Source organism: Aedes albopictus, chromosome 2, assembly GCF_035046485.1.
Source record: "Aedes albopictus strain Foshan chromosome 2, AalbF5, whole genome shotgun sequence".
NCBI lineage: Eukaryota > Metazoa > Arthropoda > Insecta > Diptera > Culicidae > Aedes > Aedes albopictus.
This window is the reverse complement of record NC_085137.1, coordinates 202,009,434-202,071,716: the sequence shown is the minus strand read 5'-3', so window position 1 is coordinate 202,071,716 and position 62,283 is coordinate 202,009,434. Positions and strand designations below refer to the sequence as shown.

General features: G+C 41.9%; 5 protein-coding genes and 1 non-coding gene across 6 annotated transcripts; 3 read left to right on the top strand and 3 right to left on the bottom strand.

Moving 5' to 3' along the window:
• The first annotated feature begins 21,921 nt into the window (after nt 1–21,921).
• LOC109400289 (cuticle protein 8) lies at nt 21,922–23,107 on the top strand. The gene is made up of 2 exons (XM_019672772.3): nt 21,922–22,077; nt 22,201–23,107. Exons 1-2 carry the CDS (start codon nt 22,066–22,068, stop codon nt 22,942–22,944), a joined length of 756 nt encoding a protein of 251 aa, XP_019528317.1. The 5' UTR covers nt 21,922–22,065; the 3' UTR covers nt 22,945–23,107.
• A 6,567-nt stretch (nt 23,108–29,674) lies between these two features.
• On the bottom strand, nt 29,675–30,548 carry LOC109425112 (larval cuticle protein A2B). Its single transcript, XM_019700309.3, has 2 exons — nt 30,394–30,548; nt 29,675–30,331 (listed from the first exon to the last, which is right to left on the bottom strand). The coding sequence occupies exons 1-2, from the start codon at nt 30,403–30,405 to the stop codon at nt 29,813–29,815; spliced, it is 531 nt and encodes a 176-aa protein (XP_019555854.2). The 5' UTR covers nt 30,406–30,548; the 3' UTR covers nt 29,675–29,812.
• Nucleotides 30,549–35,394: 4,846 nt separating this feature from the next.
• LOC109425203 (larval cuticle protein A2B) lies at nt 35,395–36,148 on the bottom strand. Its single transcript, XM_019700464.3, has 2 exons — nt 36,030–36,148; nt 35,395–35,967 (listed from the first exon to the last, which is right to left on the bottom strand). The coding sequence occupies exons 1-2, from the start codon at nt 36,039–36,041 to the stop codon at nt 35,449–35,451; spliced, it is 531 nt and encodes a 176-aa protein (XP_019556009.3). The 5' UTR covers nt 36,042–36,148; the 3' UTR covers nt 35,395–35,448.
• A 7,995-nt stretch (nt 36,149–44,143) lies between these two features.
• Nucleotides 44,144–44,215, top strand: Trnav-aac (transfer RNA valine (anticodon AAC)). Its single transcript has one exon. It is a non-coding gene; the product is annotated as a tRNA-Val (tRNA).
• A 683-nt stretch (nt 44,216–44,898) lies between these two features.
• Nucleotides 44,899–45,757, bottom strand: LOC109425201 (larval cuticle protein A2B). The gene is made up of 2 exons (XM_019700462.3): nt 45,642–45,757; nt 44,899–45,579 (listed from the first exon to the last, which is right to left on the bottom strand). Exons 1-2 carry the CDS (start codon nt 45,651–45,653, stop codon nt 45,061–45,063), a joined length of 531 nt encoding a protein of 176 aa, XP_019556007.2. The 5' UTR covers nt 45,654–45,757; the 3' UTR covers nt 44,899–45,060.
• Nucleotides 45,758–53,042: 7,285 nt separating this feature from the next.
• Nucleotides 53,043–53,928, top strand: LOC109425111 (larval cuticle protein A2B). The gene is made up of 2 exons (XM_019700308.3): nt 53,043–53,182; nt 53,246–53,928. The coding sequence occupies exons 1-2, from the start codon at nt 53,171–53,173 to the stop codon at nt 53,762–53,764; spliced, it is 531 nt and encodes a 176-aa protein (XP_019555853.2). The 5' UTR covers nt 53,043–53,170; the 3' UTR covers nt 53,765–53,928.
• The last annotated feature ends 8,355 nt before the right edge of the window (nt 53,929–62,283 follow it).

The following is a 62,283-nucleotide window of genomic DNA, read 5'->3' as shown; positions in this document are numbered from 1 at the left end:
CGATCCGAATGAAAACGCGACCTGTACACTTTGCCACCAGGGTTGCCACATTTAAATCTGTATTTTGGCTTTCCAAAAATCTGTATCATCTGTATGACTACTTTTTCCGAAAATCTGTATGAAATCTGTATTATTTTACGGAAAATCTGTATGAAATTCTGTAAGTTTTTGAAAAATCTGTATAATCTGTATCCTTTTCCAAAAATCTGTAATATTGGTATACAGAATTCTGTATGATAAGCTGCGAAAAAATCTGTATGATTACAGATAAATCTGTATATTTGGCATCCCTGTTTGCCACCAAAAACTCACTAAATCACCCCGTACGAAGATTAGCAGTCAAATAGACGACGACGACGACGACCGAATGAAAACGCGGCCTGTACACTTTGCCACCAAAAACTCACTAAATCACCCCGTACGAAGATTAGCAGTCAAATAGACGACGACGACGACGACCGAATGAAAACGCGGCCTGTACACTTTGCCACCAAAAACTCACTAAATCGCCCCGTACGAAGATGAGCAGTCAAATAGACGACGACGACGACGACCGAATGAAAACGCGGCCTGTACACTTTGCCTCCAAAAACTCACTAAATCACCCCGTACGAAGATGAGCAGTCAAATAGACGACGACGACAACCGAATGAAAACGCGGCCTGTACACTTTGCCACCAAAAACTCACTAAATCGCCCCGTACGAAGATGAGCAGTCAAATAGACGACGACGACAACCGAATGAAAACGCGGCCTGTACACTTTGCCACCAAAAACTCACTAAATCACCCCGTACGAAGATGAGCAGTCAAATAGACGACGACGACAACCGAATGAAAACGCGGCCTGTACACTTTGCCACCAAAAACTCACTAAATCACCCCGTACGAAGATTAGCAGTCAAATAGACGACGACGACGACGACCGAATGAAAACGCGGCCTGTACACTTTGCCACCAAAAACTCACTAAATCGCCCCGTACGAAGATGAGCAGTCAAATAGACGACGACGACGTGCACGCGGACGATCCGAATGAAAACGCGGCCTGTACACTTTGCCACCAAAAACTCACTAAATCACCCCGTACGAAGATTAGCAGTCAAATAGACGACGACGACAACCGAATGAAAACGCGGCCTGTACACTTTGCCACCAAAAACTCACTAAATCACCCCGTACGAAGATGAGCAGTCAAATAGACGACGACGACAACCGAATGAAAACGCGGCCTGTACACTTTGCCACCAAAAACTCACTAAATCACCCCGTACGAAGATTAGCAGTCAAATAGACGACGACGACGACGACCGAATGAAAACGCGGCCTGTAAACTTTGCCTCCAAAAACTCACTAAATCACCCCGTACGAAGATGAGCAGTCAAATAGACGACGACGACGACGACCGAATGAAAACGCGGCCTGTACACTTTGCCTCCAAAAACTCACTAAATCGCCCCGTACGAAGATGAGCAGTCAAATAGACGACGACGACGGCGACGTGCACGCGGACGATCCGAATGAAAACGCGGCCTGTACACTTTGCCACCAAAAACTCACTAAATCACCCCGTACGAAGATTAGCAGTCAAATAGACGACGACGACGACCGAATGAAAACGCGGCCTGTACACTTTGCCACCAAAAACTCACTAAATCGCCCCGTACGAAGATGAGCAGTCAAATAGACGACGACGACAACCGAATGAAAACGCGGGCTGTACACTTTGCCACCAAAAACTCACTAAATCACCCCGTACGAAGATGAGCAGTCAAATAGACGACGACGACAACCGAATGAAAACGCGGGCTGTACACTTTGCCACCAAAAACTCACTAAATCACCCCGTACGAAGATTAGCAGTCAAATAGACGACGACGACGACCGAATGAAAACGCGGCCTGTACACTTTGCCACCAAAAACTCACTAAATCACCCCGTACGAAGATTAGCAGTCAAATAGACGACGACGACGACCGAATGAAAACGCGGCCTGTACACTTTGCCACCAAAAACTCACTAAATCGCCCCGTACGAAGATGAGCAGTCAAATAGACGACGACGACAACCGAATGAAAACGCGGCCTGTACACTTTGCCACCAAAAACTCACTAAATCACCCCGTACGAAGATGAGCAGTCAAATAGACGACGACGACAACCGAATGAAAACGCGGGCTGTACACTTTGCCACCAAAAACTCACTAAATCACCCCGTACGAAGATTAGCAGTCAAATAGACGACGACGACGACCGAATGAAAACGCGGCCTGTACACTTTGCCACCAAAAACTCACTAAATCACCCCGTACGAAGATTAGCAGTCAAATAGACGACGACGACGACCGAATGAAAACGCGGCCTGTACACTTTGCCACCAAAAACTCACTAAATCACCCCGTACGAAGATGAGCAGTCAAATAGACGACGACGACAACCGAATGAAAACGCGGGCTGTACACTTTGCCACCAAAAACTCACTAAATCACCCCGTACGAAGATTAGCAGTCAAATAGACGACGACGACGACCGAATGAAAACGCGGCCTGTACACTTTGCCACCAAAAACTCACTAAATCACCCCGTACGAAGATTAGCAGTCAAATAGACGACGACGACGACCGAATGAAAACGCGGCCTGTACACTTTGCCACCAAAAACTCACTAAATCGCCCCGTACGAAGATGAGCAGTCAAATAGACGACGACGACAACCGAATGAAAACGCGGCCTGTACACTTTGCCACCAAAAACTCACTAAATCACCCCGTACGAAGATGAGCAGTCAAATAGACGACGACGACAACCGAATGAAAACGCGGGCTGTACACTTTGCCACCAAAAACTCACTAAATCACCCCGTACGAAGATTAGCAGTCAAATAGACGACGACGACGACGACGACCGAATGAAAACGCGGCCTGTACACTTTGCCTCCAAAAACTCACTAAATCGCCCCGTACGAAGATGAGCAGTCAAATAGACGACGACGACGACGACGTGCACGCGGACGATCCGAATGAAAACGCGGCCTGTACACTTTGCCACCAAAAACTCACTAAATCACCCCGTACGAAGATTAGCAGTCAAATAGACGACGACGACGACCGAATGAAAACGCGGCCTGTACACTTTGCCACCAAAAACTCACTAAATCACCCCGTACGAAGATGAGCAGTCAAATAGACGACGACGACGACGACCGAATGAAAACGCGGCCTGTACACTTTGCCACCAAAAACTCACTAAATCACCTCGTACGAAGATGAGCAGTCAAATAGACGACGACGACAACCGAATGAAAACGCGGCCTGTACACTTTGCCACCAAAAACTCACTAAATCGCCCCGTACGAAGATGAGCAGTCAAATAGACGACGACGACGACGACGTGCACGCGGACGATCCGAATGAAAACGCGGCCTGTACACTTTGCCACCAAAAACTCACTAAATCACCCCGTACGAAGATTAGCAGTCAAATAGACGACGACGACGACCGAATGAAAACGCGGCCTGTACACTTTGCCACCAAAAACTCACTAAATCGCCCCGTACGAAGATGAGCAGTCAAATAGACGACGACGACGTGCACGCGGACGATCCGAATCCTCAGTTGCGTATTGTCCACAAAGTATAAACAAATTGACTGGCATTCGTGAAAATTGCATCCCGATTCCCGAGCAGAGGAGAATATCAAAATGATAACAACGGAATCACAAAATCTGTGTTTATATCTTGGTTTGTTATTATTAACTTATTTAGGCATTACCTTTCCATTACATGTTTTGTTGGACAAACTTATTTTGTTATGATCGTGCTATTAATATATTTTCTTCAAATAACATTTCAATAACATGTTTTGTTGTAGAGAAGTTGAGTTATTATTTAATTATTGGGGCTTTGCAAATTTTTGATCATCAATAATACATCAATAACAATTTTGCAATAAAAAACTACACCATTCGAGATTGACGTTGTTCACAGCATTTAGCAAGGAACTGTTGAGAAAATCTTGTTTTCTTGTCAGTTCCTTTTCCTCTTCTTTTTGACATTACATTCTAACTGTGTCAGTAGGGAGCATCCATTATTGAGTATACGTCACGTTAAAATTGGGGATTTTCGCCCCCTTCCCTCCCCACTTCGTACGGGGGTTTCCTATACTTAACACATTGCTTGTCATATTTTCACAAACCCCTCTTCCTCCTCAGACCTTATAAGATCTTATAACTCATTTTGCTTTAAAATTGTTATCAATAACTTGTTGATTTCAAAATTTGTTATTGAAATATTTTACAAATTCACTATTATTGAGTTGTTATTGAAACAAACAAAACGTGTTATTCAACTGGTCTGCCAGGAACATTTTTTTGTTATGATTTTTGTTATTTTGCCGCTTATGACAGACAAGTTTATAACATGATATGTTATGTTAATAACACAAAAATAACTCTTTACGTTTCTCAGTTATTTTGCCAAAATAACATATTTTGTTATGCTGTAAATATTCTCTACTGCTAGGGTTGGCAGCGGCTCGTCGCATAACACCTTCCCGAGCAGCAGGGACAGAAGTCCAGGGGGCTTATGACGAACCCCCCTTCTGCGAGGCAGATGGGAGCCTAGAATTCTTTTCTAAGCGTACCATATCCACACACACCAGTGGACTTTGCTGGGCCTCTTCAGAAATTCCACACATCCGGAAACAACTCGGTACAAGCGATACGGCACCGCTTCCAAAGAGTCATAGCCCAGCTAGGTGTGACTCGGGCACATCAGGAACAACGCCAGTATGTTCCTAATTACGGCATATCGGTCTTGTTTTGTAAATGGTAACTGAGACGGTTCACGCTTATAAAACTACGCACAGTGAGCTGGTAGTGACGGCATTCTATCTTCTTAGTAAGATCGGGTGACACTGGCTTGAAACGGTGCGGTGGATGGGCTTGTGTCGGCGCTGTCTTGCGTTTCATAAAACCGTGGTGTGGTCTGACCTGTATCTGGGTGGAAGCATGTTCAGATAACACCTTGATTAGCGCTGATCCGGTTCTAAGCTCAGTCCCCATAAGGGCCAACCCTCGGGTGGCCTCCCTACGTGCATATATAACCACCAGGATTGGCGACTACTTCATTGGCAGCGAGGGATAGCGGCTGCAAAGGGGACCCAACAGAAATTACTACTAAATGCATAAACTATGTTATCGAGAGTGGAGAGGCAGAGGGCATGGTGTTGAACTCGTTCGCGAAAGGAGAACTGGCGAGATCGCCACTACGATGGGTTGGTGTACCCACCAGCGAGCAGATGCCAGGAGGTTCAACAGGAGGAGTGCGAGGTGGTGCAATACCGACCGAGGAAGCGCAGATGACTGACGCGGGCCTCACGCGGCACTGAACCGCAACAGGTGCGGGCTACCAAACATGTTGGTAGCTACTCCCTAAAAGTGCAAATTTTCGGTAATACCAATCCGTGTGGTCAATTATGAATTTCAAATAACTCAACGAAGATATGTACAGATGGATAAATTATTGGTTAAATTGGGGGAAAAATCCACAGCTCAGGTGAGATTTGAACTCACGATGGCCAACGGAAGAACCAAGAACCCATGTATTATGGTTGGAAAGAAGAAGAAGTTCACAGGCAGACACGTAGTATGCTGAGGTGCTGAGGGCCATGCGAGACGAAAATCGTTTCTCACAGCTGGGCGCGGATGTAAAAAACATGTTGAAGAAGGAGGCGGTCAAGGAAAGCACCCCCTACAAAGCACTATCTCAAGAGGTAATGGGCGAAAAAGTACATCCGCCCTAACGGCGCAATGTAAAAGCCTGGACGAGATCACCGACGCATTAAAGCTCTTCACACAGCAGTGCGAGGTAGATACACCAAGTGCATCGATCCGCCTGCGAAAGGGCCCGGGAGGCACGTAGATCGCCACGATTAAGCCCCCGTAGAAAGGTGAACAAGGCGACTAAAGTCGACAAGATCAGGGTGGGCTGGATAGAGTGCCCGCTCAGCATATGTGCTTCAAGTGCTTTGAGCAAGGACATTAGTCGTGGACGTGTCATTGGTAAGCTCTGCAGGAAGTGACAGTGAGTGCAACTCGGCACCAAAATGCCTGATTTGCACGGCGAATCACACGACGGGCGGGTTTAAATGTCCACGACGTGGAGGCCGAACCAACCGACGATAATGCAGGTTGTAACTGCCGATGGTAGCCTATCTCAGACTCCCTGAAACAACACCTCAGGCTCGGCATGCTTCTCGACCAGTAGTTCGCGAGCAGGGAATCTTTGCACTGTCTTACATAAAAAAAACTCACGTCACGTAACATTTTACACATTTATTTCCGGACTTTTTTGGCCTTTTCTTCTAATTTTTCCGGACTCTCCGGCCTCATACCCTTCACTTTCCCTCATTCTTAAGTATACTTTAACCTGACCTTTCCTTTTCTCACTTTTCACTTCTTCGGGCCCCTTTTTCTATCACCTTCCACCACTGATCTTCTAGGATGGCAGCCTTCTAAACTTTGCTTTTCGGCGTCCTTCGGGGAAGCGATGGCGACTTCCTTAGTCCTTTCTAGACTTCGGGCTATCGAGTATGGCTGATGGTGTCAACGTGAGGAAGGGGAGGGGATGTTTGATTCTCTGCACACCATTCAGAACCGAACTTCTGTCTAAAACAACGGGGTTCTGCTGTCCCTAGTTTTTCCTTCTTCATCTGTTACACTTTCGATGGAGGGCACGATTACACACTGCAACTTTTTAGGTTCGTGGTTCTTCATGGAATCCATACGGATTCAACTTCATCCTTCAACTTGGTCAGCAACCTAGACCATTCGTGTCCCTGTCTCATCATCTCTGTTTCTTCATCACCTTTCCAGGCTACCAACAGGATCTGCTTGTTCCTTTGGTGGTGTGTTTTGGCAGCTGGTGGCGTAGTATGGTAGATTGTTCAACTACGGTCTAGCAGATTTCTAACTGACGGAGAAAACTACACATACAATACACGATTCAAATTCATACAAAATCACAAAAACACTCCACACTTCCACACTTCTCGACCATATTGAACCAACATCATCGAGGAGCGGCATCAATTTGGTACTATTTATGTTGACTTCTCCAAGGCCTTTGACAAGGTTCCACACGATCTCGCCGTCGCAAAGCTGAGCCAACTAAGGCTTCCTTCATGGATAGTCACCTGGATTAATTCGTATCTGTCCTCCAGAAAGGCCTTTGTCAAGATCCGCGTTACCAGATCCGACGTTTTTGTTATTTCTTCTGGTGTACCACAAAGAAGCCTCTTGGGACCTCTAATTTTCATTCTATTTATAAATGACGTGTGTTACCATTTGTGTTCCTGCTAGCTGTGGTACGCTGATGACCTAAAAATCTATCGCATAGTCAAATCAGTGCAGGATTGCTGTGCCCTTTAGTCTGATATTGACAGATTGACATCTTGGTGTCGAATGAACGGAATGCAGACAAATCCATCAAAATGCAAAGTCGTCACCTTCACTCGAAAGCATGAACCGATACGGTTTGAGTACTCGATGGACTCTGCGATGCTGCAGAGAGTTAAGGACTCCATTAAGGACCTTGGCATAACTCCATTAAAGACCATTGCGAAGGCCAATTCAATGCTTGGCTTCTTGAGCCGTAATACCGCTGATTTCGATGACATCTACGCCCTACAAGCATTGTATTGTTCGCTGGTTGGTAGCGGCCTTGAATATGGAGTTCAAATCTGGGCCCCGTATCGCGGTGTCCACGAACTTCGAATCTAAAACGTCCAGAAACGGTTCGTCCGATTTGCATTACGCCGACTACCCTGGATTGATGCCCGAATTAACTGCAGGCTATAACGGAACGACAAACTTTTCTGCGAAGAATGTTTATTTTTGACATGCTGACCAACCGCATCGACTGCAGCTGCAAGCTCCAAAGAATTAATTTCCGTGCACCCAACCGACAACTCCGCGCGGCTAGCTTTTTATGAACTCCCGGACACAGAACTGATTATGAACGTAATAATCCTCTGGACAGGTCTTGTGAATTATATAATGCTGTTTATGACGAATTTTATTTATATGATAGTAGAATAGAATTGAAAAATAGGATTAAGTATCGATCTGTGTAGTTTTCCAACTTAAGACGGCAAATAAATAGAATAAATACACTGAACTGTGAACACTTACAAGGTTACACAGCAAAACCTGAACCACTGTGAAGCTGCACAACTATTGCTGTTCAGTCTCGGAGTCAAGTACATACATCGCCCTACAATCGGACTCATATCGCATCCCTCCCGATAATGGGAACCGGGTAGTAGATAAGGCCAAGCTAGCGGCGATCTGTACAACCGTTCGTTTTCCGGTCCAGGAAATTGTTTCCACGTTGCATGAGGGCTTCGTAATAGCGAAGATCAACGGGATGTAGGTACTACTGTAGTTGTTATGCCCCTCCCAGGTGGCCGATAGACCAGTTCTCGTCTATGCTGGATTCGCTATCAAGTGCACTTGTGGCATTGAGTCCCGTGGTCATAGGTGGGGTAGCCGCTCGACTAACGTGAGAATCTGGGCTCTACTCAAAGCTCTGGCTAGACAGAACGTGGATATCGCGAACGTAGGCGACAGAAAAAAACTACAGTAGGAACGGAGCGAAGTCCATCATTTGATGTGACCTTCTGGAGTTCGGGTCTACACCCTAGCTCTGACTGGAGGGTCGACGATGGATACACGCACAGTGACCATCTGGCGATTCGATACAGGACACGGAGGAAGACGGCCACAGCCGAAGATCACCGACCATCATCGCGCTTCGATAAGCCGGCATTTGTGGAGCGATTGCTAATATATGTAGGGTAACACCGACAACCCTTAACCGTATATATGACACCGCAATGCCAAGGCGATTCGTACCCATAAATGGCCGCAAACTGCTATACTGGTGTTGTCCAGAAATCACAGAAATCATCCGTGCTGAACCTTCCAATTCTCGGTCTCAATTCCTCCTGCTCAACCTGAGTGCTCAACCTACATAGCACATTCTTTCGTCGATCGGCCAACTGATCACGCGCCTCTGAACATCGCCCATTACTCTGGAAGCCAGCTCGCGTATGTTGCAGCAGCCTATAGGGAAGTGGAACCATCTCGGCAGGGGTCCTATTTTGGGCACTTTTCTGCTATAACTCAGCCAATTCTGAACCAATTGACGACACAATTTTTGGAACGATACGTATAGTATCTAGCCGTGTACAAAATTTCAAGTCAATTGGTTTGGCATTGACTGACTTATAGCGAAGAGTGCCCAAAATATCGGCCGCTGCCCAAGTGGTTCGCTACCTTATAAAAGTTTATGAATAAATTGATTTTATTCAGTAAAATTTTGAATATTCAACATCATATCCAATTCCTACTATCATTTTTACATACACCTCAAGTTAAATCTTTGTTCTCTCTTTTCATTCGGTACGCACATGTTGGGGTGAGGCCTGAACATGATGGAGCCCATAATAGCATAGCCCACCGGAGATCATTTCGGCAAAATTGGATGCCCGCATGAGCATATGGGCCACACGCTCACTACACAGTGGGCAAGTCAACATACCCCTAAGCCGTGGAGCATGCATTAAGCGTGAAATTATGTCAATCAGTGGTAAGCTGCAGTCGATTAATTATGGCTCCGAGGGGAGTGCACCGCGTGATGTAAATGGCTAACTACACATGATCGAAATCGATAAAAATGATTGATTGCTTAATTAGCATTCAGGATCCGCTACTCCTACAGAACCGTGTTCAGAACCCTGAGTGAATACATGAGTTATAATTCAATAAACCTTGTTCAGATCCAATCTAAACAACCAAACCCGCATCAACACATTTTAGGGCAACGGATCACATTACCACAACGGAATCACCCTTTCGATCAGCAAACAGCATTCCAATAAATTTGATAGCATTTCAATGTCAAGTATAGGCCCTTGACTGAAAAAAATCTCACGGTTCGACATTTCGTCCATACCTTCAAGATGGAATCCGCACCGGATAGCCGATTATGCCCTCAGGGTGCGGTGCTACTCCCAGCTGGTGTGATTGATTATTGGCAATCTTAGTTCAAAACCGGACTACTAGAACCAATCGACAAGCCAATCACTTGTTTATAGGTAGCCGTGACTGATCTGTTTACTTTCCGTAATTGAAATCGATCATTCGGAATTTACAAAACCCTACAGAACTTTATGGATCCTAAATCATTTCAGCACTTTTGCAGAAGCAAGTCATCCAACTGCTTGGGGTTAGGTCCTAAGGCAAAAACCAACAGCGATACAGTCCGTTTTTCGTGATTCCGGATCTGATTGCAATTAGTTGTTGAATAGACATAACAGCTTAGCGGGGGTCTAATTTGTTTGGAATAAAAAGCGAATCGTAACGAGCGAGCGACAAGCGTATTGGTGGTATGACCTCTTCTGGTGGTCAACGGAATGTCGACGGACTAGTCAATGTCAAAAGGTTAATTGTGTTGAGTTTAGCAGCATGAGCTTAGGAAGATATTCAAGAAAAGAAGGCAGCAACTGGGGTTTGTCGAGTAAGACACTAATAAATACACGCTAATACGTCTCTGAATAGCCGTACGGCCTTAGCATGTTATGCCCACAATTAAAATATTCAAATAAATATGTTATCAATACTCAAGCTCCAATAAAAGCTACATAATTTTACAACTCGAAGTCTATGGAGCCGTTCAAAAAAAATCAGGTATGCTAGCTTTCTCAAGCACAACTTTCATGCTATATCTTTACATTCAGATGAATAGAGCTTTAAACGAGTGCAAGAGATGATAACTACTCAAAAATAATCTCAGAAGGCGAACAAAACGTGTTAAACAATTTCTTTAAAATCTGCACAAACCGGGCACTCGGTTAACGCGCGGGACCGAAATGGTGTACATACTGTTTAAAGCTGCCATGGCCTGAAAGGACTTGAATCGGATGGAATGTTACTTCTCCATGGAGCCCTTTGACCCAAGTATCTACCATCAGAATTAACCGCTGGGCTGACATTCCTTTGGTGGAGCTGTCCCACGTACGCTTACGTATGATCCTTGTGCCGCATATTTCGAGGCACTCTATATTTGCCCCGCTATAAATGGTGAAAGGCATAATATCGGTGACGACACACAGCGCAACGTGTGACATACGTTACACACTTGCCATTCTTTAATACAATACGCACTTTCCAGCTTACCACGGTAGATGTCGGTACTTAGTACCGTGCCCCAAGACGAGCCTAAGTAAGTATGGACGAGGCGACACTACCCATAAGGCTGAGCTAATTGGTACACACCGCGGAGCTATCACATATATCCGGGAAAGTGCCGCTATATGTAGCTGTTGAGGATCTCTTGCAGGCGTAATCAACGTGGTTACCAACGGTAAATTTATCGTCGAGCATCACCCCACAAGTGTTTGACGGAGCGCCCTAATCATCGCCTGCTGCTCGACTTCCAGTTGTTCATGGCAACCGCCTTAGGGAACGTCCATGAATTACGTCACGCTTCAGGGAGGGAGTGTGACAACCCATACAATTGATACTTTTGTCGTCTCATACAAAAAGTGTGACATAGTGGGGAGGGGGGTAGGGGTGTTGAAAATTGGAAATTTTTGCGTGACGTAATTTATGGATGCGCCCTTAGTGGTGAGGCAATTCCAGTTTTCTGCAGCCTATCCACTGCTTCACGATTCGAGAATTCGAAGGTAAGCTACTGCCACCTGAAAAAAGTTTACTGTATGCGTGAAGGATCAGTTTTTTAGCATGAGGTAGAATAGGAAGTTAGGTACTGATTGTGTTGAAAACGAAGATTCTTAACCCGAACATCAATCCGTTTTTAATTAAATAATGTTTTGAATTTTTTAGAAGCATTTTAAAATTGACTTCCTTTGCTTCCCCACGTTAAAAATCGGAACTTCACGCACATGATCAACTGTGGTAATTTGCTTCGTAGTCCCCAATTGTGATCAAGCAATTTTTGAATTTTCCCTCCGTGTCCCGCAAGCATACTAGTCTATATTTCGACGGTTCATCAGGTGGTTTCCCTGTCTTTGGCAGTAAGGCCAGACTCTTCCTATTACAAACCTCTGGAGAGACTCCGTCACCCAGATATTTCAGCATAGCAGATCTGAACATCTCGGGAGCCTCTGTAATGGCTACCTCCAAGACCAGGTTTAGAATTCCATCTGGATCTGGATTCATGCGAGAGCACCGTTACCAACTGGTTAGTGGTCACCACTGTCAGACCGGATAAGATTCGCTCACGGATGGAGTGCTTTTTTCAATACCTCGTCCATGTCATCCACCTACGACAGCTTGGCTTTGTTGCCCCTTCCTCTGTCCGCTAATTGCTGTTGTTGTAGTTGTAGTTTATACTGTAGCGAACCGCCAGATAGTCGCTGAAAGTGTGGGCAGCATCGTTTACCGCTCAGTATTAGTACGAGCTACGTGTTAGGCCAGAATAACAAAAAGTTACGTATATGGTTGACTCCGTTCTTTTCCGGTTAAAGATACTTGTTTTACCGACATTATCAAGATCCATATGGAGCAAGATCAGGGCCTCTAGGATCTGACCCCACTATTTGGTGAACCGACTTCCCAATTTCACGACACAGGCGTAATGCCGTGACAAGTTCTTCCGCGCCCATGACCTCATCTACATTTTACATTAGAGAATCATTTTAGCGATAAGAACTCTCACCTTAGGACTTCCTCTGTTGGACATTTGGCGCAGTTTTTGCATGTCTGGTGTCTGGTACGAGTACGTTTGATACTGCCTCCGTCGGTTCCCAGATCCGTGTGCAGTGGCAGTCAGTCTCGGAGTCTAGTACAGACATTGCCCTACCAGCGGATCCTTACCACATGACTCCCGATAACGGGTACTGGATGGCGAATAAGTCCAAGCTAGCTATAATCTGTACTACTGGTCGTTTCCCGATCCAGGAAATAAATAGTTTCCACGTCGCATGAGGGCTTCGCAATCGCAAAGACCAACGAGGCGTACTACCGCAGTTGTTGTGGATCTCCAAGTGGCCGATAGACCAGTTCTCGTCTATGCTAGATTCGCTATCAAGCGCACTAGAGGAATTGAACCCCGTGGTAATCGATGGAGACTTCAACGCCTGGGCGATTCAGTGTGGAAAACATGGCTAGACTGAACGTGGATGTCGCGAACGTAGGTGTAAAAAAATCTACATTAGGAATGGTGCAGAGTCCATCATCGATGTGACCTTCTGGAGCCCGAGTCTAAACCCTATCTCAGACTGGAGGGTCGAAGATGGGTATACGCTGTAGCCGCCTCGAGTGGCTAAGTCTCAGATCTACTAAAGCGTTCGAAAATTGGTTAAACAAATGGCTTAAGCGCCACCTCCTAAGAGGACCACTTGTCGTTTTAGTTGCCCGGCAAAACTCAAGCCTCAGGGCGAGTTCAGTTATAGTCACTAGACCGAACGTATTAGTAGATACTCAGATTTAATCAGTACTCGGAACGCAACTCCTAACCAACCCGAAAAACAATACAGAGCTCGAATTCCTACCAGAACGAAAGCACGTGGTCGACCAGTTCTCATCACAGGCCAAGTTCTTCCTCAAACCCTCTAAATGATCGCTTCAAAAACAAGAATGGGGGATTGAGTTTCCCAAGCAGTCCACACTTGGAGTACATCAACGAAACTACAACAAAACGGAACGAACGAAACGTGAAAATACCTTTTACACCAGTGCAATCATTTGACGGAAGTTCTAGCTCACTAAATACTCATCTACATTAACGCAAACGAAAAAAACATTTATTTAACAACATTCAGAACATTCATTTTCATTCGGGTACCCTAGTCATCTTCTCTCACTCTCTTCCTTCTTTCCTTCCTCTCCCTTCTAACTACCTAACTGTGCGGATTTCTTACTACAAAACCTTCAAAGCTTTCACACCTTCTTTACGCTTTAAGCACGCTCAAAAAAACATTTGTAGCACTCCCGCAGGAGCTTACTCACGGTTTGACTTCTCTCTGCCTCTCGCGTCGCGTCGCCGCGCCGGTCCTGGTTCACCACAGTGAACAATGGCGCGTCGCTTGGATGACTCGCGCTGCTAATAATTCGCCAACTTGGTGGGCGGCGAATGAATAATTCCCAGTGGGCGGGAATCGGGCTCTTCCGGAGTGCAGTGTTGGCGATTGCAACTCCCTTCCAACGCCGGCCGGACGTTGGGGACCTTTAATGCTGGCGCGTGGGGTCAGGATAGAGGTACTTGGCTTGATGGGCGCGGTGTGCCGAGCAGGAGGTGAGGCGGCGTGCACAAAGAAAAAACTGGAACAAAAAAGCCGTTGGACGGCTACACCACAGTGTGAGCGTTTTGTCGCATATTCTAAAGCGATCACCTTTTACCTTTTTGTTTCTTTAACCGAAATCACGCACAGTACCGCACTTGCTTTTTCTAGCTTAATAGCACTACCTAAACGGGAGGGAAATCTAACATTAAATCACACTGAACATATAAGACACTTTCACGTTTAACAAACCTCAAAAATCACACCGCGAATCTAATTAAAAGAAAACTTCCCAGTCCTGCCTCTTCCACGGGTCAGATTAAAGTGGCCGAGTCTGAACTTGAAATCCCTCAGATAGGTCGCGATTTGAGTTTTGGCCTTCGTTCCGGAAATCGGAGTCCGATCTTATCAAAAGACGAGCCCCGATCACCTTTCGAGCCGATCAGTCATATTGTTCCTTTCCCTCTTAAACCGTTCACATCTAGCTAACCCATTCTGGTCCCTAAGCTCATTATTCAATTTCTTATTCTTAACTTATATAACGACAAGGGATCCAGTTGGGAGATTTGGCTCAAACCAACGGACCCGAACGCATGCTCAGTGAGATGACTTTTAATCTGCGCGCCAAGTGAGTGAACCGGCATTAAATTGAGTGAACTTTCATGCAGGATTTATTTACAAGTTTTTTGGATTCATTTTGCATGCAAGAGGATTCATTTATCCTACTGTTCGTTCTGAACAGCTAAACTTTTATTGAACTTTATTTTTAATTGCACAGACGTGCTGATTCATTTTTATTATTTCGAATACCGCTACAACGCATAGCGACCAGCTGGCGATTCAATACAGGGTGGAACACGGAGGAGGACGACCACAGCCGAAGGTCATCGACCGTGATTGGGAACGGCTGACCTCGCTTATGAAGGGCACGATCACCGACGATCTATCTAGCGATGATTTAGTCGGATCCCGAAGCCGTGCATGCGACGCCGGGATGCCAAGGCAATTTCTATCCAGAAATTGATGCAAACCGGTATACTGGTGGTGTCCAGAAATCGCAAAACTCCGCGCATCCTGCTTAGGAGCTAGGAGGAGGAGGATGCAAAGAGCTCGTACCGATGAGGGTAGAATGGAGCGAAGTGAGGCTTTCAGGGCGGCTGAACTGGTACTGAGCAAAAAGATTGGCGTAAGCGGACGTGCTTCGAAAATCTCTGCCAATTACCCAACACGACACTCTGGGGTGATTCCTACAGAGTAGGCAACAACGAAGGGCGCATTGGAAATGTTGTTCTCGCTCCATGATACTATACCATGGGCCAAACCGGCCAAAGCGAGGTAGTCCCAATGACGAACGACGAGCTCATCGCAATAGCAAAGTCGCTTAAGTTGAACAAGTCGGTTTCCCGACAGCAGCCATCAAGACGGCTATCGATGCTTGCCCTAGGGTCAGCTGACATGTTCAGGATGGTTATGCAGATATACTCATAAAGAGGCGAATTATCGGAGAGGTTGATAAGGCAAAGATTGGTTCCACAACCCAAATCCGGTAAGCCATTGGCGATCCGTCGGCACACAGACCTATCTGCTTTCTGGGCACCACCGGGAAACTGTTGGAATGGACCATTTTCTTGAGGCTGATGGTTATACCAAGAAACTAGATGACACTGGTCTCTCAGACAACCAGTTTGGCTTTGACGATCGATAGTGGACGCTATTAGTGTTGAATTCAAAACAGCTGAGATAGCGCTCCAAATGCAGCGAAGGGGAATCAGCTGTTGTGCGGTTGTCACACAAGACGTGAAAAATGCGTTCAACAGGGTCAGCTGGGCCGTCATCGAGTTCGCCATACACCACCTAGGAGTCCCGGATAGCCTATGCCGGATACTGGAGAGCTACTTCCAGAATAGGGTGCTAATCTATGACACCAAGGAAGGCGAGAGGAGTTACAACATCATCGCGGGGGTACCTCCGGGATCCATTATGGGCCTGTTACTTTGAAACGCGCCGTATGATATCGTATTGAGGCTCAAACTTCCACCGGGCGTAAAGCTGGCCGGTTTTGCCGATGATATTACCCTCATGATATACGACGAGTCGATGGAGGAAGTAGAACTGACGGCAGGACTGGGCGAGTTCCACTCGCGCACCACAAAACGGAGGAGCGATAGCTGTTCGCGGCAGTAGCGGTCTTCATAGGGTCTTCATATACGGTATGGCGCCGCTGCATGATTGAGTGCTTCTGGAGCCGACCTACTGATGGTCGAGTGCGCTAGTGGTCAACCGAAACGTAGAGCGACTCGAAAGTACCCACAGGCTGTTGTGTCTTAAGGTGGTCAGCGCAAATCACACAGTTTCAAAGGATCCGGTATGCGTGCTAGCGGGCATGATGCCCATAGCGCTAGTGGTGGCAGAGGATAAAGAATGCTTCGAGCGACACGGCTTAAAAGACGCGAGGCGGATTGCCAGGACACGTCTATGTTGAAATAGCAGAGAGAATCGGATTCATCCAGCAAGTGCCCAGCGTGTCAAAATGGACGAGCAGGCCCCATGGCGAGGTGAACTTTCACTTGACACAATTTCTGTCAGGCCATGGTATGGATGCTTTAGTATTAGTTGGTAGTTGCACAGATTCGGACATACAGGCTCCCCGGCATGTACAGAGTGCGTGAACTGCGACGAGACCGCGGAGCATGTGCCCACTTTTCGTAAAGCAAAGGTCGAGTATGCGGTAGAGATATTACTTCAGCCAACACTGTTGAAAGGATGTGTACGGGGGCGGACAAGTGGGATTCAATTACTTCCACGCTCTCCCAAATCGTACATAAGCTACAGATAATAAAACGGGCAGACCAACAGCGAGTGGCGTTGGCCTCCTCTCCCAGCAGGGAGCTTGAGTCCAACGGGTTTATAGTACTAGGTGGAGTAGTGCTTACCAAAAGAGAGAATCATGTACGGTCTGTTCTTCTCGAAGTCATCCCTTACGGGAGTTACTTAGGAAGAGATAGAATGAGTTTCTAGTCGGTCGAAACCCGCATAACCCGAAGACCAACCTAGGGGCTGTCCATAAACCAAGTGGTCATTTTTTTGGGACTTCTCAAACCTCCCCCCGCGTGGTCATTAGTCCATACAAAAATTTTATTCGTTCATACAAAATGGTCATTTCACAGTTATTTATTGAAATGCTTTCTTTGCTTAGTACTTGGTACTTGCAAGTACTTAAGACTCATCAGTTTTGATAATGAAAGCATCACGTATGTCTCTTTTGCTGGCTACTGCTCTCTCTCTGACCTCCTTTTCTTCTTTGTCTTCTTATTGCATCTAAGGCGCAACTAGGGTCCAAGGGATTTTTTTCTCCCTAAACTGTGGTTCACCACCAGGACTCACACAAAGTTTCAAACCTCTGCTTTTGTCAATCCGGGATGGAACGGCCTTCTCAGGTCCACTCTCCTGGACGGTGAAGCCCGATTCACGGGCTTCTGCCCAGCATGTTACTTTATGCTGAATCCCATTATGCTTAATGGGCAACACTCGAGGTAAGAATGGGAGTTACTAGATAAGTGACTAAGAACCAGTCAAGAAATTCAATTTATTCCTTAAGGCATGCATTACCCAGCATTTACCAACCATGGTGAGCATACGTCAACCTAAAAATCATTCAGTTAGGTGCACCTTTCCTCTTCACCTTGTAGCCATTTTCCAAATTACAGTACTTTGTTCGGTCAACCACAAACCAGTGTGTCAGGCCAGCGCGACAGACCCTCACAGAAATTCGATGCAGTTTGGTTCAAGTTCACGTGATTTATGGCGCTATTTGATTGGCACCCCCGGCGAAAAGATCGAACCATTAAGGAATTGGGTCGTAAATTTTTATAATTCAACCCAACTCGAACGAAGCTTTTGCGGTTTGACCTCATCCGCTGGAATACTGAGTCAATATTATCATCGTAGGACTGACTGGGGGCATGGCACCACTGATATTTTTTTATTCGTAGGTAGTGTGCCCGTAAAAATTCTAGATTCAAGAAAGTGTCTCGCTCGGAGCGGAGAGTTAATCCATCCATTACTCGAACGACATGGTTTTGATCGTAAACCACGGGGATGCTACGGGGATCTGATTTTGTTGCCGCTTATCATGCGCAACCGGTGCTCACTAATACCAAAATTTACTCAATACAGCAGCGGGAGGAAATAAGGTAAAACGCACTTTGGCGAACAAAGTTTGCGAAAAGAGGTGTTGTGTGTCTTTTCACAAGCAATTCTCACTCTCTGTAGGAACTTTACCTAAACATCGACACTCTGAAATTGAAAATTATCAATAATTGCCGCTTTTTCATGATCAACACTTTTATGAGATCTAATGTGATGTAAGCGTTTTGCACCGATATCCCTCGTATAAAAGGTAAACATTCAAATTTCACGACTGTGTTGGTGAATATTTTGGCTGGAGCATAAATTTATGCTCCACGTAAGGAGGCACAATCCAACCTGTCAAACTCCATAGTGAAAAAATAGGTTGCCGTCCCCTTGTCGTAAACGAATGGCTCTGCCGACATTCGCTTGTGGGTATTCGATCGACGACGGACGCACGGTGGATTAACGGCAAATTAATTTCATGTTGTAATTGCGTTGACACGAGAGCCTACCAAGAGTAGGTGAGACTCACCGTCGTCGACCGGGGTTTGGTATTCCGTTTTCGGTATGTGCTGTCCGGCAGTTGATCGTGTTTTTATACAGGGTGTTCAATAAGTTCGGATACACCATATAACTTCAATTAATTTCATATCTGTAATTCAGATTTTCAAAGTAAATGTATTTATTGAAAGGTCATATAACACTGATCAAATATAGCATATGGTTTTGAATAAAGTTTTTTTTCTACTTTTTTTATAAGCCTTAGATGTATCTAAAGTTTGTTAGCTCCGGCACGCTGGAATAATTTTCGATAAGTTGCTCAAGCTACAGAAGTCTAAAACGTTGACTTTTGAGTTTACATCTCACTATACTATATTAAAATTACTAAATTAATAGACAAAACCTTTACACTGCTATTTCAGTGATGATATGGTGATAAATTTGCAAGTTTAGTCAAAATGTGCTTAAATCTATGGAAAAGGCATAAAAACATTATATAAAGCCAATTTTGGTTCAAATTTGCCACAATAGGGATATAATCAAGTTTTGGAAAAGATAACTATGGATTAAACTGAGATATAACGCAGCCTTGCTTTTTGACAAAACAAAAATCATTAAACCAGGTACAGCGGCAATTTTAGCAGTTTTAAAGATCAAAATAAAATGAGTCCGTATTTCACCCAATCTGAATCTTATAGATTATTTCGTATGGCCATAGTTGCTACCACTAATGCTGAGGACAACAACCTAATTTGATTCAACTTAACACCATTACTCAATAAAAGCTAGACGAAATACCAATGACAGACGCGCGTGCCGGCCAAAAGGAACTTGAGACACATTTGCAATTATTACAAAAGGATAAAGGACAGTTTATTTCAAAACATATACTGTATTTGATCAGTATTATGTGAGCTTTCAATTAATACATTCACTTTGCAAAACTGAATTACAGATGGGAAATAAATTCAATTTTACTGTGTATCCGAACTTATTGAACACCGTGTACGGTCAGTTATGCTTTTGACAGCCAATTATGTAGATTATTAATTCGATTTATTTTGATTGTTAAGTAATGTGCCTTCATGGCTGTTCTAATCAGGGCACGGTTGTATCGACTATTACAGGGTCACTATTTCCGGATTGTTCGGTGATTAATAGGTAGGTAGAATTTCAGCTTGCTTGAAATTTGAAAAGCACCATGTAGTCCATGTACTAAACATGCAGGTATTCAGCAAACCCATTCTGAGGATGACGGTTTCGATTCCCAATCGGTTCAGGATATATTCTAAAAGGGAATATGGCATATTTGGGCTTAGAGCATCATTGTAGCAGCCATGGAATGTACAAACTGATGAAAATTATTCAATTGAAAACAAAAAGCTAATAGTTATGGAAGTGCTATGGGAATGCCTCTGAAACTCTAACCTGGGATGCTGGCTTTTCCCAGGGGCATTTCAGATGGATAACGATGATTTCAAGGGCATTTCAATAATGGAGGTTTGAAGGCCGTTTCAATGAATTTCAGGGGAGTTTCAAGAGGTTTGAAGGGTTTTGGTGAAGGGGCCTCTGAAAATTCTTGAAATGCCATCGAAACTTCCACGGACTCCATATATGGCATCTGCGACTTTCCAAAACTCCCGAAAATGCCTGCGTACCACCTTTAAAACCCGCCAACAAACCTCTGAAGCTTCCTGTAATGCCTCCGTAATCCTCCTTCTACCCCCTCGGACCCCATGTAACGCTCGAAACGCTCCTGAAATCTGCCTACATTAACCGTTCAACAATTGGCGAGCATCGGATGGCTGAATTTGCCCACGAATGCGTTCAGAATTTGGAATTCAGACCACTGGTTACAATGTTTTATTTACTCGTAAGAACAGGAGCTTACGGGAATTCAAATTTTATGAAAAGTATGCGAAATGATAGGCTGAATATGTTTAATAATTTTTCCAATAATCTCATGTAGAATTTGTCACAAAGTATTTGACATTTTTTGAGAAAATTTATTCAAATTATATTTTTATAAAATTACTTACATGATAATTCTATTGGTGTCCTTATGGATTGTGCCAAAAACGGATTTTTATATTTGTTCCACTGCTATTATATAAGTTTGGTTATACATGTCAGTATTTTTTCATGAATTCCATAAAATTCCAGATTATAGCTACGGAAATTTTCTAGCTATGCCAATGAGTTTCACGTCTTCTCAATTGTATAACGTACTAACTGGATTGAAGTCTGCTTCTTAGCATAGTGCTTCATGAGCCAGTTACTAACTGAGAGCTTTATGTGCCAATTGGTCCCTTTTGGAAACGCATATCGTGTGCCAAGCACGAAGATACTCTATACCCAAGGAAGTGGAGGAAATTTCCATTACGAAAAACCTCGAGACTATTTGCATAGCATACAAAGCCACAGAGTAGATGCTCACATAGATATCATTAATCAATCTACTGACGTTATTCCCTAGGCCTTACAACATTACAGCCTCTTTTCGTCATTCTGTGCATGACACACCGTTCCGATCGAGATATCCGCGTTGGTAGGTAAATACCGACCGTTCGTGGCCTACGAGGGCTTAGGAAGGGAAGCTTTGAATGGGAAGTTGAGTGGCGCAGAGACAACCCATTCATGAATCTATTTACAGAGAGAGCCACTTAAGTGCGTGTGGATTGGCTCTTTAGGCACCAGCCAGCAGCCAGCAGCGTTAGCCGGTGACGATAGTTGATGGCAGGTGCTCTTGCTTGAGGTCGATATTGCCCTCCGGTGATAGAGGTGTGGCATGTGAGCGCCTTAAAGGTAACAATAACCATAATCGTAGCGTTTATCGTAAAGCGGAGCAAAGCGCTTTGCGGTGTGTGTTTTCGGTAGTATGCGTCCCCCACAGAATGCCTATATGGAGTGGGCTGTATTGGAGTGTTTTTCTCCGAAAAATTAGTTTGATATAGTTTTAACAGGGTGCGGATTTGTCGAAGTCGAGAGACTGCCGATTGGTAAAGTGTTCTTTGATCGGTATATATACGGAAATTTTTCTCCCAGACAGCACAGTTCTTCGGCGTCTTTTCTGTAGATCTAACTAGATCAACTTGTAGTACAAGTCGCAAGCGGTTCTTCGATTAGTGGAAATGGCATTCAAAGTATGTGATAGTTGATGTGTTCTGTTATAATAGTGATAAGAAAAAGACTGTTGTTTCCTGTGATTAAGTGGTTCTTGTGTTCTAATGTGTTCTAATTCATATAATATGATTTGTTTCCGACAGTTCGTTGCTCTGTTTGCTCTGCTAGCTGTTGCTGCTGCCCAGCACTACGATCCCCATTACTATCATCAACCACAGTACCAACATCAGCCACAGTACCATGCTCAGCCAGCTCTGGTGAAAACTGTTCAACCTGCTTTGGTTAAGACTCTGCAGCCGGCTTTGGTCAAAACTGTGAAGCACGTTGAATATCCTGATACTCCTGCTGAATATCAGTTCCAGTACTCTGTTCATGATGAACAGACCGGAGACATCAAGAGCCACCAGGAGGAACGTCATGGAGATAACGTGAAGGGAGTTTACACTTTGGTTGACGCTGATGGATTCCGCCGAGTGGTCGAATACACCTCGGATGAACACTCTGGTTTTAACGCTGTTGTCCGTCGTGAGCCTCTTGAGGGACACCACGCTGTTAAGGCCGTTGCCCCAGTTGCCAAGTTTGTTGCCCCAGTTGCCAAAGTTGTAGCTCCAGTTGCCTACGCTGCTGCCCCGGTCCACCATTATCAACCAGCCCCAGTCCAGCGTCTGCACTACCAACCAGCCCAGGTCCAACACTACCAGCCAGCCCAGGTCCAGCACTATCAGCCAGCCCCAGTCAAGGTCTACACTGCCCCTGCTGTAGCCAAGGTTGCCGTTCCGGCTGTTGCTAAGGTCGCTGTCCCAGTTGCCAAGGTAGCTTATGCTCCTCATCATGATGCCACCAACCATGTGCAGTTCAGCGGATTGTCTTCCAACTACCACTATTAAATCGCTTGCCACCGAGATTGAACGATTGAACGATGATATTAGCGCCATAACTTCTACTCTTTGATTGCATAAAGATGGGAGTGTTAACTAGTTGTATATAAATGTATATAGTCATTATAGTTACAAACGAATGAAGTGAATATAGACGATGAAAGCTATCAAAGTCGATGCATTTTTATTTTTAGATAAAGTGTAAAATAATTTGTATGAATGTGGCAGTGCACGAGACTATTGCAGCAATGTTTAATTATAACAACAACTATAAAATTATTTCTAAATTCTTGGAAAGTATGATAAATGAACACAATTGCCACGTATTACTCCGAGATCTCTGGTGAATTCATAGCTAAATTCATATGCATATGCCAAGCCGTTTTTAAGAGTGTTAAGTCTGTTTGTCTTGATCTTAAGAAGCATTTTTTTTTTCACCTAAAATATTCAGTAAATTGCTGCAGTATCTTTTGCTGCAGCAATGAAACAGTTGAAAGTGTAGAATTGATTTTTTACAGCACCAAACTTAGGTTGTCAGCGCTGTAATTTGGGAAATTGACGAAAGAAATGGCTGAAATTTTGCACACAAAAATCTCCTAATATCATGCCTAATATACATTGCAAATTCCCACAGTTAGGGGTCGTCCATAAATGACGTAGCTTTTTTGGGAGGAGGGGGGTGTTTGTGATTTTGTGACGAAGTGTGACGATAGGGGGGTAGGGGTTTGTGATATGCTACGTAGCTTTCTACTAGCCCTATAGAATTTTTTTTTCATAATTAATAAACTTTCTACTTGCATTAAGTATTATTATCCAGTAAATAAAAAAAAATGCACGTTTTTTTCCATTCACATTATTGTAAATAACAAATAATGGAAATAAATGCCGGCTTCATTTCATAAGACATGCAGCTATCGGACGCAACAACTGTATCTGAGAAAGTGGTTTTGAAATCCTGCGTAAAGAATAATATAGGGAATCGCGCCACTTGGGCGGTGGCTTATATATTCGTCTGTTTTCCACTATAACTCAGTCAAATTTAAACCAATTGACACAACTTTTGGAATGTGGTGAGATAGGTATAGTATCTACCCGTGTGCAACATTTCAAGTCAATTGATTCAAAATTGACTGAGTTATAGTGGAAAACAGACGAATATAGAAGCCACCGCCCAAGTGGCGCGATACCCTATTGTGTTTGCAGACAAAAATCAATTTCGCTCAAATGCTTCTCAAGACCAATAGTTTGCTGTTTGATATAGAGGGCACTGCACGCCGCTAAGGTTACAAAGGAAAATTTTTCTAAGCTTTAGGCATTACGGCAAGATTCCAAGAGTTCCTTATATAGTTTCTACAGGACTTTTTCGAAGAATTTATCCAACAATTTCTTAAGGAACTCCTCTAGCAACTTTGTAAGGAATTTCTCATTGTGTTCTTCATAGGTTTCCCAAACAGGAGAAGGATAACATTTCCACAGGAATTCCTACTGGGAATCCAAGAAAAAAAAACTTACGAAAACATTTCAAAAGGATCTGGAGGAATCTCAGAAGGAATCCTTGAAGGAACTTCCAGAATAATTTCAGAAGGAACTCCTGGAACAATCATAAAAGAAAATAGAGAAATTTCAAAAGAAATTCCGTGAGGAGTACCTGGAGCAATTTAGATGAAGCTTTCGGAGAAACCTTGAATAAACTTCTGGAAGAATCTTAGATGGAGATATTTGTAGATTGTCAGAAGGAACTCCTGGTTTAATTTCCGAAGAAAGCACGGAAGAAATAATTGAAAGAACCCCGTAAGGAATTTCTGAAGCAATCCCGAAAATAACTTTTGGGGAATCACGGTAAATTATTTCGATAGAACTCCTGGTAAAATCTAAGAAAGAATATCCTGAGGGATTTCCAGAAGCAACTATGGGAGGAATCCGTAAAGGGATTCCACGCAGAATTCTAAAATATCCTGGATGGAGTAGATGGAGGGATGCTGGAAAAAGTTACTGAAGGAGTCCCGTGAAAAAAATCCTGGATAAATCCAAGAAGGAAGTCTTCGAGGAATCCCAGAAGAATCCGGGAAAGAATTCCTGAAGGAATCCAAAAAGGAACACCTGGAAGAATCACAGATGTAACTCCTGGGAGGGTTTTGAAAGAATACCGGAGGGGTTACCTACCGAGATCTTGGAATGTATATCTGAGTGAATTCCTAAAGGAAGCCAAGAAGGAACTCCTGGAGGAATCCCGAAAGGAACTTTTTTTTGGAAACACAGAAAGAAGTTCTGATGGAATCTCAAAAGAAATTCCGGTTAAAATCCCTGTACAGATGTCTAAAGAAACTGCTGGTGGAAGAGAGGAGAAAAAACCTTGAAAGACCTCCTGAAGGAAACCATGAATAAACTTTTAGAAAAACCTTAGAAAAAAAACTCCTGGAGAAATCTCAGAAGGAGCTTTTGGAGGAATCTAAGAAGGAACTCCGGAATGGATTACTGGAGGGATCTTTGAAGGAACCCCTGAAGGAATACAATAAGGAGGAATTTTCTATCGGAATACCAAAAAGAAGTAAGTGCTGAAATCCCAGAAGGAAGTGCTGGAGGAATTAAAAAGGGAGACATTTTCAAAAATGGGAATCCCAAAATAAACTTCTCTAGGAATTCCAAAATGAACTACTGTAATTTTAGAAGAAACTTCTGCAGGGTCCTTCGAATGTCGTGGTGAATTTTATTCAAATGAAATCAATTTGATATTCTTAATAGATTTATTAGTGAACAAACTAATATCTTCAGAAGAGCTTCTAGGCTAATATGGTAGCAGAATGATGGGTGGTTTATTGAGTCATTAGCTTTGGTGATAATCTCCACTGGTTGCACCTATGGTCGTGATGTCGGCGATCTGAACCTGGCAGTCGGCAATGTTTCTTGCTATTGTTGTTTTTTCATAATATTCTGTTAGCATACAAGTTAAAATTGAAATCAGAGCTAAGTTCGAGTTTTTTTTTACATGAAAATTTTGTTGGGGGGAGGGGGGGTGTTTAACAAGCTACGTCATTTATAGAGGGGGGTGTCTGAATTTGTGACGAAATGCTACGAGGGGGGAGGGGGGTATTAAAAATCGCTCAAAAAAAGCTACGTCATTTATGGACGCCCCCTTATCCTTATTTTAGGCCTGAGCTAGTAATTAGTAAGTATTTCTCATTGTTCCAATTGTACTGTTGAAAGTACTATTCTAATAATCATGAAATTTTGCAGGTATAATGTATACATACAAGTGTACTGCGTAGAACAAAGTGAAAAAAAAAACAGCTGGATTTGAAAAACTGTATTATCATGCCAGCTGCTGGAGGGCACCCAGTATACCCTCAAATTTCACGATTAATCAGGCCTCTGAGGACAGAAAAATTATACGTGGTTTGTAAAAAAGTTATTAAACCGTAGCCGGACGAAATTGTCATTAAAGCTTGCTTTGCTCACATGTTTATATGTGTTACCTTTTCAATCGGTTATATGTCAATATATTTTTTAACAAGCGTCACTAGGGCTCCGCAATCTTTCAAGGCATTTTTTCTTTGTAAAAATTTATGTAACAATATATCAGCGTTAGCTTTGAAATATCGCAAGTTTGTTGTGGATCAATGGCACATATTTTCTAACATATCTAATATCTTGCCAGTCAGACTAAGGCCTGACCCAACAAAATTTTTTGTAGTACAAGAGTGGAACGAACCACTATTAAGCAAACTTTAGCTTAAGAAACTGTTGTTCAGCTAGCTCTATTTCTTGGGTAGTGTCTCTGCTGTACGTAGGAGCCGTCTCCATTATCTACAGTTTCGCACTCTGCGAAGGGTCCGCAAATCGTCCTCCACTTGATCGACCCATCTAGCTCGCTGCGTACCACGTCTTCTTGTACTGGTCGGATGACTCTCGAGAACCATTTGAATCGTTTTTTTTTTGTTGGGATTTGAACTACTGCGACCATTATTGTGACCTATTGCGGTATACCCCTGTCTAATTTTGCATTCATTCAGACGAAGAGCCACCATTTAGGGTAACCACCGTTTGCTGAGGATGCAAAGTTGCCTAATCTGGTATAGTTATAAGAATACAACTAAATTGGGTTGCTATCTATCAGGATGTCGATGACGTGACCCGCCCATCGTAGCCTTCCGATTTTCGCGGTGTGGACGATGGTTGGTTCTCTCAGCAGCTGATGCAGCTCGTGGTTCATTCGCCTTCTCAAAGTCCCGTCTTCCATCTGCACTCCACCGTAGATGGTACACAACACCTTCCGTTCGAAAACTTCAAGGGTGCGTTGATCCTCTGCACGTAGAGTCGTGTTTCGTGCCCATAGAGGACTACCGGTCCAATCAGCGTTTTGTAGACAGTTAATTCCGTGTGATTGGCGATTTCCTGCCACAATGCGTCTTTCAATTTTTCTGCTGGTGTCATTGTCAGCGGTCACCAGTGAACCCAAGTACACAAATTCTTCAACCGTCTGGATATCACCACCGCACATTGGAGTAAATCATATCGAAACCTAATCATAAGTGGAAAAACTTAAAATGAATCAATTGGGTTTTCCATTGTTTAACAGCTAAGCAGTGTCCAAATGTTTTGTTTACGCTTATCAGAAGAGGTTTAGTGAAGCTGGATATCAGCCGTTTTCTTTGATATAACTCACAGCGCGTGCATTTTTTGACCGTACAAAGTGAATAAAATTGATAGTCAATCAATTGAACGATGCAGTTTGTTAAAGAAGGTTAATGTTGTTATTTTGTAAATTTGAAACTCAAATTGATGTTAAGTTTACATACAATATATGAAAATATTGAAAAAAAAAAACAATTTGATGGAATCCTTCACCGTACATTCAAAATGAAATAAGTTGATTTCCGGGAAATCTTCTTTTAGTGTATGATAAAACTATTGTTTCTCTTTCAAATGCAGAAAGAAAACCTTCCGAATGTTTCCGATTTCAAAAGTTGCAACACTTTGAAAAAATCGTGATAATTATAATATTATATGATATTATTTACCTAAAAACAATATTTGGTCCTTTGAACGTATTTTTGCTGAAAACTAGAATTCAACAGCTTTCAAGCAAATAAAAAGAAATTTACAATCGGTCAACTGGTTCAAAAGTTGTGATTTTTTGAAAAAAAAAATAGTTTCGAAAAATCTTGATTTTTACAATCTTAAAATTGGTCATCCTAATGACGAAATAAAAAAATACAGGTCTAATTATTTTCGATAAACTTCAAAACCACCAAGTATCACGATGTTCGGAGACACACTAAATCGATTTTCTATGGAATGGTTGTATTATCAAAAAAAAAAAATCTTGTTGAAGTCGGTTGGATTGGTTGTTTCTCACTGCTAGGTGAATTTATTGTTATAAAATTCATTGAAAACTATGAAATACGTTTCATTACTAATTTGGGTTGCATTTGGATTGCGAAAATACGTCAAAATAATTTTGATCAGTTTTGATGTACTAGGTCAGTGGTCACCAAACTGCGGCCCGCGGGCCGCATGCGGCCCTCGAGAAGGTTTAGTGCGGCCCGCGAACTGATTTTGAAATATTATAAAATGTGGCCCGCGAAAGTTTGCATAAATAGAGGAAAAACTTTTCTAATATTTTATATATTATTGTGAAATAAAATCACCTTGCACAGAGTTCTTCAATCCAACAAGCTTTTCCGAAGCAACATTGTCAATTATCAAATTTTTCTGAAATTGACTTCGACCACGTTTTACCATGAAAAACTTCTCATCCTTGAAAAGTTTGAAATGTGTTTTCTAAAAATATACAATCACTATTATTCACATTAATATTTTCTATGATACTTTTATCCAAAGACATGTAAAATTCCAGAAGTTTATCCAATTCCAAAAACATAGACGTTTATTTTTCATATTTTTGTTTGAGAACTCTAAAAGCTGATAAAGCAAGATCAGCTTTATTGTAGAAGATTTAGAATTTTTCTAAACTCGACATTGAGGAAACATCAAATTGAGCCTAAATAAATAAGTGTTAAATCGAAATATAGCCTCAATTGCTATTAAACACCAGATTAAAAATTAGAAAAATCATTCAAAATGAAGTAAGGCGGTTTAATAGACGTTCCATCTTTTCAACGCCATATTGTCCCTAATGACTAAATTTTGTGATAAGCAAAAACTTTGTATAAGGAAGTCATGCGCATTCATTTTGGAGAAATGTGTCATTCGGGAAACTGATTTTCGGTGAAATGGGGAATTCAAAAGTTTAGTATATATTAAAAGTTGGACAAAACGAATTCCTAATACCTTGCGGCCCGCAGTCTCATTGCAAAATTCAATTTTGGCCCGCACATACCCTAAGGCTAAGGACCACTGTAGGTGCTCCACTGTGCACCGTTGATAAAAATTTGTGGTGGCGGGCGCGGTAATTTTTCCAGCTACGACCGCTGTAGATAATTTCCTACGAAGAAATAACGACTTACCGTTGGTTTTTCAGCTATATCTCTTAAACGGTAAGAGATTCCATTTTGTTGTCCAAGAGCGAAAGAAAAGTATTAGTTTTACAACTTAAAAATGTTTTGTTAAAAGTAATCTATGATACAGGCGGTACTGTTATCAGCGTTTTTAGACATTATTGCTCTATGGTGAAAAATTTTCAAATAATTTTTTCTCAATGTGCGCATGGTGCTGGATTCCGTAATCCCCACAAGCTAAATTAATAACTGTTTGTGATATAACATAATTAAACAGAGTATTTTCGTTTAATTCATTTATTTATATACAACAACGTTCAATTATACTAATTTGTGAGAGTGAGATAAAGCTATTGAAATGAGGATGAGGCGTTTCATAGCTCATGGATGGGAACAGACGGTCGATTTATAGAGATCATCTAATAGTGGGAGTAATGGGGTTCTGGGTGGCCGTAGTGTTGTGGGGCCACGATCTTGGCTACTGGAGCGGCGTAAACCTTGGCGACTGGGACTGGAGCAACGATCTTGGCAACTGGGGCAATGGTCTTGACGATCTTGTGTCCCTCCAGAGGCTCACGGCGGACAACGGCGTTGAATCCATTGTGCTCATCGGCGGTGTAATCGACAATGCGACGGTGGCCATCAGCATCAATCAGGGTGTACTGTCCCTTGACATCATCTCCGTGGCGTTCCTCCTGTTGGCTCTTGATGTCTCCGGTGTGGTCATCATGGACGGAGTACTGGAACTGATATTCGGCAGGGGCTTCTGGGTATTCAATGTGTTTTACAGTTTTGACTAGAGCAGGCTGGATCGTCTTGACGATGGCTGGCTGGACGGTTTTAACGTAGGCTGGCTGGTGGTGTTCTGGCTGGTGATAGTAGTGAGGGTCATAGTGCTGAGCACTGGCCAGGGCCAGAACGGCGAAAACAGCTAGGAACTAGAAAGGGTAGATCAAATTATTAGAAAATTACACACGATTAGATAAGTATAAAATCATACTTTGAATGCCATCGTCTAACAGTGGATAAGGCTCTAGTCTCAGATCCTGTTTCAGAGGAAATGTTCTGTTTGAATGATCTCGTTAAACTGTGCCATTTCAGAGTTCAACCGTAGTTTTTATACGCGAAACGACCCGAGTGACGATTCGCGAAACGGTCAACAGTCATCCGTGTTGGTGGGTCAGTCGTGTCACGTCAATAATTTGCTTTTATTTTTTTGGCAATACCTGCCTGCATACAAAATATTATTCCTCCTTCTGCGGCGGACGCACGAAACAGCGCGAAAGCACTCCTTAACTGCCTTGAGGGCAGCAGCCTCAGCATTGCAAAAAAAAGTTTCATTCAGTGTGCTGCTTCCACGACAGGGTCTTGCCAGCTCTGGCGTAGTGTAGCGTTTTTCATTCATAGTTTTCATACGAACAGTTGTGGTCGGTGGGGTACGAGGGTGTGATAAAGGCGATAATGAAGTTGGAATTTATTGAAGCCAACTTCCATGGGGTTTTGACACAATATGGAAAAACCTTCTAGAATGACCGCTAAAGAAAGGATCCTGGTTACAATTCACAATGAATTTTACTTAAAAGAATCTGAAGGACTGAGGGTGTATATGACACAGTCGGTAAAGTGTAGCAAATCAGAAGTAGCGTGCTGATAAAGTCCGGGTTCGATGTTTTCAGGCAATGTTCGAAATGTCCTTGACTGGCACTAAGGCAACGAAAGCTCTCAGTTGCTAACTGTGACAATGTTCGTAAAATATGCTGAAAAGCAAGATTTGTCTCAGGTGAGCTGTCACACCGAAATGAAGTAGAAAATTGTGAATTAAAACAATCGCTAACTCTTCACTCTTGTGTAAGATTTGCTTTGATTGATTTTTTGGGATAGTAGCCTATTTGACCGTTTCATATATATTATTCCTGCTAGTGAGCACGACCAATTCAAATTAAGAAAAAGGAAACTTTTGTTGTGAGATGTCTTTTTGTAACATCAAATTCTCTTCGTTTTTAAGGCTGAATTGAGAAACACGTATTCTCCAAGACTGAAAAAGAATCTTACTCCAAAATTATCAACAAACCCAAGAAAACAAGAAAGTCTGATGTCATAGTTAAGAAAAAAAGAAGAATCATTAACGCCAGTTGGGGTAACTTTGGGTGACATTAAGGTTAGAGAATTTTTGTATTTTGTTTTCTTTTCTGGGTAATTGGGGATAGCTAGGACTATTACGTATATTTCAAAATAGTTTTTGATGTATTTCAAGGATATTTGCCTTTTTTCAGAGCAGATCAAAATGTATATTTAAGTTACCCTTCAGATATCATCGTCTCTTTTGTATTTTGTATTGCATAGCAACAATTTACATCTTTCCTCTTGGAATGTATCCTACAATTCCTCCGGGATTAATTTTTTGGAAATTCGTGCTGGAATCGTTCCAATTATTTTTTATGGAATCCATCCAGCAATCCCTGCTGTTGCTTCTCAATGTATCCCACTAGAAAATCACACTGTGATTTATTGTGAATTCTTTCTGAGTTTGCCTAATGAACTTGAAGATTTTTTTTATTACCGTACGGGTTTGGGCCGAAGGGTCTAAGATTTTCATGAAACTTTTTCCACAGACAGGGCTCATGGATATATGAACAAAAATAATGGAGGAAAATTCAGGGTCGCCTATTTTTCCGGAAAACTCAGGTGAAAATTTTTTGTTTTCCCTGACACTACATACTTTGAAAAATCACAACTCAAGAACGAAGCATCGTAGAAACAAAATTTTTGAATGAACATAAAAGCAAATTTTCTCAGGAATCAAAAACAAGTATGAAATGGAAAAAGTTTTCCGCAAAATTTTTCACCGTTGAGAAAATTCATAAAGAAAAGCCGGAAAAACTATGTACGAACTCGTGGAAAATTTAAGAAAAAATATTTCTGAGAAGGTAATTTCATAAGCTTAGGTCGCTGAAACTTTTGCAATGCATTAAATTTTCGTTCCTGAGTTATGGCAAATTTTGTGAAAAATTATCATATAATATAGGCTTACATGATCATTTTCACATAATTGACCATAACTTAGTAACGAGAAAAAAGTACATTCCAAAAATTTCAGCGATCAATGCTTATGAAATTACATTTCCAAAAATATTTTTTTGAAAATTTCCCACGAGTTCGGACATAGTTTTTCCGGCTTTTCTTTATAAATTTTCTCAACGGTGGAAAATTTTGTGGAAAACACTATCCACTTCATATTTTTTTTGAATTTCTGAGAAAATTTTCTTCCATTTTCGTTAAAAAACTTTGTTTCTACGATGCTTCGTTCTTGAGTTATGATTTTTCAAAGAAAAGGCTTCTATGGCACATTTGGACATTTTTCAACAAAATTGGCCATAACTGAAAAACGAAAGAAAAGTGCATTCCAAAAATTTCAGCACTGCAAATTAAAGCTAATAAAATAACCTTTTCAAAAATATTTTTTCGAAAATTTTCCACGAGTTCGGGCATAGTTTTTCCGGCTTTTCTTTACGAATTTTCTCAACTGTGGAAAATTTTGTGGGAAACTTTTCCAGTTCATATTTTTTTTTGGAATTCTGAGTGTGTGTGAAGAATTAGCATTAAGTTAAAATTCACAAATACAAACAAATAAAAAAAGGAGTTCTGAGAAAATTTGCTTTCATTTTCTAAAAAAAACTTTGTTTCTACGATGCTTCGTTCTTGAGTTATTATTTTTTTTTCAAAGTAGGGAATCGCGCCACTTGGGCGGTGGCTTCTATATTCGTCTGTTTTCCACTATAACTCAGTCAAATTTGAACCAATTGATACAACTTTTGGGATGTAGTGAGATAGGTATAGTATCTACCCGTGTACAACATTTCAAGTCAATTGGTTCAAAATTGACTGAGTTATAGTGGAAAACAGACGAATATAGAAGCCACCGCCCAAGTGGCGCGATACCCTAAGTAGTGTCAGGGGAAAACAAAAAAGTTTCCTTTCGAAAACTCCAAGGGCGCATTGGTCCTCTGCACGTAGGGTCCATGCTTCGTGCCCATAGAGGAAATAGAGCGTTTTGTAGATAGTTAACTTCGAGTGACGGCGAACTTTGTTCGATCGTAGAGTTCTGCGGAGTCCAAAGCAAGCTCGATTTCCTGCCACAATGCGTCTCTGAATTTCACTGCTGGTGTCGTTGTTGACGGTCACCAGTGATCCGAAGTACACAAATTCTTCAACCGCCTCGATTTCATCACCATCGATAGAAATTCGGGGTGGCGGGCGCGGTGAATCCTCCCTGGAGCCCTTTGCCATCATGTACTTTGTCTTCGACACATTAATGACTAATCCGATTCGCCTGGCTTCACTCTTTAGTCGGATGTACGTTTCCGTCTCAAATTAACGAGCTATAATATCAATATCATCAGCGATGCCAATCAACTAAACGGACATCGTAAAAATCGTTCCACTTGAGTTTATCCCCGCTCTCCTTATAATATCCTCTAAAGCATTGCTGAACAGCAAGCACGAAAGACCATCACCTTGCCGTAACCCTCTGCGAGATTCGAAGGGACTCGAGAGTGTCCCTGATACTCGAACTACGCACATCCCTCGATCCATCGTCGCCTTGATCAATCGTATCAGTTTATCCGGGAATCCGTATTCATGCATAATCTGACATAGCTGTTCTCGATCGATTGTATCATACGCCGATTTGAAATCGATGAACAAGTAATGTGTGGGCACGTTGTTTTCGCGGCATTTATGCAACAACTGGCGGATGATGAACATCTGGTCCGTTGTAGCGCGTTCACCCATGAATCCAGCCTGATATTGCTCCACGAACTCTCTTGCAATCGGTGATAGACAGCATCATGAGATATGAGAGAGTATCTTGTAGGCAGCGCTCAGTAGTGTGGTCGCGCGATAGTTCCCACAATCCAACTTGTCGTTCTTTTCGTAGATGGGACACACGATACTGTTCATCCACTCCTCCGGTAATACTCCCTCCTCTCAAATCTTGGTAATGACCCAGTTTAATGCTCTCACCAATGCTTCTCCACCGTATTTTAGAAGCTCGCTTGGTAGTTGATCTGCTCCAGCGGCTTTGTTGTTTTTCAACCGACTAACCTTCTCTTCAATCTCTTGGAGGTTAGGAGCTGGAAATCTTTCGTCCTACGCACTTACTGCTAGATATGCTACCACGCCACCTCCGGTGCTTGCAATGTAGCTATTGAGGTGCTCATCGTAATGCTGCCGTCACCTCTCGACCCCTCACGCTCGCTCGTGAGAATATTCCCGTGATTATCTCGGCATATGTCGGCTTGTGGCACAAAACCTCTTCGCAAGCGGTTCAGCTTCTCGTAGAACTTTTGTGTGCTCTTAGCGAGGAAGAGGTGTATCCATCGCTTCGCGATCTCGGTCTTCCTGCTGGCGCTTCTTCATCCTGAAGAGTGAGGCCTGTTCCGCGGCTGTATATAACGTGCCTCATTTCTGTGTGATATGTAACTGAGCATATTTAGCGTACCGTCTACCCCAGTTGGTTTGAACGACTCTTCATGCAAACCAACGGGGTTCATTTTTAATTTGCATTACTAGTAACGCTGTGAGCATCGAAAAACAAACTGACGGCAACTCTTTTTGCTGTTTTGTTTTGATTCTGTGTTCCGTTTCACCTCGTTGCATTAGCAGATTGACGTTTGAATTATTTATAGTATGAACGATGTGCAGATTAGCGGGGGTCAAATTAAAAAGTGTTCAGATTAGGTGCGGTCAAACCAACGGGGGTAGACAGTATGTGATTCTTTGCAATTTTTACAGACCACCGGAAAATTCGCAAGGCTGTCGGGTCGCAAGATGAGGATCTGCATAGATTGATCGCAACAGACAATTGCAATGATAGGAAAGAGCAACAATAATGCAGTAAACTTTGGTTACAGAATCAATACATTCAATCCTTTATATTTTCAATAATATTCAGTTATACTAATTTGTGAAAGTGAGATAAAGCTTTTAAATGAGGGCCGTCCATAGCTCGTGAATGATAACAGATGGTCGACACTAGAAACGGACTAGAATGCGTCTAGTAATGGGAATAATGGGGTTCTGGATGACTGTAGTGGTGTGGGGCCACAATCTTGGCCACTGGAGCGGCGTAAACCTTTGCGACTGGGACTGGAGCAACGATCTTGGCAACTGGGGCAATGGTCTTGACGATCTTGTGTCCCTCCAGAGGCTCACGGCGGACCACGGCGTTGAATCCATTGTGCTCATCGGCGGTGTAGTCGACAATGCGACGGTGGCCATCAGCATCAATCAGGGTGTACTGTCCCTTGACATCATCTCCGTGGCGTTCCTCCTGTTGGCTCTTGATGTCTCCGGTGTGGTCATCATGGACGGAGTACTGGAACTGATATTCGGCAGGGGCTTCTGGATACTCAATGTGTTTGACAGTCTTGACTAGAGCAGGCTGGATGGTCTTGACGATGGCCGGCTGGACGGTTTTGACGTAGGCTGGCTGGTGGTGTTCTGGCTGGTGATAGTAGTGAGGGTCATAGTGCTGAGCACTGGCCAGGGCCAGAACGGCGAAAACAGCTAGGAACTAGAAAGGGTGGCACAAATTGTTAGAAAATTTCACACGATAAGATAAGTATAAAATCATACTTTGAATGCCATCGTCTATCAGTGGATAAGGCTCTAGTCTCAGATCCTGTATCAGAGGAAATGTTCTGTTTGAATGATCTCGCTAATCTGTTTCCATTATTTGGCGAACTAAAGTTTTTATATGCGAATCAACTTGGGTCACGATTTGCGAATCGATCAGTGTCTATCGGTTTTCGTTTCTCGCTCGGTCGTTTCAAGTTCACGCAGTGAAATGAGTATTTTTTTTTTTCGCTTCTTGGACACCACCTTCCGCAGTGTAGCTCGTTGCAATTTAAGAAAAACGTGAATGGGTGCAGGGTGAACATTTTGGACCTTCAGCTTTTTTGAAGAAAACCGTTTGAGGATTCCATAAAAAATATCACTTTTTTGAAACCCTGTTGCTAAATATGTTATGTTTCAATTTTAAACCCTAAAATCAATTTTTGACAATTGAGTATATTTTGATTTTTGGTTCTACCATGTTTACCATAGATTGTCCATGCGGACAAGCTCAACTCTCCGAAGTCGTTTGAACCATCCCCGAAATAAAGGGTTTTAACCCTCTAACATCCTTAGTTTTATTTTGGTCCAAACATCATCAATATACTTTAGTTTATCGCCATATCTTCATTGAAATAACAGTGTGAAGCTCTTGCCTAATAATTTAGTATATTATTCGAGTTTATACTCAAAATTCAACGTTTGGACAGCTGCTTGTTTTGCTTCAAAAACTCTTCGATTTTTTTTTTCTAGTATACCGGAGCTAACAAACCTTAGATACGTCTAAGGCTTATACAAAGTAGAAGTAGTTTTATTTTAAACCATATGCTGTCAGTACTCTCATTTTATTTTATTAACTAGTTTAATCAAACTATCATTACACCTCGTCCTGTTTTTACGTCTACCGTTGACTGAGGGAAAAAATTCTAACAAACTTAACATTTTTTTATTTCCTTAATCATCTTCACAACTGGCAAAATTGAATAAAATTATAAAAATGAAGTTTGTTCATTACCTTGTTGGAAGCATTCTTTTCTTGCTCAGCCAATGAGGGACGTAACGTGGTTGAAGGCTGAAGGGTACAATACTCGCCTAGCACTAAAACGTGTAAAAACTACTCGATAAGTGCATGATTTCCAGACCACACAAAAATGTGTAAGAGTTGCACATTCACAAAATCTGCCTTCACACTTTTCTGAATGTGAAATGTCTATGTTTTTTGGTCACGAAGGTCACTAGTAAACCAAGCCAGATTGTCAATTTGTGGCAGAAGGCGTAAATCTCTCAATTAGGAGGAGAACATGTCACTTGAGCCGATTTTCTGATACCAGATTGCCATGCAAGGGGTAATGCAAATTTCATGATTTTGTGGGCGCAACAGCTGGTTTTGCGAAAGTGTAAGTCTTACACATTTTTGTGTGGTTTAGAAAGTATGCACTTGTGTTGTGTGTCAAACGTTTAAGTACTGAGCGGTTAAACCCATTATTTTATTTTGAACTAAATGTCATTTTTCGTCATCTAAATTCGATTTAAATATATTTTGGAAGGTGATTCTTTTTAATTCACGATTTTGTGAATTTTGATTTTCCTAATTTTTATTTTCAAAAAATCCCTACTTTGCAATATTTTTCCTGGAAGCTGATTTGGGATTTTTATTTATTATTAGGACCGACATTTTGAAATTTTATGATTATTATCAACATATTTCTATTTTTATTTTTTTTTTTCATGAAAATGTTTATTTTGCTTGTAATTTTGAGAAAAATAATTTTAGAGTGTATTCAACTCCCCTAAACTGGTCTACTGTAATGAGGTTAATGGGAAAAATATTAAAATATGGCAGTTGTTTCGATCCAGTACAAAAGAAACAATGTTAGTTCTAAGTCTATGTTGGTTGATGTCATCAATTTTTCGATGATTTAAAAAAATGTAAATACTCGGGTAAAAATCCAGCACCCAAAATATGACGAAAAACTCATACAATATGCCGCGTCAGGGTAGCATCGCTACAAATGTTTTCTATAATTTTCATAATATAAAGCCATGGCTGCCAAAGACGTTATGACAAACCTTTTCTTGTTAACTTTCATGAAACATTATGACGCTGAGTCATAAAACTATAAAACAGTGGCATGAAGGAATGCAACAAAACTAACAAGTGCGAGCTTTGTAATCGTTACAAAAACCTGTGAAGCCGTTTGTTTTTTCATCCCCGTTCCGATTTGTGTTTTTTTGTGGTACGACAAAGTATTTTTTTAATTTTTTGAAAAGTGTTATTATTTTATTACTTCAGACTAATTACCAACAATATACCTGTTGCGTTAAGTTTTTCAGCACAGTAGTGAGAAGTGAGGTTGAAGATCGTTCGCAGCAGGAGGTAAGTGCTTGTTTTGCATATAGAATTTACACTTCCCAGAAATGATATTATTTCTTCATTAATTATGACAGCGGCTAATTTCAATCTCTAATTTGTGAAGAATACATAATGGAAAATCATAATTGAACACACGGATTGGCATATCGAAAAATTGACACTTTAAGTGGAACACAATAATTAATATTGTTTAACTTATGTAGCTAGTTTCCATTAGATTGATATCGGTTTTGATTTGGATCCGACTCCAAGCTAAATGCATAGTTTAGGCAAGATATCGTAAACATTTTTGCAAGCAATGATGCCAGAAACCATGCAGTAACAGTTCAGTCGTTGCGGAACTCATGACATAAAAGCGCTTCTGGGCCCATAGCTCAAACGGACCCGGATACTTGGACATCGGTGTACGGCAAAGCATAATGGACCCCCAATCAGACTGGAAAAAGCAATAACCAACACCAACATCCTCGCGCCCATCATTCTATCATGATAGGGTAGAAAGTGAAAGCTGCGCGAAAAGCAAAGAAAGCTATATTGTAGAATAATAAAATACATTTATGTGGAGCGGACCTGGTGTGATGGTTAGAACACTTGACTATCACGCCGAGGACCTGGGATCGAATCCCACTCCCGACAAACTCGCAAAATGTGAGTTCTTCCTTCGGAAGGGAAGTAAAGCGTGGGTCCCGAGATAAACAAGCCTAGGGCTAAAAATCTCGTTAATACAGATAAAAAAAAATACATTTATGCACTGTACAAAAAGGGAAATTATTATTATTATTATTTATTAACGACACTTCACACCATCGCTCCCGTAGTGCCTCATCTTGATAAGTACAGGTTATTTTTACGCGGAGCTTACGTATCGCGTAAATAAAAACTTAGTTCTAAATTCAAAAACCGCGTAACTCATCATTTCTCCACGAATTATGTAAAAATAAAACAATGACAAAAAATTGTTTGGAGTTTTCATTTACGCGGCCGCAAATTAGAAACGGTTTAAAAAAGGCCTGACTTTAATCCTTTCAATTTTGAGACCTGAAGAGTCGACTGTACCACTTTTTGCTGTGATTTTCAAATAACTCAACGTACATATGGACAGATAGATAAATTATTGGTTGAATTGGAAAAAAAAATCCACAGCTCAAGTGAGATTTGAACTCACGACCCTTATTTGCTAGACAACTGCTTTACCAACTAAGCTACCGAGACAATTAAGGACCCAGCATTTTAGTTGTCATGAGGTAATGGATTACCGGCAGGGAGTGCGTTCAATGTTGCTCAACAGGAGTAAAATCATTTTATTTTGTATGGCGAAAAGCATCTGTTAAATGCCAATCAATTAAAATGAATTTTGGATTACCCTAGCTTAAGTTATCATTATTAAATCTAACGGTAAATTTCCTACAGCCCGCAAAAGAGAAAGCCACTCTGGCCTTGGAGCATTGAATGCTATTGTATAATGCCTTATGTATTTTCTATATACTAGCTAATTCTATATTGTTAACCTAAATCACTAATACTACAGTACTCTACCCTATAAAACCCGAACCCCATCCATGAATAAAGATCAGTCTTGTTAAAACTACCACCCGAGTACAACGAACGTCGAGAGAAAATCCGAAATACCCCAGTGAACGCGTGTGAACCCCCTCAGTGTCTGCAGCTGCCGTTGTTCCAGTCCCCCTTGACCATCGAAGGCCGGTCCGCGAATCTCCGCCGAGTGAATTCGGGGCCGGTAAAAAGTTACTGTGCGTTTAACAAAATGGTCCTTCGAACCGGATGATGGACAAGGGACAAAGTGGAATCGCGGCAAAAATGCAAAAACGTAACCAAAATCAGCAGTGCTATCGATCGGCCACGTGGTTCGATGTATCCCATACGCATGCAGCTTGCGCGTCGGTAGTGTGAAAAGCGTGGCTCAGAAGCGAGAGAGGAAAAAACATAGCGTGAAGAGAGTGTGCGTCGCGAGAGTCGTTCTGCCGCAGAATCAAGTGCGTGTGTGTACGAAACAACCACGCTGTCCGTGGAAGCGTGATCGGTTTTTGCGTACACTCAGCGAAAAAAACTAGCGAAATTCATCGAAATACCTTATGAAAATTTGCTATAACTAATTCTTATGGATGACATAAGAATACCTTATGAAAATTTATCGTGCTTGCTATGACAAATTTCATAAGATAGACTTATGAAAAGAACAAAAAAATCTTAAAATGATGCAGACTGGATTCGATCCATCAACGTCGGGATCACCGAGCCCGTGTTTTATCCACACGGCTACGGACGCTTGAGGAATTCCATGTTGCTAAACATGAATAAAAGCCAAGCTGTGAGACGATTTTACGTCATAGAGTGACCTTATGAAATTCATTGGAATCATTATGAATTATTTAAAGGCCGTTTCATAAGTTGGGCCTTATGGAAATCTTAAGGTTATTTGGCTGAGTGTAGAGGGGAAGTGCGCGCGCAGCGAAGAAACGTTTTTTCGGTACCCAGCGCGCTGGTTGAATGTGTGCCGAACTGCATCAACCACGCGTTCGCGCAGAACAGTGAATAAGCGACAACTTTTCGGTGGTAGTAACGTCGTCGGCGTGGCTGAGTGCGTCAGCACCGACTATCGGAGTTCTCGCGCGTAGTGGTTATTCTTTCTCGCTTGCTGTGATCAAATTTTCTCGCTAGTTCTGTCGGATGAACTAGCCACCGGTACGATCACGGCAAGAAACCCGGAACCGCTACGCGCCAACGGCATTTTGTGAACTTTGAAGTGTCGATCGCGTTGTCGCTGATTCGTGTAGTTCTCGTCGGTGTTTGGCAGAAAACGTGGTAGTGTTTGATCGCTGGTTCTGTCGGACAAACCAGAAACCCGGACGGTTATCAGAAGAAACCCGGTGATACTGCGTGCTGCTATTGTTGAACAAGAGTGTTAGTGGACTTAGTGACTGTGTCTCAGCGTCGCAGAAAAAGATCGAGAGATCGTTGTGTTGGTGTGACGACCGTCAGCACCGGCATTGCAGCGAGTCCCAACAGCAGAAAATTCCCCGCTTGCTGGCGTCCAATTTTCATCGCCGCTTCGAGAGCGGCTACCCGGAGAATCGCCAACAGCACATCGGCTGCGTAAGTACCCTGCATATTCTTTCTATCCCTTGCACACGACATCGCGTGAGCCCTATCGGTTGGCTCGTTGTTTTCGATCATTTTTCGTCGCTCGCCCCGGTTCGGTAATGTCAACCCGCGCGTTGACCCGGGAAGGAGCTATTCGTTCGTTTTCGTTTCCGTGTAGTCTCACGTAAAAATGGCCCCTAAAACTGATCTCGATATGAATCCCGTATTTTTGCGGGGAAAGAAAAGGCATTTGTTGGAATGGTTCGAGCATCTCCAAGAGAAGCTGAGGAATGTGGGGGAGGATGTAAACGCTCCGATTGATGCGTGGTCGGAGGCTTTGGATCACATCATGCAGGATTATGGTCGAATCACTTGTGCGTTAGAATCAATCCACGGTGACCCATCGTATAAGGAGGAGAGACTAAAGCTAGACAGATCGTACATCAAGATGCGTGCCTTCATTCTGAAGAAGCGCAAGGGAAGTTCTGGTTCGATGTACCCCTAGATCGTGAAAACCGTGACTTCTCCACCTGCTTCTGTAAGTTCGAGGCCTACTCGAGAATGTGTGAAGTGTCAACAGAATCATTTGCTGCATCAGTGTTCGGCTTTCAAACAACTTTCCAAGCTTGACAGATTGGAATGCGCACTGAGTCTGAAGGTCTGCTTGAATTGCCTGCGGAAGGTCGATCATGTCGCTAAAACATGTCTACGGCAAACGTGCATCCGGTGTTTCAAGAAACATAACACTTTGCTTCACGGAGCACAGTTTGTATTACCATCTTCTTCCGCTAGTCAGTCCTCTCGAGCAGTTTCCATGGTGGCTCAGCCGTCCAGCCCGCCACAGATCCCGAAGGTACTGAATCAGCAGGACAATACACACTCCTCTTCCATATCAGCTCAGCTCCAGTGTGAGAGTCAGTCAATTCACCGGACGTTGGAGCCTTCAAAGACCGTGATTGCCCATCCTGCGTTTGTGGAGAAGGACAAGATACGCAGGATCTTCACCCGATGCCTATTAAATTCGGCTCTCTGCCAGTATGTTCAACTCGGTGGTATCGCTCAAACTACCATCAAGATGAGTCAGTTGGGTATAAAAAAGGTACCGTCTATCACACCAGTCGCTTTGCCTTCCCTCGCCATCAAATCTTCCGTTTCAACATCTAGCATACCAGAACGGTCAGATCTTACAAACGTGTGCTCAGAAAACTCTGCTTTCTCCATTTCCCATTCCGTCATTTCTGGTGCTGATTATGAGTCCGATATTCTACGGAAAGGCTTCAGCCATCTTCGCAAACGCTTGTCATCGCTAAAGAAACCATCGTTAGCGTGTCTAATTTCTGGCCACAAACGTCAGAGATCCGAGGGCAGCAGCAGTTCTTCATGTGAGTATCAGCGTCGACTCTTGGATCGGAATTCCTTGTTCAAAATTATGTTTCCGTCAAGAAGACAGGCTCTTCAACCGAAGAGAACAAAGAAGAGAAGGGTGTGGAAGCGTAGACGCAAACGGCTGAAGGCAACCATCTCCCCATGGCCGGATATTGCAGCAGGACATCAGTGCGCGAAAGATTGCTCGCCTCGTGTTTGCGAAACGTCGCGTCGCGTCGTCCGGTCAGTGTCGTCCGCGGAAATCGATCGCGGTCCCGTCGGTTTCGTAACTCGTGTGCAAGAGGACCAGCATTTGGTCTGAAGATCAAGAAACCGAAGCAGGGTAGGGTAGCAGTATAACATCTTAGCACAGATTCGATCATCGAAGGTGTAATACAAGTTGGCGGCCGGCGTTACTAGGAAAGCGTTGCTCACTGGGACAGAGTTTTGAACTGTCCTGATTCAGCTAGATGTAACGTTGCATTTCCATAAGATCTTACTGTTTCATCGAAATAAATTCATTTTGGCGGCCGGTATGTTAAATGCCAATCAATTAAAATGAATTTTGGATTAACCTAGCTTAAGTTATCATTATTAAATCTAACGGTAAATTTCCTACGGCCCGCAAAAGAGAAAGCCACTCTGGCCTTGGAGCATTGAATGCTATTGTATAATGCCTTATGTATTTTCTATATACTAGCTAATTCTATATTGTTAACCTAAATCACTAATACTACAGTACTCTACCCTATAAAACCCGAACCCCATCCATGAATAAAGATCAGTCTTGCTAAAACTATCACCCGAGTACGACGAAAGTCTAGTGCGAATCCGAAAACCCCAGAGAACGCGTGTGAACCCCCCTCAGTGTCTGCTGCCGTTGTTCCAGTCCACTTTGACCATCGAAGGCCGGTCCGCGAATATCCGCCGAGTGATTTCGGGATCGGTAAAAAGTTACTGTGCGTTTATCAGCATCTAAACTCGAATTTCTCGAAATGAAAAGCTTTTACCGAAAAAATATTTGGTAGGCACCAAACCGGTTATCTTTGTGCACAACCACTACCAAATATTTTTTCGAATAATGTGTTTCACTTTGAGAAATACGCCATTAGGTGCTATTCGCCATACAATATTTTTGCGATTTACTTTTAGCGATCTTTCGCGCATAGAAGCTTGCGCCACATTGGTCGATGCGGAGAGTAGGATAACAGTCAAAGCATTTAATTCATTCTAATCTCATCGATCTAAATCATCTAAATTACCTTATAACAACTAAAATGCCGGGTCATTAATTGGCTCGGTAGCTTAGTTGGTAAAGCACTTGTCTAACGAACAAGGGACGTGAGTTAAAATCTCACCTGAGCTGTGGATTTTTTCCCAATTTAACCAATAATTTACCCATTTGTACGTTGAGTTGTTTGAAAATCATAATTGACCACAATTTTGTACTTTGAGTGAGTCACTTTTTGGTAATAGAACCTAAATAATTGAAGAAAATCACGAGTTCCATGAATAAGGCTAATGATTTCATAAATTTCTGTCATGATTTAGAGTACATGTGGTGTGGTATGGCTTCATCATGAAGCCTTAATATTTTTTTAGCAATAAATGTAGAAAATATAACGTCGAAGCTACATTACGGCAAAACTCGTAATGATATCATGCCAATTTTAATGGTTTATTTCAATGACATAAAAACACACGTTTATCGCCCAATCATGACGCGTTTTAAAAGTTTTGGGTTCCGGCTTTTTACCCGTCTACGCTTCAAAAGACACCAACAACTATTTTGAGATGTACAGAACAGTTCTAAATATCAGCTAGAAATATTTAAAGTTTGATTCTTCCGGAATGAAAAAATACAAAAATGCTCAAACTATACCCTGTCTAAAGACGGGATTGGACATCAGAGGGTTAGGCGTATATAATTCTCTGCAGTTTTTCCAGACCACCGGGAAATTCGCAAGGCTGTCGGGTCGCAAGATGAGGACTTATTGATCGCAACAGACAATTGCGATGTTAGGAAGCAACAACAAAAATGCAGTAAACTTTAGTTTTAGAATCAATGATACATTCAATTCTTTATATTTACAATAATATTCAATTATACTAATTTGTGAGAGTGAGATAAAGCTTTCAAATGAGGGTATGGCCTTTCATAGCTCGTGAATGATAACAGATGGTCGACACTAGAAGCGGACTAGAATGCGTCTAGTAATGGGAATAATGGGGTTCTGGATGGCTGTAGTGGTGTGGGGCCACAATCTTGGCCACTGGAGCGGCGTAAACCTCTGCGACTGGGACTGGAGCAACGATCTTGGCAACTGGGGCAATGGTCTTGACGATCTTGTGTCCCTCCAGAGGCTCACGGCGGACCACGGCGTTGAATCCATTGTGCTCATCGGCGGTGTAGTCGACAATGCGACGGTGGCCATCAGCATCAATCAGGGTGTACTGTCCCTTGACATCATCTCCGTGACGTTCCTCCTGTTGGCTCTTGATGTCTCCGGTGTGGTCATCGTGGACGGAGTACTGGAACTGATATTCGGCAGGGGCTTCTGGATACTCAATGTGTTTGACAGTCTTGACTAGAGCAGGCTGGATCGTCTTGACGATGGCTGGCTGGACGGTTTTGACGTAGGCTGGCTGGTGGTGTTCTGGCTGGTGATAGTAGTGAGGGTCATAGTGCTGAGCACTGGCCAGGGCCAGAACGGCGAAAACAGCTAGGAACTAGAATGGATAGAAGAAGGTATTAGAATACTTTCACATGATTAGGCAAAACAAATTCTTACTTTGAATGCCATCGTCTAACAGTGGATAAGGCTCTAGTCTCAGATCCTGTTTCAGAGGAAATGTTCTGTTTGAATGATCTCGCTAATCTTTGTCCATTATTTGGCGAACTAAAGTTTTTATATGCGAATCAACTTGGGTCACGATTTGCGAATCGATCAGCGTCTATCGGTTTTCGTTTCTCGCTCGGTCGTTTCAAGTTCACGCAGTGAAATGAGTATTTTTTTCGCTTCTTGGACACTACCTTCCGCAGTGTGGTTCGTTGCAATATAACAAAAACGTGAATGGGTGCTGGCTGGGCGACTGATTGAAAGAAATTGTGCATTTCGATGTTATTTTTATAATTGGTGTGTGATTAGAACTGATTTTAGACTCGTCCATCATTTTGTAACATACCTACACGTTATCTTAATGTTGATATATTTTGGTGGTCAATTTTGTTGAAAAATAACGATTATTGTTCATTTGACAACCAAAAAACTGAGGAGCGGTTGGTGATTACCTATCACAACTTGGTACTATGTTGTCGAATAAAATCACAACGGAGATCACACTTTTCATAATTGTAACATTTTGGTTTTCGTTTGTTTTTCCGTGCATAATTCCACTTTAGTTGAAAAATATCCAGTGAACGTCTAGATCTACTTATCCCTTATACTGCCCATTGAATTTGTATTCCCTTAAATTCCATTTTCTAAGAGAAAATAGAACATTTGTATGGGAAGTCTGTCACCCAAATGTTGAACGCTTCCTTAAGCTAGCTCATCCTAATGTTGGACGGTTCTCGCCAATTGTTGAACGATTGAACGATTGAAGCTTTGTTCGTAATTGATGACGTATAACCCGACATCAACCTATCATTCACCTGTTTTTATTTTGGCCACCAAACCCAACATAGACACGACAGTTACCCGATGTGGGTCCAACAGTGGTCCAACATTTGATAAAATTTGACCCGACATCCGATATTTTTTCACTCTGGCGGATTTTTTCCGGGCTTTTCGTGTTTTGTGCCCAGCTAATCCAAGCTAGTGACAATTCATTTAAAATGACAAGTAATCGCACATTTGAAAAGAGCTCTAGTGGACTGAAATCGGTTTAAACATGAAATGTACGGTTAGGTAAACTGAAAAAGAAATTCTAGAAGTCATGCTAACATCGTAGGTTATGCCAGTGTTCAACAATTGGATCATGGATGCATTATGATAGTGTGATAAGAAAAATATTTTTTTTTTTCAAATTAAATTACAATGAAAATGTGATTTTAAACAATGTTAATCTGTTAATGACATTCTTCCAGTACTTGTAACTATGGTGTGCCTTTGATATTTGTGGTCGATTTGCCCGCAAAGCTTATTTCGTAACTGCAATTTCTTAAAATTAATCTTAAAATTTGCGCAGTTTTCGTGTCATCAGCAGTATAAAATTTTCAATCATTTTTTTTTGACGTAAAATATGTATAATTTTGTAACTTAATTAGAGCAATATCGTGACCCACATGTATATGCATCTACATCATACGTTTACGTTGGATGAAAATTATATAAGTAAGACTTATAATAAAATATTCAGAAACTGTTCAACATTTGGGTAGTGTTCAACAATTAGCGAATTACCCTAAATTGCCATTCGTGTTCAGAAGATCAGTGGAGATTTAGTGGAGAAGGCAATCTTCTATTCTTACCAGCAATGTCCAATTGTGTACTGATCAGTTTGGCCCCAAAGATGCATTTCCATTTTTTTGGTTTTTGAAGTTATTTAACTTAATTTTTAAATTTGTTGAACAAAACTCTGTTACGTAATTTTATGGAGATCCACCCGGTACTGATTTGCAGAAATTATTTTATCAATATTGGAATTGCTACATATGCTATCAGCAAAAGTTGTTTTAAAGTGATCAATTTGACCCCGGATTACGGTACTGGAATTTCTAGATCCATTCATAACTCTCATTTCCCACTGAATTTGAATTCTCATATGTTCTATTTTCTAAGCTAAAACATTTGGATGTTCGAGGGTTCGACTGTTTGAATGTAACGATTGGTGGGAGTTCGGCTTTGCACTCTTAAGTTCTCTAGAACGACTCGTCCCTACGTTTCGGAAATTGTTGGTGCCTTCTTGAGGGGAACGGGTGCGGGGGGTTGGGGAGGGTTTTATTTTAAATGTTGTTTTGTACAATATCTTAGAATATATACTGACAAATAATGAATATCGTTCACCGTCTAATGCCTTTGCTAATAGTGTTGTCGTGTTATGTTGTGGTAGGTGCCTGTAGAACAGTTTCGTGTGATCCTTTTGGGATTCCTAGGAAAAAATCATCCACGTATTTCAGAAAGAAAGTTATCGGAAAGGGTAGTTCCGTTATCGCACTATCGATTATAGTTTCCAGAACCATGTCTGCCAGTATAAGCGACAGTGAGCTGCCCATTGCCGTACCATATATCTGCAGGAAGAATTATTTATTGTATTGGAAATAACTTGCTTCCATGCATAATTAAACTATTTCCAGAAAAAGATCAAGGTTTATATCGGTATCTATTTCCTTCCATCGTTCAATTATATTTTTGATAACCAGATGTCTTGGGACATTGGTAAACAGAGAGACTACATCTAATGAAATTATAATGAGGGTCTCCTGGAATTTTCAACGTGCTAATTTCTTCGCAGAACTTATACGAATTACAAACGTCTACAATACCCAAAACACCGTTAACAGAAGAGTAGACACACAAGGAATGAATTCAACATGCGCAGCTATTTTACACACAATCAAATCTCGAATTCCACAACAATATCGCATAACCATGAGAATAGTCAAGATTTAAATAATACCCACAACCTATCCTAGTAAAAATAACCCTACAGTTGAAGAAAATAGCTACTCCATCCAAAAGTGCAAAAATTAAAACAGTCATTATATAACGTAAATGGACAAATTTAACACAAAAACGAGTGTAAGTCAATAGCCAAAAAATAATAATATCCATAATCACTAAACAATTCCAAAATTACACAGCATATGTACAACCTACCACAACATAACACGACAACACTATTAGCAAAGACATTAGATGGTGAACGATATTCATAATTTGTCAGTATAGATTCTAAGATATTGTACAAAACAACATTTAAAATAAACTCTCCCCTCCAGTTCCCCTGAAGAAGGCATCAACAATTGCCGAAACGTAGGGACGAGTCCTAAACGGTAGTTCTTTAGAATGCAAAGCCGAACTCCCACCAATCGCTAAAGCATTTGTATGGGAAGTTGGGAACCCGAATATTGAAAATATGGCGAAACTAGAAGCATTTCTTCACTTTTTGGTTTTTGATTTTTTTTTTATTAAATAACGAAGCAATATTTTCAAAATCGGTTTTAGTACACAGTTAGAAGGATCAAGGTTTCTCCTGATTTTTTTTTCAGGAGGAAAATGTTTTTCAGATTTAAGGAAACAATTTTTTTAAAAAATTTAAAAAAAATATGTTTTTTGAAAAGTTGGTAAAAGTTTTACACCTGAAAATATTCCAGGAGATAGCTCGATCCTTCCTGTAACAGTGTACGAGAACTGATTTTAAAAATAAAATAATTAATTATGAAAAATAAAACCAAACAAATGAGCAAAGGCGTCCAATTTCGCCTTCAGTTAGCTTATCCTAATGTCCACCGTTTCTCGTTAATTGTTAAACGATTCATACTGGTAGGGTGTCTGTACCAGTTATCGCAATACCTAAGGAAAACTATTTCTAGAAAAATAAGAAGAAGACCGAAGAATGTTTCCAATATGTCAAATGATTGTGTCGTTTCTATAATTTACAGGAAAAATAAACAAACCGAGCCAAAACTACTTTTAGTTTTTATTGCGGCGTGGGCCAATGATAGGAACCCTGTACCAGTTATGGACACATTTTCCTATTTCGGTTCCACTTCGCACTATTTACCTGCATTCCTTATGGGATTAGCCATAACTGGTACACTATGGCGAAATAGGGTGCAAGGAAGCCGAAATAATTAGGAAAATGATTTATTTCTATAATAATTTGAGCAAATTGTAAAGTTTGAATTACTGCAATCATCTTTTGTCAGCCCAGTGGCTGGCATTGTTGTCAACATCTCTTCTGTTATAACGGCCCCAAAATGTGTTGATCAAACGAAAATGGGCCCCTAATGTATCTACTGTCACTCCATGTTATTGATATAGCCATGTCAAAGGCGTGTCTTTTGTGAGTGTAATCTTGTATTCAATCAATATTTCATCACTCACTCAAAGTGCAAATTTTCGAGATTACCAATCCGTGTGGTCAATTATGAATTTCAAATAACTCAACGTACATATGGTTAGATGGGTAAATTCTTGGTTAAATTGGGAAAAAATCCACAGCTCAGGTGAGATTTGAACTCACGACCCTTCTTCGCTAGACAAGGCTTTACCAACTAAGCTACCGAGCCAATTGTTGTTATTCATCGATAAAGGTTGAATATCAACTATAGCCAATTTGAGGTACTATAGCCATAACTGGTACACTGAGCCTAGTTGAAATTTTATTACATCTATTATAAATAGGGTGACCAAGGGTATTATCGGCAGGTTTGTTCTCTTCGTCATGGGGATTTTTGTGGTCCGAATTACATGAAATTTGGGCATATAACTCAGCTTGGCTAGGAAGGATTTGAGGCCAACTCTAAGTTCAACAGGTTTCAAAAAACCCCCCATGTCGAAGAGAACAAAACTACCGAAAATACGTACACTCCCGTTCAAAAGTTTGGGGTCACCCCCTCAAAAACATGTCATTTTTTAAGGCCCATATCTCCGCCAATTTGCGTCCGATTTCAAAACCCTAGGTTTCATTCAAAAGATAATAAGCCGAAGAAACTTTGAACATGTTTTAAAAGAAACTTTTTCAAAAAAATTTGTATGTAAACTTAACCCAAAGTTGCCAAATTTTCTAAAAAATGAATATAAACTTACGGCAGTGTCGCTGGAAGTTGGGTCGACCAAATTTTAAGATGAGAGCGGTAATATGACCCATTTTCTATTAGCTTTCAACTGCTTTTTACAGAACTTAGCAAAAAAATCTAGAAAAAAAGTTATTAAGTAAATTAATCCTTGATGTCATCGACCAAAAGTTTGGGGTCACCCCTCAAAATGCTGTATCGGCCAAAAGTTTGGGGTCATTATCGTAAAACATGGAAAAGTGATTTGTTGATATCTTTGTCATCTTTCATTCAATTTTAATTCTTCTTGGCTTATTTGAAACAAAATGAATGATACTTACTGCATAGACATTGAACCACACCATATTTGTTGAAATTTACATACTAAAACTTAACGTAAAGTTGCCTCATTTTTTGAAGCGTGGTTAAATGTGCAAACTTTACATAACATTTTTATATACAAAAATCGTTAAATACGTTAAGTTGAAGACATCAAACGTAAATTTAGTTAATTATCTTTGAAATGAGCCAAAAATAATTAAAATTGAACTACAGATGACGAAGATATCACCAAATCACTTTTCCATGTTTTACGAAAGTGACCCCAAACTTTTGGCCGATACATCATATTGAGGGGTGACCCCAAACTTTTGGTCGATGACATCAAGGATTAATTTACTTAATAACTTTTTTTCTAGATTTTTTAGCTAAGTTCTGTAAAAAGCAGTTGAAAGCTAATAGAAAATAGGTCATATTACCGCTCTCATCTTAAAATTTGGTCGACCCAACTTCCAGCGACACTGCCGTAAGTTTATATTAATTTTTTAAAAAATTTGGCAACTTTGGGTTAAGTTTACATACAATTTTTTTTGAAAACGTTTCTTTTAAATCATGTTCAAAGTTTCTTTGACTTATTATCTTTTGAATGAAACCAAGGGTTTTGAAATCGGACGCAAATTGGCGGAGATGTGGGCCTAAAAAAATGACATGTTTTTGAGGGGGTGACCCCAAAATTTTGAACGGGAGTGTAAGTTCCCTTATGTCAGATTTTCATTTTTAAATTTCATTGGAGTTTCAAAAGGGTTTTGGAGGGGTTTCCGTGGGCTCCAGAGAACTTCCAAAGAGGATTCCAGGTAGCTTTCTAAGGCGTATCAAGGCCGTTCAGAGAATACCAGGAGTGCTGGGATTTCCGTTAGATCGAGGGGTCACCTCTAAAATCACCTGAAACCCCCTGATACCCCTAATACATTCCTGAATCGCTGCTGAGACCTCTCGAACGACCATGGAACTTTTTTGAAAGCGTTATCTGCGCTTGAAACCTTTTGGAAAGTCCCTGATTCTTCTGAAACCCTGTAAGATCCCTTGAAATACTCCTAGGGCTGGGACATTATAAAACCCCCTGAAACGCTCCTGCAATACTCCTGGAACGCCCCTGAATTTGCCTAAAACATCCCTGAAGCCCGGAAACACCGCTAAAATCTCCTGTCACGCCCTTGAACCTCCTTTGAAACCCCTGGAAATCCCTTGAAACCACCTGGAACGCCCATGAAACGCCTTTGAAATCCATGTAACCCCCTGGAACACCCCCAATCCCCTTTGAAAAGTTTTCAATGAAAACACACCTGAAACCTCTGGAACGCTCCTGAAACCCATTGCAAACCCCTGAAACCCCTATAACGCATCTGAAACTTCCTGGAATGCCCCTAAACAGGAGGGGCTTTCATTGACCCTGGAGTCCCCTAGAAACAGCCTGTAATGCCCCTGAAATCTCTAGATACTCCTTGAAAACTCATGATATACATAAAAAACGCCCCTGACATCCCTTGGAACATCCCTGAAATATCATGTAACCCCATGAAACTCTCTAGAACGGCCCTGAAATCGTTTGAGAACTCCCTTGAAACCCCTTTAAAATCCTTGAAATGCTCTAAAAAATCACAAATTACATTCAAAGTTTAAATGAAATACTAAAATATCCATGGTTGACCTGCGTCTCAAAATCAGCTCAGTACGACGGTACAAGTTTGCATGTGAAACTACTAGACTTTGGATCATTATTGCTAGCAAATTTCCGAACTAAACGCAGGTAATATTCTTACCTGATAAATCCCGATTTCCCATTTGGACGTACAATGATATTCATTTCTTTGATTTATATTGAATCAAGTTTGAAGTAATATTATGATAACCTGCCATGAAAAGCGTTTTTCTTTACAGAATATTGCATTGTAACATGCCTGCAACCTTGCAAATTAAAAATAATAAGCTTTTGGATGTATGATATATTTTCTCCTGACTGAATCAATACCAATCAATCATTTGCACATTATCGAAATACATATCTCTATGACAGCCAACGCAGGTCATAGGAGGGAGTATGATGCTGTTCAATTTTGCACGCTAACCTTTGACGGAACACGAGCGAGACGAAATCGAACGCGGACCACTGTTGATCGTTTCGCAAATCGCTTCTCGTGCACGTTTCGCATATAAAAACCAAAGTTGACCTCATTATCGACACAGATCAGCGAGATCATTCAAACAGAACATTTCCTTTGACACAGTATCTGAGACTAGAGCCTTATCCACTGTTAGACGATGGCATTCAAAGTAAGAATTTGATTTTGCCTTATCATGTGAAAGAATTCTAACACCTTACACTATCCTTTCTAGTTCCTAGCTGTTTTCGCCGTTCTGGCCGTTGCCAGTGCTCAGCACTATGACCCTCACTATTATCACCAGCCAGAACACCACCAGCCAGCCTACGTCAAAACCGTCCAGCCAGCCATCGTCAAGACGATCCAGCCTGCTCTAGTCAAGACTGTCAAACACATTGAGTATCCAGAAGCCCCTGCCGAATATCAGTTCCAGTACTCCGTCCATGATGACCACACCGGAGACATCAAGAGCCAACAGGAGGAACGCCACGGAGATGATGTCAAGGGACAGTACACTCTGATTGATGCTGATGGCCACCGTCGCATTGTCGACTACACCGCCGATGAGCACAATGGATTCAACGCCGTGGTCCGCCGTGAGCCTCTGGAGGGACACAAGATCGTCAAGACCATTGCCCCAGTTGCTAAGATCGTTGCTCCAGTCCCAGTTGCCAAGGTTTACGCCGCTCCAGTGGCCAAGATCGTGGCCCCACACCACTACAGTCATCCAGAACCCCATTATTCCCATTACTAGACGCATCCTAGTCCGCTTCTAGTGTCAACCATCTGTTCTCATTCACGAGCTTTTAAAAGCGCCATACCCTCGTTTAAAAGCTTTATCTCACTCTCACAAATTAGTCTAATTGAAAATATATATTTGTAAATAAAAGAATGAAATGAAAAATGAATCTAAACAAACAGCTTCTTAAATTGATAATTTTAACTACTTTGGTGCAGCGGGAATATGTGTTCGCATTGGATATATAAGGATCGTTAAATTATCATGTAATGCAACTTTGTTTTACATAACACTTGCCCCTCCCCCTTCTCCTTAGCAACATCTTTTGTTTATTTTTACTTACATTTGTATGAGGCTCAACATCGCAGAAGACATCCTCCCTTTCCATTTTGATGGCAAAATGTAGTTTATTTGGTCGTCCATAAACCACGTTGAGTAAGATTTGACCTTCTTAGAGTATTTTTTCATCTCGAGGATTAGTTTAGTTCACAGAAGTAGCAAAATTGATATGTTTTGTAGATTTGGTCCCCGGCTTTTACATCTTCTTCTTCTTCTTTATCTTGGCGTAACATCCCAGCTGAACTAAAGTCTACTTCAACGCTTAATATTCTCTTCGGTCATTACCTGAGAGCTCTACTGATACTCTACTGAGAACACTTTAGTAACCAATGATACCCCGGAACTATCTTTCGACTGATGTAGCCACTCCTCTTTTTGTTTCTTCTGTAAGCAAGACATAGTGGAGGTCTTCTAATCGGACCTAAGGCGGAGGCTCATAATGTGGAGTAAGGGACAACCTCAAATAGCCAACGAAGGATGCAGGACATCCCCGACCTACTAATTTGATCACTGGGCTATAGGTGTGACGACCGTGCCTATAGGGCGAAGGTCGTTGGTAATAGCGGATTAGTTCAATGGCTGAAAAACGGCAAGCCTCGTTGGATGAATGTATGTACGTCTGGTGCTAAAAAAAATCAACTTTTTGCAACTCGTCACATAAATAACTATTAGTGGTTAACGAAACCGAGTCGGCTATAAACGATACTTTTTGTAATCCTAGTAGTTCGGAATGGAAGGTAGACGATGGCAACACTCACAGCGATCATCTGGCGGTTCGCAACAGTATCGACTACAACAATCGGATGCAGCGGGTAGGGAAAGATGAAACCAGGCCATGCCGGAGTCCAAGTAGGTAAGAAAACATCATACTTCAACGACGAGGAATTTAGGGAGACGCTCCGCCGTGAGCGCAACCCATGGGGTTCAAGCAACTACAAGCTGCTAGTGGTGCTCTTGCGTGCGTGCGATGCGACCATACCTAGGCAAGTCCACCCTAGAAATGGGAGACCACTGGTTTACTGGTGAACTCAAGCAATTGTGGACCTACACGGCGCCTGCCTACGGGCCAGGCGGCAGATGTAACGACAGACTCTAGTTTAATTTAAAAACACTTCACTAATACTTTACTTTTGCAAAAGAAAATAAAAAATGAATAACTCTTTTAAAGAAAAACTAGAAAGGACGAGCAAATTCCTTTTAATTCTACTACTGTGCTTATCTTCGGACAGATAGGCCTATTTCGTCTGTGACTTACAGACTTCTTCAGTGTCAAGTGCTCGACTCGAGCACTTGACACTGAAGAAGTCTGTAAGTCACAGACGAAATAGGCCTATCTGTCCGAAGATAAGCACAGTAGTAGAATTAAAAGGAATTTGCTCGTCCTTTCTAGTTTTTCTTTAAAAGAGTTATTCATTTTTTATTTTCTTTTGCAAAAGTAAAGTATTAGTGAAGTGTTTTTAAATTAAACTAGAGTCTGAAGTAACAAGTTCTACTAAAAGCTCTAAAGTAATAGTAAAGAGATGTAACGAGCTTGAACAAGGAATGACTTAAGGAAAAGCGAATGAACGACAGGTGGTGTTCGCCGCTGCCAAAGCCGCGTTGAAGACGGAAATAAGGGCTAGCAAAAGGTCTGCCCTGAGGGTCTCTGTTAGGGTGCCTATGCGAATCCGTGGGTGATGCTTCCTATAGAGCCATCCCCAGAGATGTTGGTGGGGATCAGAGAGGGTTTTTTTCCACGTCATGATCCTAGTCCTTGGCCTCCTTTCGTAGGACAGCTGAGGACTGCGACTAGCGATGAGGAGTGGGTCACCGATAAGGATCTGGTAGGGATAGCAAAGTCTTTCAGAGTAGGTAAGACCCAGGTCTGTAGCTATTCCAGAGGCTCCAGGGATGGTCAGGTCTGCTATGCAGAAGTTCCTGAACGAGGTAGTTTTCCCAGAGGTTTGGAAGTGGCAGAGCTTGGTTCTATTGCCAAGGAAACTACTCGATCAACCACCGTGGAGGCCATGATTCTTTCCATTTTTCCAACCCGTAGACTTTATAAGTAGAAGGTCCAACCCGAATTAGTTTCTTCCGAATAATAAATGAATAAAATCTAGTTGCAGTTGTGAAAATTCTAGAATAAATCCGTTTTAAATAGTTTATTCGAAATTTACTTTTTTACAGTAATTTATATCTTTACGGTTGAGGTAAATTAGCCCTCTGAACTTCCATCGCAAGCGTACGAATCGAAAGAGCTTAGGTTGGGGTTTTCTATATCGTAAGTGGGCAGGGTAAGGTGGCGTATTTCCGGGTTCGTTGAATTATAGTGAAGCCGTTCACGAGTCCCCTGAGGGAAAAGTCTTCAAAGTCGGGCAAAGTCAAAACGACAGGTGGTCTCTCGAGTTACGGGAGTGGCGCTTAAGCCATCTTGTTTCAAAAACCTCGTGAATATTCTTGAACGGGTTACGTACAAAAGGCTGAATTACGAAAGGCTGAAATAACAAAAGGCTGAACTACGAAAGGCTGAAATTACAGAAGGCTGAATGCATCAAATGGCTGAAATAAAATAAGGCTGAAACAGTGATTCGACTATTTTTCCAACGCATCAGCCTAAAGGCTAACCTCAACACTAACGACTCAGACAAACAGATCACGCCAATTGGGAATAATAACATACATTCATTGATTTTACGATCTATTTGAAAATTTGCTTGTTGGTCGATTACCCAGCAGTGGCACTCGTATGGGTTTTGCTTGAGCTTGACGATTGACCGTCTTACCGTCCCTAATTCATGGTTGGCCAAACTAAGCCATTTTGTAGGAACATGCTTCGGTTACTATGTATGCTTTGAATCGGAAAATTTTACGACTAATACTAAGACAGAATTTTTCAAAAGAATAGCATATATTTCAAAGAAGGGAAAATCTCTGATAATATTGTTTTAGTAGCCGTAATGACAACCATCTCCAAACCAACATGACTCAAAGGAATAGCTCATGTTTAAAAAAGGATAGATTAACGACTAGAAAATTATCAGTTCCTTTTTGTGTTCGTTGGTATGCACCATTTGCCTTTTCACTAGAAGCTCAGTTTCGAAACTAGGGTCCATGCTGAGGGCTACGTGTACGGTTCGCGTTCGGACCAAGAACTTTTCATTATGAAAATTTTGTTGATACCCTTTGGCATTGAGTATCGTCGTGCCTGTTACACGATATGCCAAAGCTGAGAAGCAGGCTCGATCTCAGTTCGGACGTTACTCCAAGAAAAGGAAGACGTGCTATAACTTATACATACATTTTCGAACTTTTAGGCTTTTCAATTTTCAGCCTTTTCCAATTTCAGCCTTATGTTACACTTTCTTGATTTCAGCCTTTCGTATTCAGCCTTTTGTGAATTCAGCCTTTTGAAATTCAGCCTTATGTAACAAATCCTCTTGAACGGTTACATTTGGTTCTCTAAAGCTCTTCAAGATTAATTGGTCATCAAAATGTAACTTTGGCTGTGACTTATCAGCGGAGGCTCTTTTAAAGATCGGGCACCTGAACCTTCCGTCGAGCGCTTAGTATTCGTAGATTTCCCGGAACAAGTCAAGTACACTCCCGATCAAAAGTTTGGGGTCACCCCGTCAAAAACATGTTATTTTTTAGGCCCATATCTCCGCCAATTTGCGTCCGATTTCAAAACCCTAGGTCTCATTCAAAAGATAATAAGTCAAAGTAACTTTGTACATGGTTTAACCCTTTGAGGACGGATGGGTCGTATGTGCCCAGCCGAGAAAATCGATCATCACAAACGTGTTCTACACTAGCGAGGTTGCATCTAGAGAGGCAAAAAAGCCGTCTTCAAAGGGATAAGTGAAACTTTTTCAAAAATATTTGTATGTAAACTTAACCCGAAGTTGCCAAATTTTCTAAAAAATGAAAATAATCTTACGGCAGTGTCGCTGGAAATTGGGTCGACCAAATTTTAAGATGACAGCGGTAATATAACCTATTTTCTATAAGCTTTCGATTGCTTTTTACCGAACCTAGCTAAAAATCTAGAAAAAAAAACTATCAAGTAAATTAACTCTTGATGTCATTGGACAAAAGTTTGGGGTCACCCCTTAAAATGGTGTATTGGCCAAAAGTTTGGGGTCACTATCGTAAAACATGGAGAAGTGATTTGTTGACATCTTCGTTATCTATAATTAAATTGTAATTCTATATAGCTCATTTCAAAGATAATTAATTAAATTTACGTTTGATGTTTTTAATTTAACGTATTCAACGATTTTTATAAATAAAAATGTTATGTAAAGTTAACACATTTCACAAACTTTCAAAAAATGAGGCAATTTAACATTAAGTTTTAGTATGTAAAGTTTAACAAATATGTGTGGTTCAATGTCTATGCAATAAGTACCATTCATTATGTTTCAAATTAGCCAAGAAGAATTAAAATTGAATGAAAGATGACAAAGATACCAACAAATTACTTTTCCATGTTTGACCCCAAACTGTTGGCCGATACACCATTTTGAGGGGTGACCCCAAGCTTTTGGTCGATGACATCAAGAGTTTATTTACTTAATAACTTTTTTTCAAAGTTTTTTAGCTAAGTTCGGTAAAAAGCAGTTGAAAGCTAATAGAACATTGGTTATATTACCGCTCTCATCTTAAAATTTTATCGACCCAATTTCCAGCGACACTTCCGTAAGTTTATATTCATTTTTTAGAAAATTTGGCAACATAAGCTTAAGTTTACATACAAATATTTTTGAATTTTTTTCATTTAGATCATGTTCAAAGTTACTTTGACTTATTATCTTTTGAATGAGACCAACGGTTTTGAAATCGGACCCAAATTGGCGGAGATATGGGCCTAAAAAAATTACATGTTTTTAAGGGGGTGACCCCAAACTTTTGATCGGGAGTGTACTTGGCAGGATTTAGGATATCGCCTACAAGACTTACTCCTGCCAGTTAAATTTTGGAAGAGAAGAATGCAGCGAGTGCGGTCATGCTGCAGCACGGGACCCGGCAGAACGTGGAGCGATATAAAAGAACGCGGAAAAAGCAGACCCATCTTTTCCGAGAGAAAAAGCGCCTCCTAGAAGAAGCGGAATGTGAACAAGTGGAACTGCTGTGCCGTTCACAAGAAGCACGGTTGTTTTACCAGAAGCTCAACGCATCCCGCAAAGACTTCGTGACGCGAGCCGAAATATGCAGGGATAAGGACGGGAGCATCTTGACGGACGTACGTGAGGTGATCGAAAGGTGGAAGCAACACTACGACGAACACCTGAATAGTGCGCAGAGTGCAGACATGCAAGATCAAGGCAGCGGGAGTAATGGCTACGTCAGTACAGCAGTGAGCAACAACGAGCCAACACGAACGCCCACTTTGAGGGAAGAAGGAAGCTATCCAGCAGCTTAAGAACAATAAGTGAGCTGGTAAGGATGGTATCGGAGCTGAACTCATCAAGATGGGCCCGAAAAAAATGGCCACCTGGCTGCACCGGCTAATAATCCGGATCTGCGAGACCGAGCAGCTACCGGAGGAATGGAAGGAAGGGGTCATTTGCCCCATCTACAACAAAGGTGACAAGTCGGAGTGCGAGTACTCCCGATCGATCACAGTTCTGAATGCCGCTTACAAAGTGATATCTTAAATCATTTTCCATCGTCTTTCACCCAAAGTTAATGAATTTATGGGAGTCGGCTTCATCGACGGCCGCTCGACAACGGACCAAATCTTTCTCCAAAAATGCCGCAAATACCAGATCCCAACTCACCCCCTATTTATCGACTTCAATGTGGCGTACGACAATATCGACCGCAGAGAGCTATGAACGAGAAAGCATGAACGAGAACAGCTTTTCCGGGAAGCTCATTAGATTGATCAAAGCAACGATGGACGGTGTAAGAAGCTGCCTAAGGGTTTCAGGCGATCTGTCTAGTTCGTTTGAATCTCGCACCGGATTGCGACAAGGTGATGGACTCTCATGCCTGCTGTTCAACATCGCCCTGGAAGGTGTTATGCGATGAATCGGGCTCAACAGCCAAGGCACGATTTTCTCGAAATCCGGCCTATTTGTCTGTTTTACGGATGACATGTATATTATTGCTAGAACATTTGGAAAAGTGGCAGAACTGTACACCCGCTTTAAACGTAAAGCAGCAAAGGTTGGACTTACGATGTACCTGTTGAAGATGAAGTAGGTACATACTGGTAGGTGGAACCACGAACGACAGTGCAAGCCTAGGCAGTCGTATTACGAAAGACGGGGACATTTGCGAGATGCTGGAGGACTTCTTCCACCTCGGGTCCTTATTAACGGCAGATAACAACGTTAACCGCGAAATACGAAGGCGCATCATCAGTGGAAGTCGGGCCTACTACGGGCTCAAGAATCTCCGGTCGAAAAAGATTCACCCTCGCACCAAATGTACCATGTACAAAACGCTGATAAGACCGGTAGTTCTCTAAGGGCACGAGATCTGGACTATGCTTGAGGAGGGCATGCAAGCACTCGAAGTGTTCGAGTGGCAGGTGCTTAGGCCATCTTTGGCGGTGTACAGGAGAATGGTGAGTGGCGGCCGAAGAATTAATCACGTGCTCGCTGTACTCTACGGCGTCCATCACAGGTTGCTGCCTAGTCCTTCGGGGTTAGCTGCCTAGTCTGGCAGCTACGAACTTCTTGATTTGCTCTTTTAGGAAGACACCAAGGTATGTCAGCTTCCTATGTAGCCTCACCACTCTCAATGTCATCGGAAGGAGGAGTAGCGTGTGTACTGATACTGCGAGCACCGTAACTTGTCTCGCAAGTAAGGCCCAACCCGCTATCACCGCATATGGACTAGCCATCATGGGGCTGCCGGGCTTTCTATATCACAAGCTACAAATCAGTCTAGGGGGCTGTCCATAAACCACGTGGTCATTGGGGGGGGGGGGCTTTCGGCCAATGACTATTTTGTATGGACAAATAAAAAATTTTGTATGGACGAATGACCACGCGGGGGGAGGGGGGGGTGGGGTTGAAAAGTCCCAAAAAAATGACCACGTGGTTTATGGACAGCCCCTAGTAGGATACCGCCACTACAAAACATACCAAAACATATCTACTCGTAGACAAAGCCGACAAAGTCAATTATCAACCCATAGTTATCGATTCGGTGATTTCAATTAGCTGCCGAAAGTCATCAATCAAGTTGCAAATTTTGGACCACGCATAGCTGCAGAATTCCGACCTTGTCCATCGAAAACTATGATTGTTACCATGTCAGCGTCAGTGACAGTTGAGTCAGTGGCGGTCAACCGGTGGCAATCAACTGCGCACGAAGATTAATGGATAAAGTTTCGCGCCAAAATTAGCCGCTCTTTGCGCGGTTGCTGTCATATCGATCACGTAGACTCCCTGAGCGCAGAAAAAGAAAAAAAAATACGATAAGGTCACTTAATCGTTTGATATGATTTGATGTTTGGAAGTGAAGGTGGGTGTAGGCATAAATTCTATGGAATTGAAACATTAAAATTGGCTTTCCTTGAATTCGATTCATACTCAAGTTACAGTTCGTTTCAAACTAGTTTTGTCATTTCTTCTTTCGCTGTCGTCAATACAGCGTTTCACACGTATAAGTAAAGCTTCAGAAAAAAAACTCAAGAGCAAGAAGCCATATAAAAACGCTCACTTCCATTCCTCAGCAATCAGCAACTTGATCTGGACCTGGACTTGACCTGTTGCTGTCGATGCATGGCAGCGCTCAAAGAAACTGGGAGGAAGCAAGGAAACACGAAGAGGACGATGCTCGAACTCGCCAACCCAGGAGAAGAGAGCAAAACAAAAAATGAAAGAAGTGATTTTAAGTACAACCTTGAAAATGGTTATATAATCAAAACATGATATACACTACGAGGAGAACCCCCTCCCCTACATGGCTGGGTCCTCCGGTCTTTGGTGGTGGTAGGACAGCCCGACCGGATTCAGGTTCGGTAAACAAGAGCAACTTCTTGATCGACCTCTGAGCGCCATCACACTGCACCACCTCGGCCGTATCTTGAGGCGCGACGAACCAACAAGCCGGTGCTGCGTGAATGTGTGTCAATTGGCATTCTTGGCATAGGTAGGAAGGTATGTAGGGGAATTTGGAGCAAAACTGTCTAAGTTATGTACAAATATGTAAAAGTTAAGCACTTATAGAAATAGAATGACACAGCACCCTTTGACATT